The sequence below is a fragment of the Amaranthus tricolor genome, chromosome 13, assembly GCF_026212465.1.
Source record: "Amaranthus tricolor cultivar Red isolate AtriRed21 chromosome 13, ASM2621246v1, whole genome shotgun sequence".
Taxonomy (NCBI): domain Eukaryota; kingdom Viridiplantae; phylum Streptophyta; class Magnoliopsida; order Caryophyllales; family Amaranthaceae; genus Amaranthus; species Amaranthus tricolor.
This window is the reverse complement of record NC_080059.1, coordinates 10,965,039-11,037,127: the sequence shown is the minus strand read 5'-3', so window position 1 is coordinate 11,037,127 and position 72,089 is coordinate 10,965,039. Positions and strand designations below refer to the sequence as shown.

At 31.6% G+C, this 72,089-nt stretch overlaps 5 protein-coding genes and 1 long non-coding RNA gene across 7 annotated transcripts in view; 4 read left to right on the top strand and 2 right to left on the bottom strand.

The window, feature by feature from the left end:
• Positions 1–2,044, top strand: part of LOC130797813 (protein KAKU4) — a 12,773-nt gene extending 10,729 nt beyond the window's left edge. Inside the window, exons 7-11 of the mRNA XM_057660579.1 lie at positions 1–114; positions 320–399; positions 686–740; positions 1,269–1,350; positions 1,448–2,044. The exon at positions 1–114 is cut by the window's left edge and continues 73 nt beyond it. Of these exons, the coding sequence (XP_057516562.1) occupies positions 1–114; positions 320–399; positions 686–740; positions 1,269–1,350; positions 1,448–1,736 (620 nt within the window). The 3' untranslated portion in view covers positions 1,737–2,044. The remainder of the gene's footprint in view (positions 115–319; positions 400–685; positions 741–1,268; positions 1,351–1,447) is intronic.
• A 1,534-nt stretch (positions 2,045–3,578) lies between these two features.
• Positions 3,579–14,270, top strand: LOC130797812 (COP9 signalosome complex subunit 5a-like). Its single transcript, XM_057660578.1, has 6 exons — positions 3,579–4,109; positions 5,460–5,741; positions 5,827–5,974; positions 6,269–6,351; positions 13,770–13,847; positions 13,973–14,270. Exons 1-6 carry the CDS (start codon positions 3,687–3,689, stop codon positions 14,057–14,059), a joined length of 1,101 nt encoding a protein of 366 aa, XP_057516561.1. The 5' UTR covers positions 3,579–3,686; the 3' UTR covers positions 14,060–14,270.
• A 13,865-nt stretch (positions 14,271–28,135) lies between these two features.
• Positions 28,136–30,758, top strand: LOC130797811 (uncharacterized). The gene is made up of 3 exons (XR_009038949.1): positions 28,136–29,342; positions 29,565–29,650; positions 30,267–30,758. It is a non-coding gene; the product is annotated as an uncharacterized LOC130797811 (long non-coding RNA).
• A 12,182-nt stretch (positions 30,759–42,940) lies between these two features.
• Positions 42,941–52,931, top strand: LOC130797808 (plasma membrane ATPase 4-like). Its single transcript, XM_057660576.1, has 16 exons — positions 42,941–43,187; positions 47,979–48,098; positions 48,192–48,428; positions 48,593–49,354; positions 49,680–49,802; positions 49,883–49,987; positions 50,079–50,223; positions 50,323–50,487; positions 50,757–50,995; positions 51,098–51,130; positions 51,219–51,300; positions 51,396–51,556; positions 51,639–51,806; positions 51,888–52,070; positions 52,143–52,324; positions 52,569–52,931. The coding sequence occupies exons 1-16, from the start codon at positions 43,146–43,148 to the stop codon at positions 52,663–52,665; spliced, it is 2,844 nt and encodes a 947-aa protein (XP_057516559.1). The 5' UTR covers positions 42,941–43,145; the 3' UTR covers positions 52,666–52,931.
• A 2,680-nt stretch (positions 52,932–55,611) lies between these two features.
• Positions 55,612–58,055, bottom strand: LOC130797809 (SEC1 family transport protein SLY1). Its single transcript, XM_057660577.1, has 2 exons — positions 57,895–58,055; positions 55,612–57,797 (listed from the first exon to the last, which is right to left on the bottom strand). Exons 1-2 carry the CDS (start codon positions 57,926–57,928, stop codon positions 55,981–55,983), a joined length of 1,851 nt encoding a protein of 616 aa, XP_057516560.1. The 5' UTR covers positions 57,929–58,055; the 3' UTR covers positions 55,612–55,980.
• Positions 58,056–61,023: 2,968 nt separating this feature from the next.
• LOC130797807 (uncharacterized) lies at positions 61,024–66,634 on the bottom strand. Of its 2 annotated transcripts, none has more exons than XM_057660575.1 (6): positions 66,173–66,634; positions 64,175–64,277; positions 63,471–63,526; positions 63,231–63,332; positions 61,587–61,688; positions 61,024–61,470 (listed from the first exon to the last, which is right to left on the bottom strand). In XM_057660575.1, exons 1-6 carry the CDS (start codon positions 66,545–66,547, stop codon positions 61,351–61,353), a joined length of 858 nt encoding a protein of 285 aa, XP_057516558.1. In that variant the 5' UTR covers positions 66,548–66,634; the 3' UTR covers positions 61,024–61,350. The 2 variants fall into 2 exon arrangements, with proteins under 2 accessions (XP_057516558.1, XP_057516557.1); XM_057660574.1 differs by having other exon boundaries at positions 61,024–61,473; positions 66,173–66,624.
• Between the last annotated feature and the right edge of the window lie 5,455 nt (positions 66,635–72,089).

The following is a 72,089-nucleotide window of genomic DNA, read 5'->3' as shown; positions in this document are numbered from 1 at the left end:
CAGAAGAACTATTAGCTTCTGCTCCATTGACAAAGACCATTATATCTTCATTTTCTCCTGAAAGTAAATCACTTCAAGATTCATTGATGAATAAAGGAGACGTAGTGGGTGCAGGTTAGTTGCATAATTTCTATTTTTCGGCATCTGAACTTGCACTTGAAATTAGCTGCATCAACATGTGATGGGAGTTCAATGCTTTATTTTCTTTATGCGCTGACATTCTTTGGATGGAGGGATTTAATTTGGGGTCTTGTTTACTCTGTTGCATATAGCATTTACAATTAAGATACATTAATATGCTTTTTGATTCCATGTGCAGGTCCTGCCGAGTCTACACATGATGAAACAGAGACTGCCTTGCAAGATGCTGCTGTGAGTACTCATCCTAGAATTAGTCAGGTGTGTGCTTGAAATGTTTGTTTACTACTTATGTGCATTTGTAGGGATGCATCAATTGATGTGAGGGGAGATATTGAGATTTAGGTGATGTGTCCTCCAAATGTTAGCTTTTGACATTCTTCAAGATCCAAAATGCTTAAGTGAGAATGGTTATTATTAACGATTTTTCTAGGATGTTGTAGATGTTAATAATGACCTCTTTTTATTGAAATTTTCTTTTTTTTTTCAATAAATATTTAGCTTATTTGTATATTTTTCTTAAAACTTTTGAAATTGTTTCCTAAAGGATGTTGGTGATGCTGTTCAATCTGTTGGGCAACAAGAATCTCAGGCAGTCGCTGGTAATATTTTTGTTTTCTTGATGTGCTTTTGCTAGTCATAACTCAGAAGAACACAAAACTTTTTGATTATAAGGAAATTAAGGAGAGGAAAAGCATTATGCATCTTTCCTTTTTTTAAAAGAAAATTTAATGAGACCAAAATGGGTGGAACAACTATCTTCAACTTTAAGGAAAGATGGCATCCAGCTTTTTGTTTGTGATCTTGTATCCATATAGCTCTTGTTTAATTTATAAAAAAATTGTTGTAAGAACCAACAACTTTGTCTTGGATTTCATGATAATTTGACGTTCAGCACTGGATGCTGTCAATTTTCTAAATTTATAAGCTTTCTAGTATTTTGACTTTACTTGGAGCAGATATAACTGTGTGGAAATAAATACATATTTTGAAGAGGGCAATGAATAAAGAATTTATTGAATTTTTTGTGTTTCCCCTTGATCTCAGTTTCCAAAGCTGTTCCCAGTTTGCTACTTCTTCCTCCAGACCAACAGCTTTTGTTAACTCTTCTGTCACTTTGTATTTTCTAGAGTTGAAGTATGACAATAATGATCAAGTCAAGCAGTTCAAGAGCACTACAGCTGAAAATGGCTTTGGGCGGTCTGCATTTGGGTGAGTGAGCCTTTTATGTTTAATATCTTTGGATCTGATCACCGAAGAACTGATAGATGGGAAAATCTCCTCAAATATATACTTTTTTTCTGGGCAGTTCAGCTGAAGGACAGAGTAATACCCACGATGCACGTCCATCTGAAGAAGAAAATGAGAATCTGGTTGAATCAAGCCAAGTAGGACCTGATATTGACATGGAGAACTCAAATCCTCCAACTGACCCTGTGATTAATGGGTCCCAGGACACTTCTAGCATGCATGAGGAGCCATCACAAGAATTCAGGCAGCCGGTTGCAAATGATGGAACGGCTACCAAAGTAAAAGATACGCAGACGGAAAGGAAATCGAGAGGTTACACACGAAGAGGTAGACCAAGGGGTAAATGAATTGCTAACTTGAAAGTGTAACTCCATCTGTATTATCACCTGCACATGCTAGTGTAGAAGTAAATCTTAACACAGGTAGAAATCATCGGTTAGGGTTTCGAGTTTCTACTTTGAAGCGGACTCATAGCAATTTTTATTGTCAGCCTCCAGTCAGTCCAATTGTAGTGATTTTAGGTCCCATGTAGTTGGTATATTGTATCTTTGTAGAATTGCCTTAATACATGATGGTTTGTGTATTGTATTTTGGGTTTCACTTCCCACTTGATTTATTTCAATTATATGTCCAACATTGGTCGGTTTGAGGGACCTTTTTCTTCTATAAATTGAAATAAATAATCATAGAACAAAGCTGCGTTATTTCACTGAGGTTGTTGTATGACACTGTCTCATTGTTGTATGGGTTAAATAGCCTATCTTATACATATGCAAGTGAAATAAGGGGAACATAAGTCATAAAGCAGTTTGCATGACAAAATGGAGACAAAATGAGGACTTAGTATGACATTCAAAAAACGCACCAATTATCCCCTGCAACTTCTTTTGAATCCCTTGCTGATTTGAGCCCCTCTATGCTCACCCTCCTAAACTTCTCCCCTGCTCACCAATCGTTTTCTCTCCTCTATTGTTCTCTTCTCAAACACAATCAAATTGAATGAGATGAAGTATGAATCTGACAGAGCGGAGGTGGAGATTGCGGGGGACAAGACGAGGAGGAAAAGAGAAAAGTAGAGAATGGAGTTCACATAGGAGTGACTAGTGAGTGGGAAGGAGACATGGTTTCAAGGATCCATGAAGCTTTTAGTTTTGCCTCATAGTGCGATTTTATCAAGTGGGGTCGAGCTCTTAAGTTCCATATGGCCCAACCTTCCAGCTAAACCTATCAAATCGGACATTTTAGTTGATCTTGAGTCAATCAAGTTTAATCCAAAAAGTCATAGATTTATTATTCTAGTATTTTATTTTTAATCATAATATATAACAAAAAATATAACATGTAATTCCTATTAGGATTAAAAAGATTTTTTCTTTAAAATACATGTTTAAATACAATTTTAGTTAGGATGGTGGATGTAGTTTCAATTTAGTGAACCATTGTACAATCTTTATGTTATTGTTATTTATGCTTAATTATTGTTATAAATCATACATTTACACATTCTATTTATTTCAATAATTGCACCATAATGTACCATTTATTATCAACTATCCTAACTTGTATTTTAGCTTCCTTTCAATAGAAATACACAAATGATCAACAACAATAAACAAAGATTAAAAGAAATGTAATAAATATGACGTATATTCCACTATTAAACCTAAAAATTAACTATCTTCATAACTCATGAGTTATCCATAATCCTTCATAAATCTCTCTTCTTAAACCTTTTTAAAGGGGTACATCATTTAATTATGAAAATATAAATAACTGAAATTAAATACGGACAAATTCTTTAGAAAATCGTCTTACCATGAGATGCTTTAAAATGAGCCGATTCGATTTTTATTTTTATTTTTCCTAAAAATTAATAAAAAAACAATTAGCTCGTCTTGTATGACACCGTTTCATCATGAGACAGGCCCATATAATTAGCCCATTTATTTAATTGATTACTTTAAAATCGTAAGTAATTGTTTTAAGGTTATAAGTAATCACTCTAACACTATGAAAAATAATTATTTTAAAATTATAAGTAATCACTTTAACGTTATAAATAATCACTTTAAGGCAAAAATATGTATTGGGTCAACCCAATAAAGATGGTCTCACCGTAAGATAAGTAGTGTAAAACAATTTGTATTAATTATGTGTAAATTTAACTTAATTGATTTTATTAACATTATTTAGAGTAGAAGCCCAAATTAAAACCCATCGGAAGTGGCGACTCCACCCCTTCCCAAATCACTCTTCATTAACTCTCCATTCGCCTTACACCTTTCCAAGTTTCAACAATGGACCCGAACACCATCTCATCATCCGCAGCAATGGCGAAACAAACATGGGAATTAGAGAACAACATCGTTTCTACAACTCCTTCATCGTCGTCTTCTTCTACGACAACTGACGCTTCTGATGCCATTTTCTACTACGATGAAGCTGCACAAGCTAAGTTTCAGCAAGAGAAGCCATGGGTAAATGATCCACATTACTTCAAAAGGGTTAAGATCTCTGCTCTTGCTCTTTTGAAGATGGTTGTTCATGCACGTTCTGGTGGGACTATTGAAGTTATGGGGTTGATGCAAGGAAAAACTGATGGTGATGCCATTATTGTTTTAGATGCTTTTGCTTTGCCTGTTGAAGGAACTGAAACTAGGGTTAATGCCCAAGCTGATGCTTATGAGTACATGGTTGAATATTCCCAAACTAATAAGCAGGTATTTTCTTTTACAACCCTAATTTTTTTTGGATTTTCTTGGTGTGAATTGTTAAACCCTATTTTATTTGTTTTTTTAGGATTTGTGATGTTTGAAGGAATTCGGAGAAATCGTTTTTCTTTTTGGTGTGTTCGTTGGGTATTCGAGGTTTAAATTCATTATACGAAAGCTGAAACCATTTATGTTTTGAATGTAACTATAGCTGCTGATGAAAAATTCCTTGTTTTAATTCTTGTTTTGGGGCTTTTAGGGATTTGTGATATTTGAGGGAATTGTGATGGATCATCTCTATTTAGTTATTTATTTCTTTCAATTTTTTAATGGGGTTTAGTTGATCATAGAAGCATGAAAATGTCCTAACTTTAATTTATAATAAATCAGGGGTTTTGAAAAGAGGAAAAAACCCGTCTGGTGCTTGTTTTGTTTGATTTAGGCTGATAAATCTGTTCCTATTCGGTAATACTCATGGTGATGCCCTGGCGGGAGTGATGCAGTTGCCTTGGTTGTTCATATGATCAAATATTGTCCAAAACCATGAGATATCTCTTGAACCGGCCTAAAATGCGTAGTAGTATTGGTTTAGTAGGTTTGTAAAACCTAAATACTCGATGGATATGATACGTTGCAGTTTTTTTTCACTATGATTCACTGAGCTAGAGGACTGGAGATCACTCCCTGGCTCATACCAACTATTAGAGAAGAATGTTTGTGAAGCTATATTGTCTTTGAGGTTAAAATTAGTTTGGAATGGCGTTTCGTACTAATATATGTATTTTAGAAAGAGTCTTTTCCTTTATTTGTTGAACAAAAAATTTGAAGGTTGACAGAAGGGAGATGAGTGATTGCTAAGTATGAAGGGGAGGCTGGTGAAGAGTGATAATGGTTCTTAGTTTGTGAAGTTGATAATGTTTTAGTGGTACGGATATTAGGTACTTAGCCTGGTCTTTTAGTACTAGTATCGATATTAGGTACTTGTTAGTGCACCATGATGTCTTCAACGGTTGTCATGTAAAAATCCATGTTATGTGATTTTCTTTACATACCATATTTTTTTATATCCTTGCACCTTGGTCTACTAGTAGGTGAGTGGTTGTCATATGCTTAATTCATGAAATTTGTGATGTGTTGCTCTTCTTTTACATTGTCACACAATTAATTATTTTAAATGTAGATTTCTTCTATTAAGACCTTCTCTATGCTCTCTGTTACATTCTTCTATGCATACACTTGCTCATTTTCTTATCACTAAAACAAATAAGCCAATTCTATTACTTGGAAGAAGTTTCATGCCCTTGGTTTTTATGTTACTGTTACGTCACTGATCCTCATGCAAAAATTGGTATGGTATAGGCTGGACGTCTGGAAAATGTGGTTGGCTGGTATCACTCTCATCCTGGTTATGGATGCTGGCTTTCGGGTATTGATGTTTCAACACAAATGCTGAACCAACAATTCCAGGAGCCCTTTTTGGCTGTTGTCATCGATCCTACCAGGACAGTTTCTGCTGGAAAAGTTGAAATTGGTGCTTTTAGGACATATCCAGAAGGTTATAAGCCACCAGATGAGCCCATCTCAGAATATCAGACCATTCCATTAAACAAGATTGAAGATTTCGGAGTACACTGTAAACAGGTTTTTCTAAATGCTCTGCCTTCTTGGCTGCCACATATTCGTATTCTGGGTGTAAACATTTCTCATTTTCTTATTTACTTGGCAGTACTATTCATTGGATATCACATATTTCAAGTCCTCACTTGATTGCCATCTCTTGGATCTGCTGTGGAACAAATACTGGGTTAATACACTTTCCTCATCTCCGTTACTCGGAAATGGAGACTATGTGGCTGGGCAAATTTCAGATCTTGGTAAATTTTCTCTTGGCATTGGCTGTTTGTGCAACTCCCCCCCCCCACTCAAGAATTTAACTTTCAATTACACCAATGCCAAAACGTAGCTCCCATTTAGGCTTCCCCAACCCAATTACTCTTCCCAAAGAATAATAAAATAAAGATGACAGAATTTCAGAGAATTGAGGAAAATGAGTTAACACCTCACTTACCTTATAGGAAAAATGGTTCATTGTTATGTTTTATATTAATAGCTTAACTCATTGGCTCCTCGCCATGTAATGAGCAATGACACCTTCAATCATTGTGCAGCTGAGAAATTGGAGCAGGCTGAGAATCATATGGCACATACTCGCTTTGGGTCCATCATTACTCCTTCTCAAAGAAAGAAAGAGGTCAGTTCTGTTTATTATTTATGGGAAATTGAATGGATTTCCATCTTAATTGCATGTTTTCTAAGTATACTTCTAGTTTAATCTTTGACCAAGTAATTTTTTTGTTCCTTTTTTTTTTTAAATTTTTTTTCTTTGTGTTCTTGGCATCGATCATAGATATACACTACCACATAGGGAACAATTTTTTTTGTGTGGTAATGTTTGTACTCATATTTTTCATATGAATGAGAATGTGGACATGTTGATGCTTTTGGTTTGTGACAAGATAATTATGCTGAATAATTAATTCATGTGAATGCACTTTTTTAGATATATTGGTCTCCTGTATATTGTAAAACTCTTTCTTGCGGATCCTTCTCACTTATCATTTTCATTGCATAGGCTGCAAGTTTGTCAATGTGAGTGGATAGTTTTGTTTTGACTGCAATTGACTTAAGGGGAGTAAGATTGGTGCTGTGGCATGATTGGAGGATGTGTTTGAAGAAGCCTTGAGTAACTATCACTTGGTTTAATTGAAGTTTATTTGTAGTTAGCATGCCCTAAAATTGAAGTAAATGATACATTTTTGGGTGTTTCTGGTTCATATTGGGTAGTATTTCTTGCTTATTTACTCTGTTGGTGATACTTTGATAATTTATTAAGTAACTATGAAATAATTATAAGGAAGCTCTTCGGTAAGTATTTAGTTTGAGGTGAGTGGTGGCCAATGTTGGGTAGCTATTTGTCTGGTCCTTTTGTGTTCTGCACTTTCTTCTTTCTTGATTGTGTAGATTACACAGAAGGAGGTTATACTTGGTTATTAGCTTGAATCAGATTTTTCTCTTATTTTTTTAGGCTGTACAATAGAATACAATAGGGAAAATGATATTTCGAGATTGATAAAACATAGACCTACTTAGTCCTTAGGATGAACTGATATTTCTTTCTTAACATCATCAATTTCACACAATAACTTTCTTCATTCCTCGTTTTTCTATAATTGCTGATTCTCAATTAACAGGTTGAATACAACAATACACAGTTTTCTTCTTCACCATTGTTCTTATTTCCCATGCTTCCCTTGACACTACCATTATGGTTAGTTTGAAATAGTGCTAAGTGATGGAGTTTATTTTAATATGTCATGTGCCAAGGTTTTTCCCTTTCTCCTTTACGTTGCAGCAACTGATAGTGTTACAATTTCAAATAGGTGATGTCCATTTTTAGATAATGACTTAATGAAAAAATATGAAGACCATTATCACTAATTCCATTAAGTGACTCATACCTAGGTTCCCACCTAGAAGGGATTTGGGGAGTTGAATGTACGCAATATAATCCTTGTAATAACAATTAGTTTTTCTTTTTCGTTTGACTTTTGATTGCAAACATCATTTGTTATGTTACATAATAAGAAGTGTACATGTTTTGATGAGTCATTTTATTATAGTCCATTATATGTGAAATAAAAATACTATAAATCTTTGACTCCAATTGGACAAGGATCAAAAAATTTATAACAATAATTTTCTTTGACAAACATAGTGTGATTTAGGTAAAAAATGGAATATTTTAAATTATCCTATATGATATAATCAAGGTAAATAAAATAAATTGTAATCTTTTTTAATTTTGTCAAATGACACTAGTAAATATCAACAATACAAATAATTACAATATTATTATCTAATATATTAATTTTTTGATTAACCAACCTATTTTCTATGTAGAACTGACACATGAGAACATTGATGTCCACGTAGATTTCTCACTGAATTAAATGATTACAAATGAAAAAACTTTAAAAGGCTTGCCATTTGTCATTTCCTTCAAAATTAGTATAATGTATGTTTAATTAAATTGACAAATATGGTAATTTTGTGACATAACCTAGTTAATGGTGCTTTATGTTTTTTAACTATATATATGAAATATTTTTCACAATTGAAGTTTAATTAGAAATTTACCTATCAATGATATGATAAATTATTCACCATAACTTTTGATTTTAGCTTATTAGTATTTTGTGTTTAGATAAAATTAGAATTTTAAATGTATTTATAAGGAATGGTGATGATTCAATGTGGATACAACAAGAATATTGATTGAAGATGAGGCATGTATAAAGTGACTATAACTGTGATGAGTATTTCTAGTTGGACATAGTGGATGGGATGAGTTTAATTACATACCTAGGAGGGCAAACACGGGCATAAACATTTCACCCGGTGGTGGGTGTGAAAATTTTAGGTTTGTATGAGTTTGTGGATGGTCCTTCCATTTTTGCCAACTTGAATTCTGAGTTAATCCTTTGGGTTATTTTGAGTAGGTAAACGATATTTGGGTTATTTATATAAGTTTTCCTATACATCAAATGAAGGTAATTGAGAAAAGATTTGGCTAGAGTCAAAGTTTGGTATAAATTGTTTTTTTTCCTGAGTTAAACCAAACCGAATTGTTTTTGATTTTTATTTTTTCGTCAAATATCCAAATTGAAAATATTAGCCATAAACTGAACCCAACTTAAGTTCAAAGAAAAAACCAAATTCATATCGTAACTGAACATAAATACCAAAGTTATATGTGAAGATTAGTTTGAAATTACGAACATTGCCAATCAAAAATTACAAGTGAAATAGAGCGAAATTACTAGTGAAAATATACCAAAATTGAATTAATAATTTGCAAAGAAACGAAAAGCATTGTCGAACCGAACTACTGACAATTCTGAATTGAAAATAGATAAAGTAGCCTATTCATGTTTCAACCAATGTATATTTGACATCTTGATTAAACAAAGCTGAATTAATGTAACTTTGTCCTTGTATATTTTTGGAAAAATGGCCAAAACTTAGAGGATGCAAACTAAATTATCTGAATGTACAAGAAACATTAGCAAAATGACAAATTAAATAGAATTGGAAAAGGTGGAAGAAAAATAAAGAGCCACAAAAAAGAAAAATTCGAAGTGGAAACTTGTGGAGTGAAGAAGGAAACTAATGAAGGAAGTTTAAAGAAGACAAATTGAGAAACAGAACTCCATTGTCTTGATATCCAAAACCTAGACAAAAATAGAAGATAAATTCTTGGTGTGTGCCTTTTTCTTCCAACCATGAAAACCAATTCCTTGTACTAGCATCTTAGGGTTGATTATGGAGGAGTGGTACAGTAGAAGTAACTAGTTCATCTTTTTTGTTAGAATAGCATGTTAAATTTGATTTTGTTAGAGGATTTAGAGTATAATGTAACAACTTAGAGATCTCATAAGCCATATTTGGTTGGTAGAAGATTAAAATATATTTTTATTCTCGGTGAGCAAGGGGATGGTTGAATGATCTGCTTGTTCTGTGTATTGATGGTGAGAAAAAAGGAGGTAAAACTATGAAAAGAAGTAATGGACAAAATAATGCAGAAGACCATAAACGAGTTGTTTAGACATGTGACATAATGGTAATTGAAATTTTCATTATGGAAGCAAGAAAATGTGTAGAGTGGCTACATTACTTTATAAAAGGTTTATAGGTCAATACTTTGGCTTGGGATGACAGTGCGAATACTACCCTAGTTTGACTGGATACGAGAAATATAATCCAATTCAAACCCGATGAAAAATGTACATTCTAATACAAAATGATATAGATAAAGGTTCTAGCTTGTTAATGCTTAGAAACATAGGTTAGTTTGGATAGTGAAAGCAATTAACCTTGGCTTCTTTGTACGTACCTAGGAAACAAAGGGATCCTTTCAGCACCTTTAATTAACACACGCTCAAAAGCCTCAAAAATCAATTCTCAAGCATTGCAAAGAACATCCTAAGAAAAAGTTTGAGCTACACTAAGTTTACTCGAATTTTACTAAGGAATATTTTTATTTCAACTTAACATGCTTACAAATGAAGCTTACATGCCCTAATAAAGAGGATTTTGGAGCCTTGTACTACTAACATCAACATGCATGTCCATTTTCCTCTTTGACTTCTAACTTTTAACTTGATATCCATAAGTTTCACTATTTACCTTTAAAAGCCTCTAAATTACTTTAGGCACACGTCCAAGAGTAACTTTACAAACTGTCAAGTATTCTTGACCATTTAGCATCCATGCTAGGATGACTTACATAATTTGACTTGCTAAATGATTAACCAATTAACCTAAGAATTAAAACATCTAACTCTTACGTAAAAACATATTAAAAATGACTTACTAAATGATTAAATTAATTAACCTAAGAGTTAAAGCATCTAACTCTTACATAAAAACCTATCAAAAACAATCTAACAATCTTCATCACAAAATCGTCGAAATTAGAGAAGATTTTATGACTTTTCCTAGGATGCTTATGACTTTAACTAAGTTGATTGACTTCAACTATTATCTCATCAGTTATGCTAAGTAATTGACTGAATTAAACCCTTTTGTAACTGGCCAAGTAGATGTTTCAAGGGGGCTTTGAACTCTGCCCTTTATTCTTCTTCAATGTTGTTTTGTAACTCTCATCTTTAATGCTAGTAATAATCTGTTTTATCATAGGTGTCCATAGATTGCAACATCTACTAGATGATCAAAAAGGGAATTAACTCTTTTCTTTAACTCTGATGATCCTTAAGATGCAAATTATGAATAGCTTTAACATCTTCAATTCAATGCCCAACATTAAACTTCTACCCCTAGATTTCTTTCTATTTTCATGTGTTGCAGGTTGTAGTGAACTAGGAATATCTTGTTGGACTTCCTTGCATAAGTTACGGTCTTCTTTGAGTGTTTTGGCCATACTTTTGTACCTCCCTTATCAATACTTGAATCTGCTTTTTGAATATGGATAAACCTTATTGGATCAGTAGATGTTCTTAGAACATTCCAATAGACTTGTGATCTTGACATTGAATGTTGTTTTGGTCTTTTGGATCATTGAGGCTTGTAGCTTCTGTTGAATCAAACTTTGAGACTCCAATTATTTATAGTCTGTCTCCAAATTAGAGTCGAATTTCATAAATAATTCGACAATCCAACTTGACTTCGACTCTGACTTCCATTATGTCCGACATCCCACTCGACTTTGTTGAATATTTTATATTGTAGGTTTTTAGATAAATTATACTTATAAGATTGATATAGACATAAAAATAATTGTTTTTCTTGTGTTCATCAATGGTGGTTGAGTTGGGGGACCACCACAGAAAAATTTTCCTAAAACTTAATTCTCGTAAAAAGATACAAATCTAAGAATCCGCTAAGTTATCTGAGGGTTCGTTTTGAGCAAAGTTAGAGTACATAAATTTTGAGTAAGTGGGATTGAAAAAAATCTTCGATTTTTATTCGGAGCAAAGACATAGTGCTCTAAATCCAATTTGAGTCCAATCCGTTTAAATCCCTAATTTGTGCTTGTAACTAAGGGTTCTAATTTTGGCCTGGTCTAGTTAAAAAGGAAGGGTAAGCGCCTGCCGGATTAACTTTGGGTATTTAATTATTCAAACCGAATCCAAACCGAGCAACTTTGGTTTTTGAAATTTTAATCCAAACCCATACCATATTTTATAGGAAAAAAAAATCATATTCAGTTTGGTTTTGTTCAGTTTGTGGTTTTTATACAAATAACTTTTGCCCCTATATGCACACACGGAGCTTGGAGATTTTAAACTTTGAAACAATATTTTTATGTCTTCAATTAGTTCAATCTGTGTCAAGGACTGATGTCACACAGACCTTTTGGTGACTCGGTGACACAAAAGGAGTGACTGATATCATATAAATGAGGGGGACTAATTGAGAATATAAATATTGTTATAGGAGATTTAAGTCTCTTTTCTCCGTATGGCTTTGGTTGTGGGCTTCTTTATTCATCACCAGTTGCTTATTCTCTCTCAAGATACCTTTATATTTTTTAACTCAAACAAGCTTATTCTGCCAAAAGTTTACTGCAGTAAACTGTTGCTGCAATGCACCTCTGTGGTTTTGATTTTTTTTCTTGAACTTCTATTAGAAGTATTCTGTCCCCCTTCACCGGTGATGATTGCCTTTCTGAAAAAGAAGGTTCACAGTGAATATACGATGAAGTGTATGTCTGTGTTCATATATATTGCAATCTGTTTTCTGGTTGGGATATATAAGCTGTAACATTTTGTCTTTTTTGATGTCCCTGATGACAAATTTGAAATTCCCCATGCACATCCTCTTGCTGATTTGAAATTCTATAAAATTGTCCAGGAGTTCATTGATTAATCTCATGCTATTTGTTTGGTTATTCTTTTGCTGATTTGTAGTGCATTTATTGAATTATCTGTAGTACTTCTTTCTTTGAATATTGTTCCTGGAAATTTCTCTCCTTTAATTGGAAGCATGCGAATGGGTTAATGGAAGAAGGACTCATTTACTTTAGCTATGGAGCAAGCATACATTAGGTTTGCCAATAAGATTGTGAACAATGCATATAATGGGTCTTGGAAGTAACTGAGATGCATGTAACCAAGCTGCTGGAGGTGAAGGAGAAGAGTTAAGCAAGCAGACACAACTGATGAGTCATAAACCGACTCGTCAAGTATCAGTTGATGAGTCATTAGCGAGGTTGGAAATTGTCAAAAGCAACGTCAGAAGGCTTGACAGCTTATCAGCGTTGTTTGATATCTCATCATAGCCTCTGGATTTGTTGAGTGCATTTTCCAGTCAGAGTCTGAGTAATAGTATCTTGAATTAGGGATTCGTGGTGTAACAGGGGAGTTTTCAAACTGGGTTTTTACTTGTGATGATTTTTATTGCTTAGAATTAGGTTTGTGTTTAATTTCTAATTAGTGAAGAGTCTTAGAATGCTAAAATCTTAAATAAGGTCATGCAACAGGAGAGATGGTTGTATTGGTAATTAAGTTCAAACTTTGTGTTTTGTGAGAAGCAAATATCAGCCCTGAGAGAAGGCAGGTTAATTCCAAATTCGATTAAACCTTTGAGAGTCAATTTTGGTCGTAACTGTCAAAGCTTAACAATTTTGTTGTTTAGTTATTGTAAAGGTGTTTAGAAGCTTTTGTCAGATTGGGTGTAATCACAACTTGACAAATTCATATCTTTGTCATTTGTTTTTGTTTAATCTGATTGTTTACCGAACAATGCATGAATTATCGTAGGCAAACTGGTGCAGCATGCATAATAGTTTTATTTTTATTACTAATTGTCTGTTTCACAAATTACTTTTAATAATTTTGAAACAATATCAAGTTTGGCTTGGAGTTTTTTTTCGTTATGGGCACTTTGTTAGTGTAACTTAGTTTCAATTGGTGATATTTAATGCTCTACTTTCTGAACTTGATATGGGATTTTTTTGTTTTTCAACTCGTAAAGTATATCTCTCTGGTTTGTAATTCATTGTTACTTTTTCCACCGATATGGATACTATACTAAGATTTACATGTCTTTTGAACTTATTGTTTGGAGTATGACATGATTGAATTGCAGGAAGAACCCGCACTTGCCAAGATTACACGTGACAGTACAAAGATAACAGTTGAACAGGTTCATGGCTTAATGTCTCAGGTATATAATTATTCTAATGCTCTATCGTTTCTGTTGATCCCAACTTTTATATGAATCATTCAAATGATTGAAAGTTTGGTTATACGGAATTTCACTTAACTCATGGTGCTTTCTTCCCTCCTTAGGTTATCAAAGACATCCTATTCAATTCTGTCCGATCAGATCAATCTCAGGCAGAATCATCAGAACCTGAACCTATGGTTGAGGCATAAATGCAGTACGCTTCTCATGCAAGATAATACTTGGGGGGCTTTCGCAGCGAACAGTTTTCTTTTAAACATACTAGCTGTAAATCTGTGGTTGATTTTTGAGTATTTATAAACTTTTCGGATTCTTACAGTCCCGTTTACGATTGACAGCAAATTTCGTTGTTAGTAATCAAATGGGTTAATGTCATCCGATTCCACATTGTTGAGATTACGACATTGATGCTGTTGTCCAATCGATTTCGTTACAAACGGTGTACCATTCACCGCATCACCATTTTGGTGGCTATGATAAGGATGAGGTTTGCATCTTTATCCGGTATTGTGCAAAGTTTAATGGTGCCTATATTCTTGCTGTGTTGTGAAAGCTACAATGGAAGAATACATGTATTCTCTTTTGGCATTACCCAAAATGCACTCCATTGAAGATTGGGGAAGAAAAAAGTTGGGCCCACCTCCATGAAATTATCAAAGCATATACCCTAATTGCTGAAAGGTGAATAAAGTGCTAGTTTTGGGCCCCATTGGCTAAGGCCAAAAAATTGGAGAAGAGGAAAAGGCTTTATTCCCATTTTGTTAATGGTACTTTTTCCTTGTATTATCTTCATCAGTAACCACTTTTTTTGGTGTTGGAAGTTCACAAAATGGGTAACTTGATTCTCTTTCTACAATTAAGTTTCATGATTCCCTCACATTGTAAATCACATAATTAATTTAGGGTTTTGTTTTTTGGGGGAGAATCATCGTATGACCCAGTAATGATTGATGGGTCACCGTATAACATTAGGAGATCAACCATATCTAATAAAAATGAAAGGTCAAGCATATACATATATGTTTTTTTTCGATTTCTCAAGGGGCAATCATATATTGGAAATAGAACACAAGGAAATGTTTGTCTACTAAATGTACTTAGTTAGCTTAATAGAGATGATCTTATCATAAGACCGTTTCATTTAAGATAAATTTATAGTTTTTGAGTTATATGATAGAGGAAATTCTGTATTTGGTACAAAGATTAAAGATGAAGGAGGTCATTCAAATTGTGTGGTAGGTATCAAAAGCAAAAGGAAATGTGTGGATGATAATTAAAAGAAATGAGGATAACATTTCTACAAAAATAAAATTGTGACAAATTAAAGGAACAAAATAAAATAAAGAGTGACATTTTCAAGGAAACATAGGGAGTAAATACTAACTTGGTTCTTTTTTGTTCTTTTTGTTTGCAATATTTTGATTTTAGAGTTAAACTTCAACCACCAATTCTTTCAAATCTATTTTAAAAACTGTATTAATGTGAATTCTTATTAAAAACAATGATCAAAGTTTGGAGAGAGATAAAAGATGATATATCATATCCTTATCCTTATTAAAGGAGAATGTGGCAAATAAGACTTTTAGCTTGCAAGTGATAACAAATACTTGTTAATCTCATTTGGAATATATGAAGGAACTAAGGGGGGTAGTAAAGTGTTGAAAGATTATAATGTCTTGTAATTATTGATTGTTGGAAATTATGATTATGTGCTTTGAAAATCATAAATTGCAATTATACTATTATTGGGGATATATAATAAAAGTCTTTTAACATTAATTGAGAGGGAGTACACATAAAAAAGAATCATGTATATTTTTGGGTAAAATTGTTAATATTTGATACCCTTTTAGTAAAAGTCTTAGGTAAATAAGATCATTTTCGTCATAAAAACATGTCCCAAAGTAGTTCATGATGGGAAATATTTGTGAAAATTTGAAACCATTAAGCGAAAAAATAAAAAAAATGAACAAAATAATCTAATTTTCAAAAATATTCCAAAAATAAGCGTGAAAATCCCAAATTTGAGGTTTGGAGCTGTTCGTAATTACTAACTACGAACAGCCAAATAGGACAAAATAGATGTTCGCAGTTACTAACTGCAAACAACTACTTTGTCCTGTTTGGCTGTTCGCAATGAGTAACTGCAAACAGATATTTAATATTTTTTTTCCTTAATTTTTGAGTTGTTATTTGTTGTATTTGCATTAGAGACATTAGAATAAGTAATTATAAGTCAATGTATGTTTCAGGCGGCATGATTCATCGCCAAAACTCCGATCATTCGTAAGTGAAAGCTTGGAGGCTATGATAAAGTAATTAAACATATAGATACAACAAAATATATACAAATGTTTGAAATATACAACCCAATAAATATATATATAGTCAATCCAAATACACAAAAGTTAAACGTTAACGCTCACGACCCTCATCTACCCTATCCAACTGAGTTGGTCTCCTACGCCTCCTACGATAGTAAGAGGCGTTTGGGTGTCGCTCTGGTAGTGGAGGGGACTGGTACTGTGATGGCTGTGATGGCCCAGCCTGCGAGGTCCCTGCAACGTCAACGGGGTATGAATGGTCCATCTCCTCCAAATGATAGTTATAAGCAGGAGATGAGACGTGCGTATGGGCGATAGTCGGTGAGGACTCTGCAGTGACTTTCGGTATGAACTGCTGGAACTGCGAGCCGACGAGCATGCCATGCGTAATCTCCCTCACCGGCTCCTCGTGGCTGTACCGCATCACTGCTGCCGCACCTTGTGTCTGCAATTAATATTTAGTTAATGTAATATTATATTATTTAATCGAAAACTTAATCATATAAATGCAAATGAAGACTTACAAATTGGATCATCGTAGGCGAAGCAGGTGCGTAATGTGCTGCTGCGAAGATGGCACGTGGTGTCATCCATCGGCGCGTGATGGAGAGGAACCACGACATGTAGTCTGGTGTAGTAGGTGCGCCATGAACATCGATCGGCGCACCTTGTGCCAGCAGCTCCAGTATACCATCCCAACGAGCGATGTGATGCCAATTGATGTCCATCTAGTTTGCCGCACCCTGATTTTTGCACGAAATCTGGTGCAGCTGGGGTTCAGTGTCACAAGGCGGTGGAATGTCTGTACCAACCCATATTGGCGCAGTACGCGCTCTGGTAGATGTACTTAGACAATGTCGAAGCATATAAGTGGCACAGAAGTCCTCCACGCACCTGAATGAATCCCCAAGTGTTCGGGTACAGCTGCATAGGCTTTCGCAGGGTATGGGTCCCACAAAAACTAAAATACATGTCATGAAAATGTAAGTGATATTTTAATTAAATTGTACTAATGTTAATGAGTACTGAAATATTTACCTGGTTGGGTCGTAGCAGGTCTAACTGGTCTCAGTAGAATCCGAGACCGGTGCCAGTGTGCTTGCGCATCCGGCGTGCGAAATTCCACCTTGAACAGTACGCAACATCTGGGGGGGTTGTGATGGAGGAGCAGTATCACCACGACCAACAGTTCTGTAAGGTTGGCCGATAAGAATATGCCCCCACGCCCATAGCCGAAATGTAATTAGTATGTAATTCAAGTACACCGGATTAGAGCTAAATGTTAATTTTATTACTTGTAATATGACTATTGGCCCCGCAATCTCCTTGACGTTCTTTTGGGCAGCACCACATAGCCTCCTATACAAGTATCCAAGGGCTGCAGAGCCCCAGCTATACTCGGCGATGCGCTCCTACGGGTCGTCAAGTAAAGTTAAGTAAAAGAGCTGTATTTGGTTGTTTGTTTTATCGGCAAACAACACAGCTCCTATTAAGTATAAGAGGTACGCCTTGGTGTACCTCAAAATGGTGCCTTCATCAGCATCTTCGGAGAGATACGAGAAGGTCTGAACTAACCACGTGCAGCGCAAACCGCTCCCCCTGATTACTTTCGCTGGAGGGCGCTCTCCCAATATGCTATGCACCATGTCACGCCAGTCTGATAGCCGGCGTTTGGCTGTACACACGACACGTCCCACGTTGGGAAGCCGCGTTAGTAAGGCTACATCAAGCAATGTGATGGTAGCCTCACCTAGATGAAATTCGTATAATGGCACGGTTAACTCTCGACCTAGATGAAAGTCGTATAAGGCTACACGTCCCAGTCTGTTAGTAACGCCATCTCTCGACCAGTGTTGTGATAATGGCACGGTTAACTCTGCCGTATGCAACGAGGTGAAAGTCGTATAACCTCGCTAGCTCTAAGTACGGGATGATCCTATCATCGATCACCCATGGAAAATCTAGATGCCTGGTGCCTAGCGTTTCTGCATGGGACACCTATGAATATTGACATATAAATAAGTTACTTGTATGTTAGCATTAGTAAAATGCAAATCACAAGTATCGTACACCTAACCTGGGCATCCCAAAGAGGAGTACTCCTGTGCTCATGCTGCATAGTCAAGACACTAGGATCTAGCGGTCCTGGAGCTGTTGGATCCATCTCCTCTACTGCTTTGTTCGCAGTAGCTTTAGTTAATATTACAATTATGTAATTATGTATAATATTTATAACATATTACCTTGAGTTACAGATTATCATGCTAGTATAATATATATAACATATTACCTTGAGTTACAGGTTCTATTGTTGTGACCTTCACTCCCACAACGACGACAATTAGATCGTTTCTTTCTACCCTCATCCATTTCGTTGTCAATTCTCCTAGATTATGGCCTCCCTTTACCCCGAATTTGATCGGGATCATGTCTAAGTTCAAAGCCCGTGTATTGTGGCCATGACCTCTTATCGATCATTGGCATAAAGTAATGTTCGTATGTACTTGCATAACTTTGAGATGTATAGCACGGATCCACAAACCTCTCATATGAAAGGTGTCGTTTGATGCAAACAACCAAGTATATGTGAACAAGGAAGGTGGTATATCTCAAGATAAATAAGAATCAAACGTAGCCCTAAGTCTCCACGAACAACCCCGCTTGCACTTCAAGGTAAGGACAGTTTGGTTCGAGGTCTCCGTTCTGTACTCCACATTTCTGCGAATATGATACACTCTGATAGCTTCCAACAACGATTCCTTGCTATCAAACATCACACCCTTCTCAAACTCTCCATCTTCGGTGTATGTGGTATCACAAGCCCAAGTCCTCCATGAGTTGTCCTCCTCATACTCGTCTAAAGGTGGACAGAGGGCATAAGGTGTAGGAGGAATGATTATAGGAACGTTGCCTAGGGTCATGTCATTTGCTAGCGCATCCTCATCGACATCCACATCGTCCTCAGAAGGATTGTCAATGAGCTCATTACTCTCATTTCCATCATCCCAAGGTCCCATCTCAGCAGTTTCTCCTAAGTTAACCATTGAATCAATTAGAACTTGATTCGTAGGGGGTTGAGAAAAAGTACAAGATGAGGAAGAAACGACGGGATTCACAGTTTCTAGAGTTAATATAGGCATAGGGGTAGGAGTAGGATGAGAAGCAACTACATTCCCTAATGGTACTTCTACGTATAACTCCAAAGAGAGAATTTGGGTAGACTTTGAATGCTCCCACATAGCATCTATAGCCTCATCATCCTCAACAGGAAAGACAAGCAATTCTACACTCATGTCATATTTAAAGCTTATATTTACGGTACTTCTAGTAGGGTCCAATCCAATCTTAGAACATATAAAACGTTTAAAAGTGGTTCAAATCCATGTTCGAATTTCAAGCAAACAACTTACGTCTTCCCCCAACATAATGAACTTTGCCACTACTTTCTCCAATACAACCATTCCAAAAACATAGTCACGCGAAATGATGTCATTTTCTACATTAATATAAAGAAAATCAACATCATCATCAACTTCATGCCCATACAAGTACATTATATTCATTTGATTATAATCTTTTGGTCTAAAAATTATTACTAATAATATTCTTCATTTCTAATAATATTATCAACATTGAATTCAACTAATTCAACAACATTACTTCAAAAAACAACATAAAGCTATAAAACAATTAAAATTTACCTTCATTACTTATGGATGATTAAGAATAGTCTTGATTTAACAACTAGTAACCTACATTTGAAAAAAATAAGCAAATTTGATTATAACCCTAAAAAACTACATATACACTAAAAAAACACAAACAAGTTTACCTTTGAGCAAGCTAGAGTATCCCACACTAATTTTGAAGTGCCAAATTGAAAGAGGAACGCAAGAATTGATGGATTGAATCAATGATTTTAGAGGGAGAATGTCGAGTGTGAAGGTAGTGTTTTGAGAAATGGGGAAAAATGGGAAAAAAAAGAAACTGATGCGTGTTTTTGTGCTGCAGGTCAGTTCGCAGTAACTAACTGCTAACAGCCAAACAGGACAAAGTAGCTGTTCGCAGTTAGTAACTGCGAATAGCTATTTTTTCCTATTCGGCTGTTCGCAGTTAGTAACTGCGAACAGCTCCAAACCTCAGGTTTGGGATTTTCACGCTTACTTAGAATATTTTTAAAAGTTATATTATTTTGTTCATTTTTTTTATTTTTTCGCTTAATGGTTTCAAATTTTCAATATTTGACTAATTTTCATTTGGGGAAAATGAAAAGAACAAATAAGAACGGGGAAGTATAAGACCAATTAGCTTCTCAAGTCCTTAAAGAGATGCTAATCGCCCATGTCATTCATAATTTGATCATTTTACATTTTCTTAGGCGTACAACGACTCCCTTTTCATCAACTATGATTATTTCCACTCTTCTCATAGGTACGTTGGTGGTCTTTCTTAGCACATACTTATAATATCTCAATGTACTTTCACGCTTTTTTGAAGAAATAGGTGTAAGAAATAGGTGTAACTCCAAGTTTTTCTCTCAAAATCTGATTCCTAATCATATATATTCATTGTGGTGTGTCCTACATCTATAATCCACATATCTACTACTTTCATCTTATGCTTATATATGTTATTAATTGGCTAACATTCAGTCCCATACAACAGAATAAGTCGAGTTGCAACTCAGTAGAAGTAGAATTTACTTTTTAATCTAGTCAAGAATCTCTTATCACACTACACCCTAGTGACTGCTCTTCGTTTAAGCCATTTAGTTTGAATTCTGTACACAACATTTCAACCAATCTCTTCATTATTTTGAACTCAAACTTGTTTGTTAGCATGCTAACATTTTTTTCGAATATTCTCCAGAGGTTTTTCAACTTGCTCTTCCCTTCAAATTTGTTTCATAAGTATTTTATTTTGGAAATTTTTTAAAAATTACTCTCAACTATGACATACTTATTCAACATAAACTATAGTATTGATTACTCAAAATAATTTAAACTACCGGAGTAATATTCTTAAAATAATTCAGAGAACTCCCTTTATTCCACGGAATTTCCTACATATCTCTTCAAAATCTCTCATGTGAGAAATTGAAATGAAGTAAATTTTACTAAGCAAAGGGAGTATTTTTTTTTACTAAAAATTAGAAGTATTTTGAAAAATTGAATAAAACTTAGGATAATTATTATAAGGAAAAATTACAAAAACTACCTGTTCTATAGCACTTTTTGTAAAAAACTAACTAATTTATTTTTTTTTTCAAAACACTACCTAATGATATATTTCTTTGTAAATGACTACCACTTAACGGAAAAGATTAGTTGACTGTTAAGTTTGAGGGTTTCACCGTCATGAAAAGGTTAATTGTCCATGTGGCAGTCTCCAATTGATCCTCGTATTTTTTAAAAAAGATAATTTAAAAATAAAATACATAAATTAACTAAAAAAATCCCAATATTAACTCGCTCGAACACCACTATACCTACAGCCACTCCCCCAAAGCCACCTACTTGATGCCACAACCACTATAACCACCCATACTCACTCAAACACCACTCAACTCCCACAGCCACTCCCAGTTGATGCCACAACCACTATAACCACCCTTACTTACTCAAACACCACATTCCAACCAGCGCCACCAACGAATCAACCCTAGCCTCAATGGCCTGCTAAGATCCACCTCAATTCTCTTCACTGCCTTCCCCATCGATCAAAAACCCGTTGCCCTACCACACACCCTTAACTAATTCGAACTTTCAGCTTCCTCAAACCCCCATTTTCGTCACTTGTGAAGCCCTCTTCTACCACCATCTTCACTACCCTTAATCCCCCCCCCCCCTTCAAACAAAAATGGTGAATTTGTTTGTTGGCGGTGGATTGGAGGCTTAGGGGAAGACAATGAAGTTTGATGGGTCATGTTTGGAGGCTGCTGGGCTGAGGTTGTTTGACTTGTGGGGAAGGCGGTAGAGGAAGACGGTGAAGTTAGGTGGGCGGTGGCGGTGGAACGTGGGAATGGAGACAATGTTGTTGGGAATCTTTTTTGTTAATTTAATTTTTATTTTAAAATACTTTATAAAGTGAAAAAATGAAAAAAAAAAATAAAACTTTACTTAAAATAAAATTAAAGCTAAAAATTGATTCAACCAATCAAAATTTGACACGTGTCATTCATTTTTTTTTTCTCCAACTTTTTGATGACAATCAAACCCTTAAACTTAACGGTCAACTAACCTTTTCCGTTAAGTGGTAGTCATTTACAAAGAAATATATCACATTAGGTAGTTTTTATCAGAAAAAAATTAAATTAAATAGTTTTTGGCAAAAAATTCTATAGGTTAGATAGTTTTTTTGTAATTTTTCCTTATTATAACGTTATTCCAATAGTATAAGATATTTTGAGTTAATTAAAATTGAGATTATTTTAATCGAATGAGTCATAGTTGCAATTATGTTTAACCAATTATTCTTATGTATTGACAACCTCTTTTTCCTCTACGGTCACCCTCTTTGACAACTCATCAAGTTCTATAGTAAATAAGAAAGGACTTAAGGTCGATCATTGTTATCATCCCACATTTAATTAATTATAATTGTAACTCCATCATATATGTCTTGTATTATCTTAATACAACTCAACAGTATTCTTTTAGCTTCAAAACTATATATATGACGATTCATATCCATATGGCAACCCATAGTACGGTATCATAAGCGTTCTCCAGATTAATAAACAACACATACAAATACTTTTTACGTTCCTTACACTTCTCCATCAACCTTCTAAAGACGTGTATAACTTTAGTAGAAGTTTAGTTCCCTTTCTATCAGCACATAATTGAGCTTCACTTTGGTTTTAATATAGTGGAATTGAAGTTATTCGAGTATAAATGATAAGAACGAAAAAGAAGTATATCTTTTTGCTTATTTTTTTAAATTATTATTTCTTTAAATGTACAACTTTTTTTGTTTTTTTCCTAATCTATTTATTTTCAGAGTCAAATTGTGGTTATGAATTTTTCTCTATATGTAAAAATATATTTATATCAAGTTTTAACAGATACGTCTTAATATATGATTTTAAAATATTAAAATTTAAAATATTTTAAAAAGGCATAATAAAATTATTTGAATATTAAGTTTGGGTTGAAATTTGAAAAAAGGTAAATGAAAAGATTAAAAGAAAAGAAGAAAATAGTAAAATATGTAATTAGACGATTCAAATAAAATTTTATTTGATTATATTTTTTTCTTTTTACACATTAATCGTAACAAATAAAATAAAATTGAAAAATAAATAGTACTAATAAATATAATATAATGAATATTTCAAAATGAAGTAAATACTTAGTAGAAAATCATAAAGCAAAGGTATAAAAGCAACGAGGAGATTGTACCTAGGAACTAAGAAGACTAATTGACTTGAATTGACAACACCTACATAGTGGAGAATGAAAAGAGATTAGTGGCGGAACGAATGCCACACAATATGGCTTACTACTTACTACCATTACAAAATTGTATTTAAAATAAACTTGATAATCTGATATTCATCTGATATTGAAATTGAATCTAATCTTTATTTGATTTTAAAATAAATTTAAAACTAAGTACAAATTAATGTGAATACAAGATTTGATTTCAAATCAACTTAAAAAAGCTCATTTAAAATTAACCCAATGACCCGAATAAACACCTAATACTTAAAAAAAGATTGACACCACAAAATCAAGAGTAAAGACTAAATTGATAGTTTGCTTAGCTTAAATCTTGTACTTACAATTGGTGAGCTCAAGTGCCTACTCACATAAATCAGTCTAATACAATTGTGATGCTTATTATGACTCGTATATTGAACTAATACTTAGACATCTTAATTTGTTATCAAAAGCAAATTACAACTAATTTAAAAAAAAAAAGGTTTTATGTGATTTTATTGATGAAAGCCTTATATATAAAACTTTTAGCAATAATGTGAAAAATTTGGATGATTCGTTAAAATATATAAAACCTAATATATCTAAAAATATACTCACACCTTAAACAAAACAATCATAATGAACTTAAACATGTCAATTTTAATGTATATTTTAGTTTCATTCAAAATACATGACATGAAAGTTAAAAAATTTGGCCATTTTAACCGTTTTCTCGAGATTTAAGCCCTCTAGAAGAGCTTTATCCAATTTTAGTTTAGTACACTAAAATATGAGTGGTAATACTCTTTTTTACCAAACATTAAGAATGAAGGGTTAGCACGTTTATTCCACTGTTTAAAAACAAAGGTGATGTACAAGTATGCAAAAACTATAGAGGGATCAAACTTCTAAGTCACACTACAAAACTATGGGAAAGAGTGATTGAAAAAAGAATTAGACGAGAGACGGTAATTAAAGAGAACCAATACGGATTCGTGTAGAGAAGATCAACCACCGAGGCAATTCATCTTTTGAGGAGACTCATGGAGAAGTATAGGGAGCGAGCGAAGGATTTGCATCTGGTGTTATTGAACTGGAGAAAACGTACCATAGCATACCACGAAGCATCGTTTGGGATAGCCTCAAGAATAGAAGTATTTCACGAAGGTACATTGAGGTAATACAGGACATGTATGACAGAGTGTCGACTAACATACATACACTGGTGGGTATACCAGAGTCTTTCCCAATTAAAGTGGGACTACATCAGGGATCAACACTAAGTCCTTTCATTTTTACGGTCATTATGGACGAAATCTTAAATGTATCTGGGAAACTGTACCATGGTGCATGCTTTTCGTCGGTGATATAGTTTTGGTCGCAGAAACCAAGGAGGAGGCTAATAGTAAATTGGGAGAGTGGAGGGAAGCCTTGGAGGGTAAGGGTTTGGGCATAAGCCGTACGAAGACAGAATAATTGCGATACAATCTCAGTGGGACAGAATCGATAGGGGAGCCAGAGGTGACCATAGGGGGAGAAGTTGTTGCATGTACGTCCAAGTTCAAATATTTGGGATCGGTGATTCAGAGTAATGGGGAGATTGATGGAGACGTTATTAATCGTATACAAGCGGGTTGGCTTAAGTGGCGAGCAACAACATGGGTGCTTTGTGATAAAAAGTTTCCGAGGAGATTAAAAGGTAAATTTTACCGCTTTGCAATTAGGCCAGCGTTGTAGTATGAGACAAAATATTGGCCCGTAAAAAAGGTTTTCAAACAGAGGATGGAAGTAATAGAAATTTGTATGTTGAGGTGGATGTGTGGTATTACTATGATGGATAGGAGTAGAAACCAGGAGTTTAGGTAGAAGTTAGGGGTTACACCTCTCTCCGCAAAGATGCAGAAGAATAGGTTGAGATGGTTTGGGCATGTGCAGAGAAAGACACATGATGCCCCAGTAAGAAGGATCGAATACATCATAGTGGAGGGCAAGAGAAGTCGAGGAAGACCTAGGAGAACGTGGGAGGAAAAGATTAAAAGTGACATGCATGAACTTCACCTCTCCAAGGACCTGACCAGGGATAGGGGCAGTTGGCGTCGCCTTATACACGTCTTAGATTACTAAACTCATCCCTTTTACCCAACGTTTGTTTTTGTTCATTGCCTTTAATTATCGCTCTTTACCTCCTTCGTTCATTACTTTTATCTTTATTTTTAGTTATTTGTATGTATTTTATTTATTTTATTTGTAGTTGCAGGTTTCTCTCTCTTTGAAGACCTTTCTCGAGCCGAGGGACTCTTTGACTGCACTTTCCTCCATGGGTATGAACTGTCGTCGTTCTTCACTCCCCAGATTCTGAGCATTGTTTTCTATAAGCGAGATACACTGGTATGATGATGATGATGATGATGATGATAATGATAATTACACACAAAATCATCTCTATTATTTTAGATTGATATACATTAAAATAGCGTGTACCAAGTCTTTACAAGAATTTCTCAGTAAGAAATCCCATTAGTAGCTCATTATTTCAAATAATCTTTCTATTTGTATCACAAATTTTTGACATAATTTACTTTGTTCATCTTCATTTTAATATTTTAATAATGTTTAAGGTCCTTATATATTTTCCACAAATGTCATTTTAACATTTTTATATTTTTTATGATTTCCACATATTTTTAACTAATTTTAACATTTTTTAATAGTTGTGGTCCCCATATTTTTTCACTAAATTTATTTTGATATTTTATTAATACTTGTGGTTTTCATTATTTCTCCATCAAATTTATAGGAATATTTGATAAAATAATACTCTATTTTTCTTAATTACCACTATAAGAAACATACAATATATTAGAATAAAGTTGTGGTATAAAGAAAGCTAAATATTGCATGGGGTAAGAAGTTCTATTCTTTGTTGTAGAATCACGTTGTTTTTTTGTCAATTTTTAAATAAATCCAAAACACTAACACATACACCAATGAATTTTATGTATAGTAAATTTATCATTTAATTATATATTTCCCACCCTTTCAACCCTTGTTACAACTTACAAGATTTTTTCCTCCCAATTTTAAGGGATAAACAACTCTTTTCTTTGTCATCCTCTAAAGTGGGGGTGTTTCTAAGCAATCATACATTCTCAAGACTAATATCTCTTATGATTTGATGGAATTAGATTCTTTCTCTTTTATAATTTAGGTCGAAACTGGACAGTGCTCTATCTTTAGGACATCCTCACATGGACCTAACCAATCCTCCACCATCTCTTGGATTAGATTCTCCCATATTTACCTTTTAAACTTCACCCTCCGTTCTGAGATCTAAAACATTTTATCACTGTTCAATCTGTAAGTTAAAATATAGTTAAATAAGATTTTATTCGACTCGTTTTAATGTATATTTTATTAACATAATCAATTAGTGATTTTTAAACATGCACGCACAATTAAATATATTTAAAATTGAAATAATACATCAGCGCTATTTCTACAAATAAAAAGTTTAATTAAATAACATGACTTTGTTCAAATTGACCAATAATTAGTAGAATATATGGAATAATGGTACGTCAACATGACCATTAGAGAAATGTCACCCAAAAGTGTTTTAGACGTGGGTCAAGTTCAATTCACTACTCCATATTGTAATGTAGTGTCATATGTTTTAGTGCCTTGGAGCTTAGAAGTCCTAAAGGATAATTAGCATTTTCTTGATTCTTGATCATTCTTGGCTACTACATATTTGAAACACCTAATTAAGTATTAGTGATGATTGTATGTATACACTTATTTTTATTTTATTATTTATTTTATTATTTTTTTATGGTGGTAGGAGATCCTATACATAAAAGCAATGTATGTTATACCTATGGTGGTAATCGTCACTGGTCGGATAGTTTTTTCAGCTCAATTAATTTCATATATTGCTATTGGTAAAAATTGATACTTTAAGAAATGAAATGAAGTAAGATTAGGGTTTAAAAGTTTAAATTTTATCCCTATAACATCCAAGAATAGAGCTATGGAGACTCTTGTTTTAAAACAACCTTAATCAATGAAGTAGAAACGAAAAACTTTAAGAAATAATCGTAATATATAATAAAAAAGACACAAATTTATGAGGTTCTCCCAACTTGTGAAAATCCTTTCGCTACAACCTCTGCTTTGTATATTGGAGCAATGTTGCTTGTTCATCCCTCTTTCCTCTTGAAGACCCACTAGATTGTCATTAGCTACTTGCTTGAGTCAATTGAGGCCATAGCCTCTTTGAACGAGTTGGGATCATTGACGCTATCAACCTCACTAGCAATCGTGAGAGCATATGCATACATAGTCACACTCCTCAATATACCTTATTAGAGGCATGATTTTCCTCTTTTGCCTAGGAGTAGGCAATGAAGTTGTATTTTCGTGTTAAGCATATCATCAGTTTCATCAACATTGGAAGGCTTCACCTCCTCTTAAGTATCATTGGATGTACCTAAAATGTTAGTCAAAGAAATCTCCACGATTGGTGTAATCAAAGCATTTTCATAAAATATGACATCTCTAAATGTTATGGTATTATTAAATTCCTCACTACAAACCCCCTACCCCTTTAGATGTAAATCATTACCTATGAAAATACATTTTCTATCTCTAGGTTTAAGCTTTTCCTCACTCACATGGATATACGCCGGACAACAAATACTTTAAGATTATAATAAACTCAGAAATTATACCATACCTCTTGTGGGACTTGAATTTCAAGGCAGTATGTGGAGAATGGTTCACCATGTAGCATGTTGTAGCAATAACTTCGGCATAAAAAGCTTAGTTTGGCTTGAGTGATCATGCTTTTATCCATCTCTAACAAATTTTATTAATCCCTCCGCAACACCATTTTGTTGATGCCTTCCCATACATGTTATGTCTCATAATGCATTTTTCTGGTGCAATATAAACTTTATCTCAACAAACTCAAGATCATTGTCGATTCTCAATATCTTGATACTTTTACCGATTTTCTTTTCAATCAACGAAGACATCAAAGTGATCATATTTTTCTTAATGAAGTAGTAATAAACTTTCCTTCAATAGTCATCTATGAAATTACGCAAATAGTTGCAACCACCAAGTGAGATCTTCCTAGAAAGTCTCTAAAGATTGGAATGAATATAGTCAAGTATCCCTTTTGTGTTGTTCATAGCCAATTTGCAACTCGCCCCCTTGTGCTTCCTAGAAGGTCTTTATACCATCAAGCAAGCCTTGCTTGCTCAACTTATGCATAGCTTTTTCATCCATGTGACTCGTACCTCAAGTGCCAAAGTTTAGTTTCACTAGTGGAAAAAACCTTATATGATGCGCAACATATGCTGCGGTTTTATAAAAACACAGCATAAAAGTAGTAGATAAATTAGGCAAAAAAAGAAATACGGTATATGTTGCGGTTCTTTGAGAACCGCAGCATATACCCTATTTCTTTTTATAAAATCCCGCCTTTATTCATACAGCAGATTCAAAACCCGCGAAAATGTATTATTTGCTTTCAAAACCCGCCTTAGTTCGACATAACTTGCTCATTTCTCTTCATCTTTTTCAATCTTTTTCAGCCCGTGAAAATTTGTTTTTCTTCCTCTTTTCTTCTTCAACCTTTAACTTCTTCAAAACCCACGAAAATTGTTGTTCTTCTTCTTCTTCAAAACCCACGCAATTGATTTAGGGCTTCGTTTTTTAAGGTATAATTTCTTTTTCAAAACCCACGAAAATTGTTGTTGTTCTTCTTCTTCGTTTTTTTAGTTTTTCAAGCTAATGGTGTTTTAGGGCTTAGTTTTTGTATGCTAGTTATGTGAATCTCACTTAGGTTTTTTGATGGTAATGGTATTTATTGTTGTCTTTATTTTTTAAGGTACATATTGTTGTCTTCGTTTTTTGATGCAAGTTATTTGAATCTCACTTAGGTTTTGACAAATTGGTGTTTGGAGATTGGTATATGAAGCTATTCTTAGAAGCATACAATATGTGAGGGCTTTTTAAACAATCTAAGGTACATTCTCTTCAACCTTTTAGTTTTTCAAGCTTCATGGTATTTTAGGATTTATTCAAGCTTCAACCTTTGAACATAAGTTGTATACGAGTTTGTTTTTGTGTATAAGTATGAATTTTAAAGTATAAGTTTAAACTTGAATGTTGGGTATAACTTGAGATGTTGTGTAAAAGTTTATTTTTATGTAATTTAAGTATGAGTTTTAACGTATAAGTTTATAACTTGGAATATTGTGTTTAACTTGAAATTTGTGTAAAATGTCATTGTGTATAAGTTATGCAAATATAAGTTTATAACTTGAAATGTTGTGTGTATAGATTTGTTTTTGTGTATTGTAAGTATGAATTTCAAAGTATAAGTTTATAACTTAAATGTTGTGTATATTTTGGAATGTTGTGTATAAGTATGATTGTAAGTATACATTTATAACTTAAAATGTCATTGTGTATAAGTTATGTAAGTATAAGTTTATAACTTGGAATGTTATATAAATTTTGTTTTTTTATATTAAAAGTATGAATTTCAATAATAATAATAATAATAATAATAATAATAATAATAATATATGTTATATTTATTATACAATGATGGATGTGTGGTAATACTATGATGGAAGAAATCAGGAATTTAGGGAGAAGTTAGGGGTTGCACCTCTCTTCGCAAAGATGCAGAAGAATAGGTTGAGATGGTTTGGGCATGTGCAGAGAAAGACACATGACGTCCCAGTAAGAAGGATCGAATACATCATAGTGGAGGGCAAGAGAAGTCGAGGAAGACCTAGGAGAACGTGGGAGGAAAAGATTAAAAGTGACATGCATGAACTTCACCTCTCCAAGGACTTGACCAGGGATAGGGGCAGTTGGTGTCGCCTTATCCACGTCTTAGATTACTAAATTCGTCCCTTTTACCCGGCGTTTGTTTTTATTCATTGCCTTTAATTATCGCTCTTTACCTCCTTCGTTCATTACTTTTATCTTTATTTTTAGTTATTTGTACGTATTTTATTTATTCTATTTGTAAGTAGCAAGTTTCTCTCTCTTTGAAGACCTGTCTCGAGCCGAGGGACTCTTTGACTGCACTCTCCTCTATGGGTATGAACTGTCGTCGTTCTTCCCTCCCCTGACCCTAAGCATTGTTTTCTATGAACGGGATACACTGAATATGATGATGATATTTATTATACAAAGTGTCACAACTATTAATAAGATACTTTGAAAAATATATAAAAACCATAAAAGTATCTTGAAAAATGTTTTATAAAAGTATCTTCAAAATTTTTCATAACAAATTTAAGTGACTTACACAAATTAGATAGCCACAACCTAATTCTAGACAAAAAAAAAACATTAAAATTGAGCATTGCATTTAAGTAACTAAAAAAATTCAAAGTAAATGTAGATTATAAATTTTTTCTAAATAATTGAAAAAAAATGGAATTAAACATGTAGTTTTGTAAGACATTAAAGACGTAAAAATTAATGTATTATTTATAAACATGTAGTTGTTATAAATGATTCTAAAGTCACAAAAAAAAAGGCAGTAATAATACCGATGACATCTTTAAAGAATTTTGAAAGTATTATTTATTGTGAAAATGACTTGTATGCGGTTTCAGAAGTTGTTGTTATCGTGATGTTTTATTTTATTAATTATTATAAATTGGCTAATTACGTGGACATTAAATTTTGCCAATCTGTCAGTTTGTGCACAAAAAAGTCAATTTTATTAAAAAAAAAAAAAAAACTAAATTTGGGCATGGTAGTTATGAGAATGTATTTCAACTTTTTCACAAAAATAAGATTTCGATGTAATTTACTAATTAAAAAAAGACGTTATCATAACATTTATTTGGATTATACTAATATTTTAATTTATAGACTTTATTTCTTTTATCCAAATTGTCGTATAAATTATTTTAAATTATTTCATTTACCTAACTATAGTCTCATTAAGCTATATATATATATATATATATATATATATATATATATATATATATATATATATATATATATATATATATATATATATATATATATATATATATATATATATATATATTTGAAAATTCACATAAAGCTATATAACTCAAGTAAAATCAATAATCAGTATTTTACAATATTATAACCTAGGATTCAGATTAAGTTTTCAGTCAAAAAATATTACAATCAAAAGAAAAGCTTAAAGAATCCCTCAAAAAATAGAGTATCCAATCTATTCTAAAATTGCTAGAATTATGTGCACAAAATCATTGATTTCGGCTACTGTTATATTTCTACGTAATTATAAAATTTTATACATATTATTTGGTTCAAAATATAATGAAAAACCTATATACTCACACTGTATAATTTCTATATTTGTATACTAAACTAGCAATTGGGTAGCTTTTCTTGATTGTAACACTACCATGTTCTAAGCTCAACTCAAGTCATGTTTTATAAGCAACTTTTTGATGTTAGAAAATTAACTTGTTTGACCACTTAAGCTTAGTAAAGTGTTAGAGTTCTTTAGTTGTTAGAATTAAATAATAAAATAATAATAAAATTTAGGAAAAATTATTTTGAATAATTTGATTTATTATCTATATTACCCCTGAAAAATTTTAAATAATTCAACCTTTGCCTTCATTTTATTGCGAATTAATCATCGAAAAAATAAACCAGCTATTTTAGATTACTACTAGCCATTACATTCAACAAATAATCCTCCTCCTTCTTTATAAGCTTGCTTTATGGAGTAACTTCATATTCAACCCTAAAATTTTGGAGAGAGAATTTTTTTTTTCACATCTTTAATTTAGTGAAAATATTAATAATTTTAAAAGCCATGAACTCTAATTCCTCTTCTTCTCGAAGTGTTAGTTCACTTTAAAAAAATGTGAAATGTGAGCATGGTTTCAATGTAAAGTAGCAAAGGGCGAAAAAAGGTTTCCGGGCTGACGAAAATTTTTATTTTGTGTCCAAATGAAGAGGAAGAGGTAGGTGGAGACTTTAATAAATATCAAGAGAGTTTTTAATTAGAAAAAATGTACTGTATGAATAAGTTAAAAGGAAAAAGGATTTACCTGTTGTAATCGGTTTTGTTGCAACAAAGGTCTATTCGCAATGAAAGCTATGTAAAGGTTGAATTATTTAAAAGTTTTCAAATGTGATCGAGATTATTAACAAAGAATGTGCAATAGGAATAGGTTGGATTATTCAGGATAATTTTTCCTAAAATTTAATAGAATTTAGGCAGAAAAATTACTTTATCATGTTTTCGTAGTCATACTTATTATTTGTTTTCTCTATAAAATTTATTTTAATTTAATATCACTTAAACAGATAGCAGAGGCAGAGCAAAGTTTGATAAATTCTTTGATTTTTCAGTGCAATTTTAAAAATTATGATATTTTTCAAACAATTTTGTATCTTTTAACACTTAACATATACTACATAAATTACTATTAAGGCCCCAACTTTTTAGGCCCCTGTGCGTTTAATCAACATGTTGAACATATGTCAAAACCTCACATAAAAGATAGTATTAGATGGTAATAAAATACTGCATATTAGAGGATATAAGCTTCTTAACTAAACCTTAAAAAAAAAGAAAAAAAAAAAAAGCTTCTTAACTATGAAAATGACATCCTATTTCATGCAAATTAACACTTAACGTATTTTCAATACTATCATTATCAAGAAATAAAGAGTGTTGTTTGTGGAATAACATTGTAGTAACACACTAACTCTTTATGAGAGTACAATTACTAGACTAGTTTTTCTAATTACCCAATTCATCCTCGTTCTTTGATGAGTCATATTGTAGGGTAATAACAAATAATAGCTACTTAAAATGCAAATTTGATTGAGGTAACATCTAAGTTTTAGGATCAAATTTCAACTACATCATCATTTTTTTATGAGTTTTTAAATAAAAAAATTAAATTGAATTGAATAATTGCACTTGAGCTCAATCCAAATGTTGTGATTAGTGTGACTTGAGTGCACATTTGATGAGGTGCATTCATGTGTGACCTTTGGGATGGAATCCCATGAATGTGTTAATATGGGTGTATTAAGTTAAGTTTGGTGATTGATTTATGATGATGATTAAGTGTGGATTAATAAGGTAATGAAGTGTGAGAGTTATGGGACTTAATGAAGAAGTGCAAAGGACTTGGTTTATGTTTGATTTATTGAAGCTCGATCAGAATTCTGACAGAAGAAGCAGAATGGTCGCTCGACCGAGCAGCTACCCGCTCGACCGAGCGAGCCTTATTGATTGATCGAGCGAGCAAACAGAATGCATCCAGAAAGGGTCTGTACTCCGCTCGACCGAGCGAGCTCTCTGTTCCAGTCGAGCGGTTCCTCTGATGTGCCTAAGATGCTGTTTTCGACCTTTCAAGTTCTTGGAGAAGTTTCATGTCATTCATTATTCAATATTAATTCTGTATTTAGTGAGCTAATGACATTTATGTACCTAGTACTATATATAGAGAGCTCTCAATCATCAAATAACAATCCACAACAAATACACCCCAAGCCAAACACTAGCCTATATCTCTTCTCTATTGTAATTCTCCATATTTGAGAGTTCTTTGAACTCCTTTTGATAATATAAGAGATACTACACACCGGAGGACGTAGCCTTAGTTGGGTGAACCTTATTAAATCTTTGTGTCGTTTTATTGCTTTATTTTCTCCTACAAACATCGATATTATTGATAGCGTAATTTGTTTGTCACTAAAACTTCATACACTCGATCTTGGCAATATTGGAGTTTGAAACACATTGTTCGAACTCTAATACATCGTCGTTTTCACCAAACAATCTCTTTATACGTCGAGATTAGTTCCAACTCTTATATACAAGTGATACGACTGTACAGAGCAAAGTCTTAGAAGGCACGTTCTTATGAGAAAGTCTTGTATGGATTTGATTAATACTATTTTAATGTGCACTAATAATCTTAAAAGGTATTAAAATAGTCAATATTTTTACTTAACAAGTACAATCATTAAAAATTACATGCTATTATTAGATTAATACACATTAAAAATAATTTAGTTCAAATCTACACAATACTTTTATCATTCTTTATAACGAGGCCAAATAACTACACTTAACTCTCTTAAACATGTGAGTCTGAAATTGAAAGTAATATACTTTTGATATATAAAAAAGTAAAGGACATTTTCAGTTTTTCGCACAAGGCAGAGTCTAAGAGTCCGGCTGGGGGGTTTTTATTTTTTCTGAAAGATGCGGATAAATTATATCCATTTCTCCAAAAATGGAGTAAAAAGAGATACGCGCAGTCAAGAAACCCCAACTAATACCTGCGCCTAATTGAAATTATATATATCACCTATTTTTTTAGATTATATAAAAAAACGGTGAAAAGGAGGAATTAGGTAAATTCGATCTTAGAATCATGATTGAAAAAGACGGTCTTCAATTGAAACAAAATCTATGTTTTTACTATGCAACATTATTTTATGCATTTTGCACATATTATGAATTGAATAGGAATAGGATTTTTGTGCTTAATTGGTTATTGAATTGGAGGCCAGATATGAGATAACTTAGCATTTTCTATTTGACACAGTTACAAAACATTCATTATTTTTAATACTACAAAATTAAAATGCTCCAAATTAGAATAATAATCTCAAAATGAAAATATACGATGAAGTGAACTTTTTAATGGTCCATGTTAAAAATAGCTTTATAAATTATTGGTCCCATTTTTCTTGTGTGTATCACAAACAAACATTATTCTCTAGTTTACTTTTTTTTATTCTCTAGTTTTCATGAAAATTTAAGAATAAATGCTGTGTACAGAAATTTTAGAAAGTGACAATTTCATGTATGATAGATTTGAACTTTTTTCTTTTTTATGTAATTAATATGTTTCTGATGTTGAGAGAAACTAGCTAATGCTTGATCAAGAATAAAATTTTACACTCCTCTACAAAAAAAAAAAAAAAATTATATCCCATATTTATAATCATCAATTCATCATCACCAAAAGCGCTTGTGGCTCAATGGATTGAGCATCTACGTGTTAAGCAGAAGGTGTGGAATTCGATTCCTATTGAACACAGGTATTAGTTGTGGGGGTTTGTTGACTGCGCGCATCCTCTTTACTCCTTCTTTGGGAAAACATGTATAATTTGTCCGCATCTTTCAAGAAAAAATCCCACCCATACCCTATTTTATGTGGGATACTAAAAATGTCCTTTATCTTAACTTTTCTATATTTATAATCATCATCATCTACAAATAAAATTACATCCCATATCTATAATGTTATCACAAATTTCCTATCACTTCGAAGTATATTTATCTATGTACACTATATTAAATATTAAATGCATTATTTTACAATAACACGTCTTGCACTCAAATTAATTTTTTCTTACTAAAATTCTAAAAAGTAAAAAGATAAATAATCAACAAATCAACAAAAAGTAATTAAAATATGCTAGGGCTGCAACCTAATAAATTTATTATTCCTTAAATTTATTATTCCTTGCATACAGAACGGACAAGAGAAAAGTTGATTGAATATAAATTTGATAAGGTTTCATCCTAAAATCAGTTGGTAATATGAGGAGCATACCATCAAGCTTGTATGTTAGTTAACATTTTCCAATTCTTCGATATGAGTTGTTCTCCAATAGTCTCTGTCACACATGAGCATACCGTCGGTTTTGTTACGATGATAAATTTATTATTGTGTTTGCACTCAACAAAACCACTAAGAGTAGAGTTAACTGCACACATAAACTTGATGATCGATTCCATCCTACAAATAATAAGTAATAAGAGAAGTAGCTCATCAAACTAAATGATAGTAAATCTATCTTTAGTTTTTCAATGTGAAATTACATGTGGATTATTCTTGAACACTACCAACGACTTAAGTTTTTATTTGAATTGATTTCTTGCCACTATAACAAGCAAAAGGCATCCAAACAAACATATCGCTACTCGAACAAGCACTACACTTTCAGATTTTGAAGTTTTGATCACTCTTAAAGTGCAATTTGGTCGAACAAGCTTACCCCTGAGTACTTTGTGAATTTCTTCCTGCTATATTTATTTTCATAAAGATTATTATTATTATTATTATTATTATTATTATTATTATTTTATTTTTTTATTAATAATAATATTTCATTTCATAGAGAGGAACTTTACAAAAAGTTGATAGGAAGCCGAGCAACAAGTTGAGCACCCACCTCCTTTTGAATACAAAAAGTTAGTCTAGAAAGATGTTTGGCTTAGTTTTGGTGCTACTTGAGTTACTCAATGAAAATGATGAGATCGTTGATAACAGGATGAGCGCATTTTCGCCTAACTCGCCAAAGGTGGAGAAAGCAAATGGAATGCATTTATAGCCATTCTCCTCACACTTCGCCGTGTACTTCTTCCTCTTTCTTTTTGCGGCATTGGCTAAAGAAGCACTAGGAGCCCATGAGGAGACCCCCGTTCCGGCAAAAGGCGATCCTCTAGTAACATCCACACACGTATCTTTACCATGAAACCAGTTAAATAGAAGGAGATTGGCTGGCCTAAGATCTTTCCCTGCCTCCGACAAAAACCCTAAAGGTGCCTCCTTACGAATGGAAACTCCAGCTTTGCAGCAGATATCTACGAGCATGTCTTGAACCAAATTATGTCGAAACTTCACGCCAATCGCACTTGAGCAATGAACTGCATGATCCCCCCTACATCCATCTTGGCGGTGTTGCAGCTGGGGTATAAACTATCCTCGGCAAACAAGGGAATGGTGAGCCGATAACATAGAATAGACCAAAATTGACGAGGATTTATCTTTTGGCCCAAGCCATCAATGGGGATGGTTAGCAGAAAATCCTCTGCATGTGGTTCCTGAGTGGAACTAAGAATTGCAACTTGTATTGGGGTGAGCATGTAGTTAGATGCAAGGCTATTCTTTTTCATCATTTGGGGGGCAACGAATCCATCATTGAGAGAAAAAATCATTGGACCCACATAAAACACAGAAGACATCAAAGATCCGTTCAAAAGTGGGGCCCTGAGAAGAGAGATCACTATTGGCCAAGATCATAATTTGGAGTGAGTTGGTTTGGAGATGAGGAGTAAGGAAGGCATAATTAATAACATCACCTGCCGAGTAGATACCAAGGCCACCCATTTTGATCGGATGGGTGACTAACCTCCATTGTCATTCCCCAAACCCCGGTGTAACACCCCGAAATTTTGGGTAAGCTTTATAATTTTAGTTTGTCGTGATATAATATTTCGTAATAAACATAAATTACTTTTAACTAAAAACATTATATTTTAAAGTGGGTAAAATTAATATAATAGTCTCATACTCCCATTTAGTTTAGAGGCTAACTAAATTTATTGTTAGTAGACAATAAATAACTAATTAACTAAATTGGTTTATGAATAGTAAGTGTAGTATCTACTTAGTTCATAATTAACTAAATTATGGTAATAAGTTTAATTATATAATAGAAACCTTTCACGTCATATTCCCCTTAATACTCCTAATTAAGCATAATAATATCAAAATTAAACTTCATTATTTAATTAATAAAAAAAAAACTTCCAACTTATCACATATTATTTAATATAATGGGGTTGGATGAATTGCTTAGCAAGAAAATCAAAAGAATAAAGAATGCCACGGCATTCTTATGTTTGGAACACAAAACTCTTGTTCTTCCTATTTCATATATTATAATATGGTTATTGGTTTAATAACATAAAAAAATTAGTTATTCTTTATCTACTAATTTGGTAACAAGCAACTGCAAAAGAAGGTTGAAGAATATTTAGAGATGATATATTTGGGTTGAAGAAATTATTTATATATAAGGATTTTGGAGGGTTGTTATGTTTTTAAGGCTATTATTTAATTCTCTATATCTACTTTAATTATCCATATAAAGGTAACTAATTGACGCTCTCTTTTCTTAATTCACATTTATTTTTTTATTATATGGAAGATTAGCCATATAAAAGAATAAAAAAATATATATTATTTTTATGCAAGTTATAATATTTCTCGAGGTCAAAATATAAAATATAATTTTTCTTATTATGGCCAATCAACAGAAGGAACAGTTAAGTTGATATTTTCCATATTGATTACTACGGTTACTTAGTTGTGTTAAGGATCAATTGAGACAAAAGATAGCATTTCTTGCTAAGTTTTATGATGAGTGTTGAGAGTAAATTAAAATGTAAATGATAATCTAATAATAGAAATAGATTGGTAAAATTATTTAGTAAGAATTCGTAGAAGCAATTAGTTAGAATGGTGGAAGTAGATTGAGTATATAAAAGGTAGAACTAGGATAGTGCTTATTATCATAACAAAAATGGTGGAACTAATTAAGTTAGTGAAATTAACTAACAAGTATTGATAAGATGGAAATAATATGCTATTCCCTCCTATTCTCTACAAGTGTACTATTTACTTTTTGAGCACTGTTTATCTCTTATTCTTAATTTGCATTTTATTATTAATCTATAAGTTAAAATATAGTTAAGTGTGATTTTTTTTGATTCGTCTCAATGCAAAAATTATTTATATCAACTTTTCATAATTATTAATTATGCACAATTAGAGATATTAAGGATTGAATAAGTGCATTGGATATAGTGTATAAAGCAAATGAAACATTTGTGGTGAATAGAAGGGAGTATTTAGTTTGTTGAAATTGAGACCGTAGGCTAATTAGCTCTTACTTTATTTATATATTTATTTATTTATTTTTACATCTAAATTAGTGATGTCAACGTTAACTTTTAATTGGATAGTTTGGCAATTTGTCTAACGATAGGGATGAACTTGGTTATTATTTTAGTTATGGATAAAATTATATTAGACCAAAATTGGATGTTATTATTATTTTTATTTTGAGACTTGATAAACTTTTAATTGTATTGTTATTTTTTGAGATGTTAGGAGTATTGTTAACGCATTTGTACTTTTGAGTAGAATAACACTTTCATCGATACTTCTTTGCCAAGATTTATAATTGGGTTAATTTTTATTGACTAGGTCAAATTTGAAGTTAACTTTATTCCTAAATTCAGACATTACTCACAACATTAGTTTTAGTATTTATATAAAAACTGAAATTTATTAGTTGAAAAATATTATATTTTAAAAATAATTTTATTTAAAAAGTATATTTGAGTCAAGTATTTTGATGTTGATTTTGAGAGTGAGGCCTATTTGGCATCTCATAAATATTTTCGATGTTGATTTTATAAATAAAGTTTTACGATTGATACATTTTGTGCGAGTAAGGAGCCATAAGAGTGTAAGGGCTATTTTGGCATCTCTAAATTGTTAGAACATGCTACTGATGATATTTATATATGCCTGGGTTAATTGTTGTTGTCTCGGTACCCAGTGGTGTAAAGCAAAGGAGGCATCCACTGCTAGGGGATAATTGGCCATTCTTAAACAGGTCTATTTTACAGACTAGGGTCACCCGATAAATCTTAGGAGGTGTTAGTGTAAGGTCATCTTGTGGGCATCTAACACCGGCGTTCGTTCCTTCTCTACTTGTTAATTATGTTTTGGAATTTGTGAAACCATACTTATTTGATTTACTAAGTTATTAAAATTAATTTATGAAATTTATGCTGTTTGAAAGCTGTAATTGTTTAAAATTTTTTTTTTCACTCGTTTACTGGTTTTAAGTTGGATTTATATATTCATATAACTAATTGATAACTGTTTAAACTTCTTTGTAATTGGAGATGATATTGTTATATGTTTTATGATTGGAAAGGACATTTAGTTACTCACCACTAATTGTGGTTTTATATTTTCATACAGATGGTGAATGATTACATGATAACTATGGTGTGGGCTGGAAGTGTAAGAGTAGACTCTAGGACTTTTCCTCTTATACTGACTCTTACATTTAACATAAGATTTTTGTTTTTTTAGAACCCTTAAGATTTTATTTTGAAGTTTATGAGGTTCATATTTAAGTTTTAATCTTTTAAAAAGTATGTGACAACCGTCTTAAAGGTTATTTCCGCAAACCTATTCTTATTAGAAAGATGGGTTGTTACACCGATCCCGAAGTTGCAACAATATTCTCCAAGGAAGCGCACAAGACAAGATCAAACTTAACCTGTGCATCCCCAAACGAATCTGAGGGGCAAGTCCTCAACGCGTAAGATAACCTACCAACCCCTGCACAGTTGCAGAGAAGGAGAAGTTCACATTGTGGGTCATAGAGTTTTGCTGACAGCTGTCATGAGCCCAATGGTTTTAGAAACCCTCTTCATAGAAAATTCATGGCAAAAGGTACGATCTATACTCACAGGCCCGCCAAGAAGTTTTACTCCGGCATGAGGTCGAGATATGTTGGGTGGGAAGACATGTTCTCTACTCCTAGGATCCTCCCTAGGCCAGAAAAATTCAGTCTTGTCCACATTGAGAATCAAACCACGAGATGGGCCATCCTCCTCCTCCTCCTCCTTATTATTATTATTATTGTTATTATTATTATTATGGAAATTTCACGTGGTAACCCTAAGGTTTTGGGTTTTCCATGTGGTAACCAAAACTTTTAAAAAAATCCACACGGTAACCCTGAGGTTTACCAAATTGTTCCACCGTGACCTTTTTGCGCATAAAAACGTTAGCAAACGTTAATTTCGAAGCTTTAAGGCTAGTGTACGCCTATTTATGCGACTCACCATTTCAAATGTCATCAGTTTCAACCTTTTCCCCCAAAACATAAACCCCAACTCTATCATCTTTCATCCAAATCATATTTTTTCACCCAAATTCTAACATAGTAGAGTTAGGGTTTATATTTTGAGGGAAAAGATTGAAACTGATGACAATTGAAATGGTGAGTCATATAAATAAATGTACGGCACCCTTAAAGCTTCGAAATTAATGTTTGGTAAACTTCAGGGTTACTATGTGGATTTTTTTTAAGTTTTGGTTACCACGTGAATAACCCAAAACATCAGGGTTACCACATGAAATTTCCCTATTATTTTTTTTTGTGTAAAAGTTTCCATTATTATTATTATTATTATTATTATTATTATTATTATTATTATTATTATTATTATTATTGTTATTATTATTGTTATTATTATTATTATTATTATTATTCCATTTCATAGTTGAACAACAAGCTGAGCACCCACATTCTTTTGAATAAAAAAAGTTAGTCTGTGGAAAATGTATGCTCTAGATTTGGTGCTACTAGAGTTACTTAAAGAAAACGATTTGCAATCCTTAATAACAGATCGAGCACGTCTTCCCTAACTCTCCAAAAGTGAAGAAAGCAAAGGGAATAAATTACCATCAAACAATAAATGAGTTGTTTTTAAGAAAAAAGATAGATATTTGATAATAAATAAAAAGAGAGATTAAATTACACAGATTAAATTAAAAAAAAGTTAAAATATATAGATAATATTAATGAAAATAATAGATTATTTCAAATATAAAAAAATAGCGCAAATAAATGAACTAGACACTAATTTTATCATAAATACACAACGTTCACCAGACATAAAAAGATTTATTTTCAAAGAGACAAACAGAGTATTTAACTACATTTTTTTGATATGACTCTATTACTTTTACTTAAATAAAAAACAATTACTTTTTATTTCTATGTCTATTTTATTTTTATCACTTTTTATTTAAATTTGTCTCATTAATTTTGCACCATTTCCTCTTTTGCCAATAGTCTCACACTATTTTTTTTAAAATTTTTATCCACAAAATTATACTTCTATCATTTTAATCACTTATTTTATCCTTTATTATTTATTTTACAACTGATGCAAAATAAGAGAGATATAGTATTCTACTTTCTCTGGTTTTTAATAGTTGCTATAATTCTTTTTTCATACTATACAATGCACGATTTTAATCTTTAATATTTTTAATTTCATATGATAAAAAAATTATAAAAATTAATATTATGAAAATACGCATTAAAATGAATCAAACAAAATCATACTTAAGTATATTTTACATTATATACAAAGAAAACTATATATAAATTGATGAACAATAATTGCTAGAAGAACCGTAACAATTAATAAAATCCGGATGGTAATAGTAGTAGATAATAGACGTGGGTAAAAGAGCATATAGTGAGAGTGAAACCCAACCAAATTGGGAGATTGAGAATGCATCGGCAGCGCATAAAGCAATAAAGCATAAATCAAGTGGGCTCCACCTTTTTAATCTTTAGCGTTACTGTTACTATAAATATATTCTTAACCTTCCTTTCTTCCCATTCCCATCTCCATTTCCATTCCATAAAAGAACTTCATATTCTTTTAATCTTCTTCTTCCTCCATTCATTTTCTTCTCCCTTCTTATTAATTCCAATGACTCTATTTTCTACCTAGCTTTAATATTTTTTTCTTTTTTAATTGTAGTTTTTTTGTGTTCCTAAGTTGAAGCCGAGTTAACGACTCACTGAGTCGTTTTTAGGTGGTAATGGCGAATCTCGAACAGATCAAAAATGAAAATGTTGACCTGGTATTATTTTATTTTGTCTTTCCCATTACACTATGAATTGTGTTTTATTTTTACTATCATGTAGTAATTTATTAGTTTGATGATCGTGGAACTTTTTAACCATTGATGTTCATGTTTTAGGATCTTTATCATAGTCGTCAAAACGGCAATTTGATTATGTATAGTACCTCCTCCTTACAATAATACTCGTTCAGCTTTGCTAAAAGTATTAAAAGGAAATAATTAGTTGATAGTAAAATAATATTATTGTCTTTAAATATTAACAAAAGTGTAACAATAAATAAGATATGGAGTGGAAATAAAATTTATGATTACTTTATGACATTATATAGTAATATAATAAAAAAAGTTTAGCAAATATTATGGAACATAAGAAGTATACGGGTAATGATATTTACGATCTTAAGAATCGTACAATCTAATAAAAAGATTGTAAAATTTTACATGACATTCTCATAATCATTTGTCATATGAAATAATTCTTACCAATGTTATTAACAACTTATTTCTTTAATATACGAGTAGTATATTACAATTAAATATGTTCAGTTAAATTTTCTTAGAATATTATATTTTTGAATTTAAAAGCTGCATAAAATTTTTAATTAAAGTTTCTAAGAATATATATTTGCTTTTTTATGTTGACATATTTGCTAATTAATAAAGTTTTTTATTAAAATTTTAATACTAAAAATATTTCGTCAAAAAACAAAAGATACATGATAGTTAAAAGTTACTTTGAGAATGACAAAAAATCATTATCATAACATTATTGGAAGATTATCTATATTTTCTTAAAAGCTTTAATTAATACTTATATTACCAAATAAAATGATTTCATTCAAAGCACTATATATTCTAAAATATATCTCTTTTATAAGAAATATTATAATTTTATACTAATAATTTGTAATTGTATCTCTATGTAAAATTTATAATTATATATACTTCTATACTTACAACTTCATGCATTGCACGAGTTACTATACAAGTTATATATAAAAATTAGCTGACTCTCTTTGTTACCAATAATTTTAAGTTTTCTATAAAATTTATTATAGAAATTGAAAATAATTAATATTTTATATAATTATGTTATGAAGATGTCAAATGGGGAATTTGAACAAATTTTAAGCGAAGATCATTTAATGTTTAATGTAAAATCAAATAAATAAAACATGTTTATAGACAAATATTTGTAAAAGTTAATTAGAATAATCCAAACTTTTTATGATTTGCCTATAATAATCTTATCGAATGATTAACGATAAATAATCCCAATTTTAAATGCTTTTTGCCTAGAATAAACTTGGGTTATCCGATTATGCTATAGCAGCTAATTCACCAAAAAAGTAAACTAAAAATTAATGTAATATCATAGAAAAATTTTAAAAATTTACATAAAATATTCTGAATAATAAAAAAATTAGTAGTTTTTTCAACATTTTTTAACATTTTTTTTGAAATTTTATTTTAGTTTATCTTTTTTTTAAAAAAAAAACTTGCTATAGCAAGTCATTAGGTTACTAGGTTTACTCTAAGAAAATACCCTCCGAAGTTAGGATCATTTATGGTTAATCAATAGGTGGAATTATTGTAGGAAAACCATAAGAAGATTGGATTATTTTAGGTAATTTTTCCTAAATATTTTAATCAATTAAGAAAGATTTTACACAAATTCTTGTGAGAGACGGTCTCTTTGAGAGGCATCTCTAATTGGATCGGCCCATTATATATATTTTAAAATATTATAAGTAGGCATTAAGAATGGTGTAAGTAGAAATTAAAAATATTGAAAGTAGGCATTATAATTACGGTAAGTAAGCGTTAAGGATAATGTAAGTATGCATTAAGAATACGTAAATAGGCGTTAATCTTTTAATGGGTTGGGCTTGAGATACGTCTATAAAAAAGAGATGGTTTCTCAAGAGACTAGCTGAAGATTTTAAGGGGTTAAGTTCCAAACAGCTGAAGCTAAAGTCAGCCACAATAATATGAACAACCCCTCTTGTATGAGACCATCTACCCGTGAGACGAGTCCATACAAAAGGTCCATTATGCTAAAAGTATCTAGTATAGAGTTATTTAACCCAAGTATAAAACACGTCTCACAGTGAGAGCGTCTCATACAAAAATTTATGTAATATGTAATATTGGAATGGAGTAAAAAATTAAAATTTTGATATCTTGTTTATTTCTAATTTTTTTGAACATATATCTAAACCAATACTTGACTCGCCTCTATTAAAATTATACTATTAACCAATAACTCAAACATCAAGAGCCTAAATAACTCAAAGATTAATCTAAATAGTCGTAATAAATCCAAAGTTAGAGGCGAGTTTAGATATGTGTTCAAGAGCCTTAAAAACTACTTAGAGAATAAAATTTCAATACACTCTTAACCAATAAGTTATATATTTCTATTATAAAATTATTAGATAATATTCTAGTTTTATACAATGATACAAAGATTTTTAAAGGGGCGGACATATATATATATATATATATATATATATATATATATATATATATATATATATATATATATATATATATATATATATATATATATATATATATATATATATATAGGATCAAATAAAAAGGATTTTAAAATGAGAAGGGTGAGAAGGATTTTTGTTTGATTTTGTTTGGTTACTATATATATAAAAAAGAATACTATGTTATAAATTAAGAACATTTTAAAAATTATTTCACAGTTACCTTTCTGTGTAATATAGTTACTTTTACAATTATGAGTTTTTGGTTCAATCGTGACCATAAATTTTTTTTATTTTAGTAAAATCAAGGGTGTAGAGTCCTTCTTACCCTTCTTATTACAATAGATCACTCCCATATATATATATATATATATATATATATATATATATATATATATATATATATATATATATATATATATATATATATATATATATATATATATATATATATATATATATATATATATATATATATATATATATATATATATATATATATATATATATATATATATATATATATATATATATCAAATAAGAAGGATTCTAAAATAAGAAAAATGAGAAGGATTTTTGTAAAGTTATTATATATACAAAAAAAGATACTATGTTATAAATTAAGAACATTTTATAATTTATGCCATAGTACCTTTTTTGTGTAACATAGTGACTTTTACGATTAAGTATTTTTGGCTTGATCATGACCTTTGATTTGTTTGATCTTACTGAAATCAAGGGTGTAAAATATTTCTTATCCTTCTCTTTTTCAACACCCTTATATGAAAACTGTGAGAATCATAATCTTCTAAATGTAACACCATTTACCTAAAATGAATCATTTAAGTTATTTTGTCAGTTTCTTTTCGTGAATTTTTATTTGAAAAAAATTTATTTGGTAGAAAATAATAATTTGTTGCTAATATTTACCATCTTTTATGTAAAAATCACATGTTTTTGACATGCTCGTTAGTTTTTTGAAATTATTTTTTGGGTAAAAAATTTTTTATTAGGCAATAACATGTTTATTAAATGGGTTAGGTCAAGGGCAAAATTTCAAATCAGAAACAAACTTTTATAATGCATATAAGTGAATGAGTTAATTTCGAATTAAATCAATAAATATAATTAACCTGAACTTAATTCATTTAACATTTTTTTTTATTTTTCATAGTAAATACAAAACAAAAAAACATAAAAGAAAAGTTTAAATTGAAGCCTAAAAATAATATGTTGTCAATATTAAAATGAAAACAAAAAATTAAATAGATTAAGTGGGTCAAAATCAGGTCGTCCTGATCTGTAGCAGATAAGGTATGAGTTGTGATTTTCGACTGAATTAACTAATAACAAGTCTTGTATCTCTTATAATTTGTTAATTTCTCTAATTAATCACATTAAGATTGTAAATTATCATAACTTTAAGGTTATAAGTAATCACTCAAACCCAATAAAATGTAATCATTTTAAAACTGTAAGTAATCACTTTGAGATTATTATAAGTGTTCACTTAAAGATAATAAGTGTATATTGGGCTAGCTCAATAGAAATAGTATCACCGTGAGACCGTCTCGTTGGAGGATTTTTAATTAATAAAATAGATCGGGTTTGATCAAGAGATTTTTAACCTATTTATATAAGCCTCGAAACTTAATCTGATCAAACCTGATTTGTTTGACAATGACACTGCGTTGGCAAATAGTAACAGTGATTGATATGATAAAGGTTTAAACCTAGTAATAATCTTTTGGGGGTACAATGGTCTTTGACAAAAAAAGGTATAAAGGTAAAATGATAATTTTTTTAATAATACACGTTCAAAGAGAACATTATGGATATTATATTGTGTTTCAAGATCCATAGTACATCTATTAACTTATATGGGAATATCAACTAACATATAATTATTGATACTTAAATCAAATTGGAAATAGAGCTCATGAGAAATATGTGTCATAATGTCATATGTAGCATCACAATGCATTTATAATTTATTAGTTGGAGGAGCAATACACATAGAAATATAGTTGAAAAGAGATGAATAAGTTAAAAATGTAAGATATGCATGCTAAGGGTAATTGTGCTATCTAGTCGACAAGATGTCAAAGATGTTGGGCATCGAAAAAAAGACTTGATCTTGTGGTCTCAAACAAAAAGAGCTCTGATATCATGTCAGATCAATGTTTATAATGATGCATTATATTCTTAGTCTTAACATTCTTAATTTATAAACTCAACTTGATTAAGCATCTTCTAATATTTGAGAATCGAATATGTGATTTTTCAGGAGAAAATTCCTATAGACGAAGTGTTTCAGCTCTTGAAATGTTCAAGGGAAGGTTTGTCATCAGACGAAGGAACCAATCGTCTTCAGTTGTTTGGTCCAAACAAGTTAGAAGAAAAAAAGGTTCATTAATAACTGCATAAGAACTTCTTCTTTATCTTTTTCAACTTAATGGCATCTAATAGAAGTAATTAATATCTTTGATTGAATTAATAGGAAAGCAAAGTACTGAAGTTTCTTGGGTTTATGTGGAATCCATTGTCATGGGTTATGGAAGCAGCTGCTTTAATGGCTATTGTGTTAGCAAATGGTGATCATAGGCCTCCTGACTGGCAGGATTTTGTGGGTATAATGGTCCTTCTAGTGATCAACTCTACAATTAGTTTCATAGAAGAAAACAATGCTGGCAATGCCGCAGCAGCTCTTATGGCTAATCTCGCTCCAAAAACAAAAGTAAGCAACAAATAGGATTACCATAAATTGACATTGGCTTTTTGATTGGTCAAACAACTAAAATGTTTGTATCAGTCAATAACTTTAGCCAACAGATCTAAAACCAATGAATTACTACCAAATTGTATTGAGGATCCATTAGTAATGCAAACTCTTTGATTCAGGTTCTTCGAGATGGACGATGGAGCGAGCAAGAGGCTGCAATACTAGTCCCAGGAGACATAATTAGCATAAAGTTAGGAGACATAGTCCCTGCTGATGCCCGTCTTCTTGAGGGTGATCCTCTCAAGATTGATCAATCTGCACTTACAGGAGAATCCCTTCCTGTTACGAAGAATCCTGGTGAGGAAGTTTTCTCAGGTTCGACTTGTAAACAAGGTGAAATAGAGGCAGTTGTTATAGCTACTGGTGTTCATACCTTCTTTGGTAAGGCTGCCCACCTTGTTGATAGCACTAACCAAGTTGGTCACTTCCAAAAGGTGCTTACAGCAATTGGTAACTTTTGTATTTGCTCAATTGCTTTGGGAATGCTGATTGAGGTCGTGGTGATGTACCCGATTCAACATCGTAAATATCGTGATGGAATTGATAATTTATTGGTACTTTTGATTGGTGGGATACCAATTGCTATGCCTACTGTATTGTCTGTTACTATGGCTATTGGTTCGCATAAGCTATCTCAACAAGGTGCAATTACTAAAAGAATGACTGCCATTGAGGAAATGGCAGGCATGGATGTTCTATGTAGTGACAAAACGGGCACATTGACATTGAATAAGCTTACTGTGGACCGTAATCTAATTGAAGTTTTTGCAAAGGGAGTGGAAAAGGATTATGTACTTCTGCTTGCTGCTAGGGCTTCAAGAACTGAAAATCAGGATGCAATTGATGCCGCCATGGTTGGAATGCTAGCTGATCCAAAAGAGGTATAATCACTTTTTGAAATTCTTATGAAAAGACAGAGTATTAGTGAGTTGGTAAGGAAGATAGGAAGTTAGAACTTGGGGCACTCCTAAAGATCACGAGAAACACCAAAGATTGTTGGGAGGATATGAGTAAAAAAAGAAACGAAGGAATTAGGGTAACACGTTGAGATTTTAGAAGATTGAAATAAATGGATAAGAAGATGACACCACTAGAAATGATTTTTTATTTCATTTAGCATACTCTAGTTTTTTTGGGATTAATGCTTTAGTATTGTTGTATTGTACAAAAATTTCGTGAAAATAATTTTTTGGTGGGCAATTGTAGGCACGTGCAGGAATACGGGAGATCCATTTCCTTCCATTTAACCCAGTGGATAAAAGGACTGCATTAACTTATATCGATGCTAATGGAAACTGGCATCGAGCAAGCAAAGGTGCCCCAGAACAGGTAATGTTTTCGCATCTAAAGCTACTGATGAAAAATAAAAGATCAAAGAGCTAATATCATTATTTTTAATCTAAGCACAGATTCTGGACCTATGCCGTTGCAAGGAAGATGTCAAAAGGAAGGTTCATGCTGTTATCGAGAGCTATGCTGACCGTGGGTTGAGATCCTTAGCTGTTGCAAAACAGGTTTTTGCCTTCGGCTACATGTTAGTGCATTAAGCATGCTTAAACTAATCATATCTCTTGCATCTTAATATTTTGTTTTACCCATTAAAAGGAGGTACCAGAGAAATCGAAAGATAGTCCAGGAGGCCCGTGGCAGTTTGTTGGTTTATTGCCCTTATTTGATCCTCCAAGGCATGATAGTGCTGACACGATTAAGAGAGCTCTACATCTTGGTGTGAATGTAAAGATGATAACAGGTGATTCTAAGTTTCAAATTCTATGATTTTTTTACAAATTGTCGTCACATTGTTAATTTCAATAGCTCATTCAATATACATTATTCTACTAATTTCCAGGTGATCAACTTGCAATTGCTAAAGAGACTGGTCGACGACTTGGAATGGGAACCAATATGTACCCATCATCTTCATTGCTTGGACAAGACAAAGACAACAATGTGGCAGGTCTTCCTGTGGATGAGTTGATTGAGAAGGCTGATGGATTTGCAGGGGTGTTCCCTGGTGTGTAGTTTTTCTTTTTATTCAGATCTTATAACTGCTTTTGACTAACTACTTATGGTGCTTTAAGCATTTGTTTTGTCTCTAAATGAGATCCAATTGGTTTAATACTTAAAAATGATGGATTGTTCACTCTACATTTTTTAGAGAAACTCTTGCTCAGACATAATGCACACTAAATAATGTGCACCAACCTTAACATGCTAGTAAGCTAATGGAGTCGAGTGTAACTAGTAGTGGTCAATAATGTGATTGAATTTTTGTCATGATAGAGCACAAGTACGAAATTGTGAAGAGATTGCAAGAAAGGAAGCACATATGTGGCATGACAGGTGATGGTGTAAACGATGCCCCAGCACTGAAAAAGGCAGATATCGGAATTGCAGTTGCTGATGCTACTGATGCTGCAAGAAGCGCTTCTGATATAGTCTTAACGGAACCTGGATTGAGTGTTATTATAAGTGCTGTACTCACTAGCAGAGCTATCTTTCAGAGGATGAAGAACTACACAGTTTGTACCTTTCTTATTGTCCTTTATAATTATATTTTGGGATTCAAGTTTATATTCTCTATAAAATACATATTCTCTTAACCCATTGATATATATTCACAGATATATGCAGTGTCAATCACAATTCGTATTGTGGTACGTTTTATTAGTACGATGATTTATAATATTTCGATTGTTTCTATATATTCTGCTTGAGCATCTTCTTGCCCTTATTATGTTTCAGTTTGGCTTCATGTTTATTGCTTTGATATGGAAATTCGACTTCTCTCCATTTATGGTTCTGATCATTGCAATTTTGAATGACGGTAACAGACATTAGAGTTATTGTAATTCCTATTATGCTATATTGCTACCATCATGACCTCATAAGTGTCTCGTTTATCGCTATATTTGCTGCTAGGAACAATCATGACAATTTCAAAGGACAGAGTAAAACCATCGCCCCAACCAGATAGTTGGAAATTGAAAGAGATTTTCGCTACTGGTGTCGTTTTGGGAGGTTACCAGGCACTAATGACTGTAGTATTCTTCTGGCTCATGAGTGACACAACCTTTTTCTCGGTAAACTACTCATTCATATTCACTTTTAGTAATTTATCCTGGACTTATTATGTTATTCACTTAATCCAAGCTGTCATTGTAGGAGAAATTTAATGTGAAGCCATTGCGCCACGGTCAGATGATGGCAGCCTTGTACCTGCAAGTAAGTGTTATTAGCCAGGCTCTCATTTTTGTCACACGATCTCGAAGTTGGTCCTATGTTGAACGCCCTGGGCTTTTGTTATTCGCTGCTTTCTTAGGTGCTCAACTGGTATGTTCTGCACACCTTCTCTATTAGATTTATAAATTTCGTAGAAGAAATATACTTCAACTGACACACTATTCTCAATAGATAGCAACAATCTTAGCAGTCTATGCCAACTTTGCCTTTGCAAAAATGGAAGCAATGGGATGGGGATGGGCTGGTGTCGTATGGATTTACAGCTTAGTTACTTACATACCACTCGACATTTTGAAATTCACCATTCGCTATGTGCTAAGCGGAAGGGCTTGGAACAATCTTTTGGAAAACAAGGTAATTTTTGCTATCGATTAAAAATAACAGAATTCGACTTTTTGATCATACTAATGGAAAAGTTATGTTTAGACGGCTTTTACAACAAAGAAGGATTATGGGAGAGAAGAGAGAGAAGCACAATGGGCAGCTGCACAAAGGACTCTACATGGTCTTCAACCTCCAGAAACAACGACTATATTGAACGAGAAGAGCAGTTATAGGGAACTTTCAGAGATTGCTGAACAAGCAAAGAGGAGGGCTGAGGTTGCAAGGTAAAACATATGTTCTTCTTATGCTAGCTTCCTTTTTGTTAAAGTGCCCAATATTATCCAGTCTTTTCACGCCGAAGAAAGAAAAGAAAATATACCAATTTATAAGCTTGAGAAGTAACCCCACTATCAATTGGTTTTAGCACTTAATCCTTTTGGGTTTATATGGGTTATCTCTTCTCTTTTTTGTTTGGATTTTCCAGAACCATTTTCTAAATTCTAACGGTTTTATGATTTATAAATGAAGGCTTAGGGAGTTGCACACATTGAAAGGGCACGTGGAATCAGTCGTAAAACTGAAAGGATTAGATATCGACACCATGCAACAACATTACACCGTGTAGATGACACAATTTTATGAATGTCGGAAAGGGAGGATAGAGGCTAGGAATATGTGTTGTTACAACACAAGGAGACATGGGTTTTCTATTTTTCTAAGCAAGTTATAATATTTTGTTTATTTATTCCTACACTCCCTTTTAATTAACAATAGTACAATCTAAAGCCCCATTTGGGTCGGCAGCAATCAAGTTCTGCATTTTGCCAACTTGAAAAATTTTGTATAAATGTAATAATTAATTTGTCATACTTTTGATGATGATGATGATGATGATCAAGATCAACCTACATACTTCAAATTTATTCATTATTGAGGTCTAAGACTAAGGCATAATAATAATTGTGCTAATTTTCCTTATGCTGCCTATGTGTACAAAATTACTTGTTTTGCATGTGTTGTGCAATTTGATTCAATCTTTTATTAATATATTACATGAACAAAATACAAACTTAACGTATATTTATGGGTAAATTTTCTAGTTAAAACACGTTTCTTTGTACGCTTAAATATGAAGTATTTTTGATGGGGAAAAGAATAGCTTTGCATATCTTTGATCATATTGCAAATTAGTGAATTACAGAGGTATTACATCCATTAATATTGCTTTTCAAATAACTTTCATTTGGATTAATGATCTACAATTTTCTAATGAAGCATTCAAATACTAGTAGAACTACTTTTCTAGGAAAATCTTTCAAAAACAATCATGACTAAAAGAAAAAATTTGACAATAGGATGATGGTTCACAATGGTAAAAGCTCAAATAACATTGTCATACCACATAAAATACTCCCTCTAGTTCAGAATAAATATTTCATTTTCTTTTTAGGTCACTACATCCTAATTATTCAATTTCTATTTTTTTTCTATAATTTTAACTCTTATACCCTTATAAACTCAATTTTTTAAAAGCCATAATTATAACCTCTAATTTTTAGGTTAAATAAATAAATTATACCTAAACTTAATTATCCTCATCAAATACTCCCTCGTCCTTTTCTTTATATATTTAATTCAATCCTACCCACTCCATTCTAGTATCTTTTAACCAAAATCCTAAAAATGTCAATTAATCTTCATCCATCTTCCCCCACTAATCATTACCCATGAACATACTTCTAGTTCAAATGCCTACGAAAAATACCTACTAAAAAGGCTAGTTCAAATACCTACTAAATTAGTTTCAAATACCTACTAAAAATTATAGTAGGTATTTTTGTGAAATGCATGCCCATAGTAAGTAATTTTGTAAATTAGATTAAACTTTGGAAGTCGTCTCTCAAAGAGACGGTCTCTCAAGACACATACTGGTTGACAAGTATATATGATCTAACTCCAAATTAATACGAGACCTTTAAGGAAATTGTCCAAAGACAAATCCGTGTAGGGTAAGCCCAAAACGAATAATATTATACTAAGTAAATCATTCAGAGCTAGTAGGCCCATCAGTCATTGAAAATAATTTTCCATCTAATCGATTTCCATAATCCCATCATCTTAAGCCATTAAAATAATGCTAATTCTTTATTAAGGTCGTCTTACCGTAAAATGACTTCAATTGAGTCAGCCCAAATTATTTAAAATAAAAAACTGCTTCTTATACAAGTGTGAATTCGAATATCATTGTTTTTTAATGCTTACTTTACTAATGGGCTGCTTGTATGGGCCCGTCTCATGGTCATACAAGACTTGTTAAAAAATAACACAAAAATTTGTATGCGGTCGCCTCTAGCGTGCAACCAAAAAATTATATAATTGTCGAATTCAAGCCTTAAACATTCATTTCAAGACTTAAAAAGCCAAATATAGCCCTTAGAAAACACACATTCAACCACTTAAAATGTCAATTCTAACTTTTAAAACCCCTACTCCAACCCTTAATTTTATACTTTACTTACCTACTCCAACTGTGAAACCTCAATCTTCCTTCCCCAGAGGTTTAATTTAATTTATTAGCTATCAACTTCAACCCTTAAAACACACATTCAACCACTTAAAATGTCAATTCTAACTTTTAAAACCCCTACTCCAACCCTTAATTTTATACTTTACTTACCTTCTCCAACTGTGAAATATACATTTTAAGACTTAGAATGCCTTATTTCAATGGTTTAAGTTTGTCAGACTTAAAATGCCTGTTTCAAGATTCAAAATATGCAATTCAAACTTTAAAATGGAAACTAAACATGTGAGTTGTAGCAGATATGCGTCCATTTCACGATAAATTTTGCTGTAAAATAAATGAAGATTGTGAGTAATATAAAACCGACCTGATAAAAGCCTACCCTGTGCCTTTTGACCCTCTACAAACGAGCCAGGTCATAGACTTTTGAAGGCGCAACTCCACCCCATTGTACACCTTTGTTTCACTGGTGTGAGCGCGTGATATTATATTTACATACTACATAAGAATTGTATGTCAACACCAACGGTCATCTACAAAACCAGTTTCTTCAATCAGTGGAACACGTAAGTGCAACCCAGATTCAATCTAAAACCAAGAAACTTGAGTAGATGCATAACCCACAAACACTTTTGTCTAGCAGACTTGCACGCATAGAAAAAAGACTACGAAAACAAAGGTGTAAATATTCGAGGGAAACCACCAGAACATACAGGATGAAATAAAAATAGGTGATGATGGAATGTAACGAATTCGGATACTGTCTAATTAGGATGGTCTTTCTGAGATTTTCGATATATTGTAGAACATGAAATGGAAAACGGAGTGTCAACAAACATGAAAGAAATGAATGTGTTTATGAATAGTAGATGAACTGTTGATAAGACATAAAAGCCCTAAATCTTCAATGATAAAACACACCACATTAAAAAACTAAATACCTCGGAGATCACAGCTCAACGCGAATGGGTTGATAAATCAGGAGCAAATGCTACTTTAGAAGAAACAGGCAATAAACAATGAATAATGGAGGATTTCACAAAGCTGTAACACCCACAAGAACCATCGTAAATGCTTCAAATTGTAATTGTAAGAGTACTTGAATCAAAACAATTCAAGATATATAGAATACACGGATAATACGAAAAGGCTATGAGTAAAGACTTATGATATGCAATTTATCAACATTTAGATGCAACAAACATACTTAAAAGAACAGAATTCAAGAGCAAAATCTACTCAATTTTACACATTATCAAGAAGTTAGCCAATACTTTACTGCATATAACCATGATAAATGCTTCAAACAATCCTTTGTATACTCGGTTCCTCGCTCACTTTGGCTTCTCCTGGTGAAGGATGGGACAAACCAAGCATGTCAGTGAACTTTTAAAGTACATGAACAACTCACACTGGTCAATGGGCTGAAGGAGCAGGGTTAACGCCAAATCCCATCTTCTTTCCAAGCAAGGCAAGCTGATCAACAAACTCGGCTCCAGTAAGAATCTCTGTTGTTCCATATATAATATGCTTGGCCGGCTGCTGATTGGAGGCAAGCTCTTGCAGACTTGCATTTTCAATGTAATTCCCACCACCAATCATGAATACAATAGCCTCTTTGAAAGGTCCTCTAAGGTGGCTACCAGAGCTAGATTTGGGAGTACGAGGATCAAATAACATATAAGAGTCGACATCAGGATTAGGTTTGCCTTCCATCAAGGCTTCTACAGTCCTTGCCAATGCAAGCTGCCGGTTCCCTGACAGCAGATTTTTCATCCCAGCAGCCAATAGATTCCCAGCCCAGTCAACTAAGTTACTTTTGCTAGCAGAACTAGCAGAAGTCAAGGCCACATTCAACGACTTTATCTTCTTCACATACTGAAAAGCGCTAGTATCAATCTCAGCTTCCCTAAGCGCATTCTCCACCATTTCTACTTCAGATTGTGGAACAGCTTCGACAGAAATAAGATACATAATAGCAAAACGAAGCTTATCCATCTTAGACCCCTTCCCTTTGAGTACTCCCATCAGCTCATTCCAATCAATACTCCCCCTGGCCATCATATCATACTCTTTCTTAGCATAAGAATCAAGCGATCTCTCCTTAATCTCACCCAACAAAACAGTCGCAATATTCGTATGCTTATCAATCACTTGCTTCCTCTCGGTCAACTCCGGCAACGAATTAACTGCACTCATCAAATGCTTTGTATTCCCTATCAGATCAGTCCCATCAAACTCCGCCCCACCCGTTCCTCCAGTCCTCCTATTCACCTCATCAACATCCTTCTTATAGTTATTCAACTGATTCTCAATCTCAACTGCCACCTCAGGAAACTCCAATCCTCCATTGGCTACCCAAAACGGATCCGCCCCATCTAACTCAAACGCCTTCGTCCCACCTTTCTCCCCCTTCACATTGACCTTATTCAGCCTCAACCCCATTACATCATGAACAAGTGGTTTGTACCTAAAGTCATGTTGAATACCCATCGCCAACTCAAAATTTCTATCAAACAAACACAAAATTGGTCTCTGAAACGATGCCCCAAAATTCCCTCCTTCACTAAATAAATTGTTCTTAGCCAACAAATGATCCCTCACTCTCTGATCCAACGCCACTGCAACCATCTCAGCCGCCCCTCCTTGTGGACAACGAATCACCGGTACAACCCCCAATGTAACCAGCACACAAAACAAACCATCCACAATCTTCTCAATCACCTCATTAATTTCCCTTTCCTCACTTTTCGGATCATTCAATTGCACATAACAATTACTGAAAGCAAGCGAAAACAGATTATCTTCTAATGTCACAAAATCTAAATACTGATCATGTACCTTTGAAACCCTCGAAACGACGTTGTTATCATTCACATTTTTCAGTAACCCTGAAGCCAGATCTTCCAATAACGGGCGAGGAATTGAGGATGTGAAATTGAGATGAAATGTATCGTACAGTGGAACTAAAGCATCCGAAACGATGCGTTGGATATTTGACTGAGTTGGACGGATGAAGTAAACGGCGGGAACATCAGGGATGGGTTTACGAGGTTTGTCAATAAGGAAAAAGAGAGTGACGCCATGCTTACGCAAGTCTTTGACGTGAATTAACGGCGATAAGATATCTTGTGCGGATTTGTCGTAGATTAAGATCTTGTAGATTTCTTCATTCGCCATTCCAGTCGATGTGTTTACAGGTTGATTCAGATTCAACATCCTGATTATGCATTCTGCAAAAAAAAAAAAAAAAAAAAATTGAGATTTAATTGAATTCTATTGAGATTGAATGAGTAAATGAATGAATGTTAGGGTTTTTGATTTATTTACCTGTTTGTTTCTGACGGAGATTGAGCGATGACATTACTGAAGCGTCAAGAAGCAGAGATGGCGATTCAGGCAGGAGAATAGTGATGATTGTGGAAAACTAAATGGCGTTTTTGTGTTCGTGTGGAATGAAGATGTGTCAATACGACTATACATCTTACCCCGAAATCATCTCTATCGGGTTGTTTTAATATAATTAAAACGTTAAAGAAATTACTTATAATTTAAATTGATAAAAATAATAAATATAATATTAAAGTTTAGTCTTAACATGATTATTTATAATTTTAAAATGATGATTTATAATCTTAAAATAATAAATTAAAGAAAAATGTTGATTATATGGATCTTTGATAGGGTAAAATAGTCTCATATTATGGTAAGACAGTCTTATACAAGACATGTTTTTTTTCTTAAAATGGTGGTAATAAAAATTGTTTGTCGTACAAATTTCCATAAAATGCATGATGTTATTGCATGATGAAAATACAATAATAGGAAAGATTTATATATGCAATTTTTCATTATCACCTAGTAGGCTAGTACCCACTCTTCGAATAGTAATGCATTGAAATGATTGAGCGAAGAAAATGATATAATTAAAGTTAAACGAGTATTAATTTAAATTTGTCAACAGATTTTTCAACAAAAATTACAATAATTCTTCTTGACCATTCCCACCATTTAATATCAATAACTGAACATATCGTTAACAGCTTTATACTTTTGTACGCCTTTTGTCGCTCTCATTTATCATTATTTTCAATTTTAATTGTTCCTCTTATTTTGCCTTATTTTTTTTCAGACAATGGTCCATCACTTTTTATAATTGTATTTGTATAATTTAACTCTCTTTTAATTTCATTCACGCAATTTATTCTATCTCTTCATTTATTACTATATCTCCAGATTTTCCTTAAAACTAACTTTCCCTTTACTATACTTTTTTAGAGGGACATTTAAGTACTTTAGCTACCAACTCACTTACTCTTACCGATTACTATCTTAGTCTTGATGAGTTGGTATTACCTTAAAATGGCATAAAGATTAAGAAAGCGGTGAGAGCATTGAAATTGTGTGCATAGTATTATATGTAGAAAAAAAATATGCAGATGAAGATTGAAAAAAAATAATGGATAAATTTCTATAAAAAAAAAAGTTTCGTAAGGTAAAGGGATGAACGAAAATAAAAAGTGTAGTATTTGAATAAGATTAGGCACACTTAAACACTTATTGAAAAATAGTGTGATCACGGTGGATTTTGTGGAATCCAATAATAATCTTGCATTACCCTTTAACAAAAGGAAAGTCAAGGAAATTTGTCCTTTATAAGTCGAAAGGAGGGGCTAAGCCCATAAGATGAGCATTGCAACATTTCTCCCATTCCTATGGCTTATTAATAGCTCGATTTGGAGGCTTTAGTTCTTAAGGAATTCTTATTAGATCTAAGGATACCTTATGTGTATTGATCCACCTATGTGAATGTGGCGGTCTTAGGTTGCCTGCTATAGTAAACTAAGAACTTAGCAGTCATAAAAATCAAGGTGCATGCATAGGTTCGAATAATTAACATGCACATTATAACTCAATGAATATTTCACCTATTTAAGCAAGGTACATCTTGTGGGGTCTCAAGATATATTTTTAAAAAACATGACTTAATTCATTTGATTGATCAAGGGTGTTTTAGGGTTCAAGACTAGTTTCGCTCTTAAAGCAGTTGATTTTTTTCGTCTCACTTTATTAAACATTGAGTTTAAGACTTGGTTCACTTTAATGCCATTAACCTAACCCTATTCTTACTTGGATAAAAATATGCTAACCTTTTATAAAAAAATATTTTTAGGAGTTTTTGGATTTTATGAATACAATTTTTAGATGATTTTTAATTAAAAAGGAGTTGCTATTGAAAGATAATAGGAAAAAAAATCAAAATATGGGATAGCAACCACTCTCGTGACTCGTGAGATATGAGATCCCTTCTCCTTGTATTGGCTTTTGATCAAAACTTGGCTGTGTGGTGTTCAGGCGAGGTGCAACAATTCTGTCCATTGAGCTTTTGCATGTTTTGATCTTTCATCCAACGTCGTAATTATCTTCAAAATTAGAGGGTTTGATTATGTATGTATTAATCCTCTTGATTCTACTTTAAGTATATGCTTTTAAGGCCCTCCTTACTCATGACCTAAAAAAAAGGTCATCTTACTATTTCACAATTTTTCTCTCTCCTAAAATTTCATCTTTCAACCTAATTTTATTAACAATGACCTCTTTTAAAAGGTCATCATCCTCTTTTTCTTACTTTTTTTCTACCCCACCATAATTTCTCTCCCTTAATTTATCTAACATTTATCTTTATTTTTTTATAATAATATTTTCATGTACAAAGATAATATAATTTTTTATTTGATTAAAATACATCTACTATTTTATAATTAAAAAAAATTATTCTTTCAATAAAAATAATATTTTTTAATAAATATAAATATAAATATAATTTTTAATAAATATTTTTTAATATTTAAGAACAAAATATGTATAAATAAAATTATGTCAAAAAATATCAATATGGGTCTCATTTTATAGATCTCGAAAAAATATGACCGTTGGTATAATTTTTTTTTTAAATTTATTTAAATACGAAAATAGCCGTTAAAGGCAAAAAACGGGTATATTTTTGCACCCAATGACATGCAGCCACCTGGCCTGCTGATTGACGCGCGTCAGGGGCATCACAGGCATGCAGGGGTCATATTTGCAATGATCAATCAGGAGCCGACACGTGGTAAAAAATTTTTTTAAAAAAATGGGATAACCGTTCACCAAAAGTGAGAGGTTAAATAAGAATAATATTCCTTTCATGGTGGGTCCATGTGTTTGATGGTTATTCAAGAGGTGTTTAATATATGGTTCATCTAATTGCTAGGAATGCCCAATAAAAAAAAGTCTAATTAAACTCTATTAAATTTTGAGTAAAAGTTTATTTTTTATCTTTAATCGAAGTCTAAAGTGATAACTGGTAACTCATTTAAACTCTGAATTGTGAATACACACTACGTATAAGAGTGAGTGTTAGGATAAGAAAAGTTTTCAAGGTATGTGGTACCTATAATACTTTTGACAATCGCATTCTCAATGAAACAATCTTTCGTCATATAGTAGCTCACTAATTCCAACTATAAAATACACACTTTTTCCTTAACAAAACACAAAGTGTTTTCTACATATTACATAATCCAATTTCCAACAAAACGAGATATTGAAGATGAAATGGAAGAGAGAGGAAAAAAAAAAAAATTTGCCTACAAAAATCTTTCCACTTCAATTTGGAGAGTTTCGGTGATTAACAAAATTAAGGAAATTAATTCGTTCAAATCTTTTTTTTTTTGAATCGTTTCCCTCCAAATTTATTATTTAAAAAACAACAATACATCTTTTCAATTTCCTCTTTATTTTCCTTTAAATCTTTGATTCCAAATGCTGTTTAATTTTCTTGCTCTCTTCTGAGTAGCGAAAGATTAAATGAGACTTATGTGGATGTTTCTCTTGCATTCCAGAACTCGAACATGTAACATGCACCTTCTGTCATATCATTACACACAGTTTTAAAGCAAATTTATATTTTGATAATTTATTATAAAAAACATTATGAGTATGGAAACTATAATAAGAAAAAGAATGCAATTTTGACTTACTATTATTTTTTCAATGTTTTGTTTCAAAAACATCTGTAGTTGCTCGCAGTTAGAAATGCCTTTGTCATCTATTTGACCATCAATAATTATAAATAACATCACCTGGGACCAACAAACAAAATATATTTTCATACTTATCACTTATGGAAGGAAAAAAAAACACTTTAAAGGGCGAATTTAAGGATAAGTTAGAAATATCAGTTAAAATTACTTAAATTTAGAGAAAAAAAATACTACAGAGTAAATTAACTTGGTAGAGTAATTTTCTTTTATTTAACCCATTAATTTGTAGTTAAAGCTTCCATAACTCAGCCTTCTTTGTTAATTATTAAAATTTTTTAAAAAAGACTACACTTTCATTTGTCATTAATTATGATTCATGTAATAGTAGTTATATTAATTTTACATATCTTTAAACGAACGGTGCAACCACCTATATGACGCACAAGTTGATAACCCAAACTTTAGTGCTCCTTTGAACCATGAGGCACATAATCTAGGTTTTTTTCACTTTCTTCCTAACGATTAACACAAATTGTTGTGAGAGATGACCTCTCTGTCAAATGCATTAAAAATATAGCCTTTTTTAGCCAATTGATACAAACTGAAGAGAAAATAAAAAATATAGATTTTTGTTTTGAGGTAGTCTCTTTGAGAAACAGTCTCTCACAAGAGTAGCTAATTGATTAAAGAGTCGACTTAGGTGGCTATTTTTATGGGCCTTACACTTAGCTCTAGGATAGTTCTTTGCATTGCTAGTTTCCTAAGTTTGTATTATTCACAGTTAATCAAAACTTGATATTATTGTAGGAAAATAAACAAAAGGTTCTATTATTCTTGATAATTTTTCCTCTTTCAAGAAAAAGGTGAGAAAAGACTGATAAAAAAAATAGTAAATAGATGATAACATGTGTGCTATGTGCTTTGAAATTCCCTTTTTTTTCTTAATTTTTTATTAAGTTTATTGGGTGATTTTCATTTGGATGCCCAATTCTATTAGAATGAAATATCTAAATGTAATTGGTTATCACAAATTGTCACTGTTTTGACATAAAAGTGATTATTATGACCTTAAAGTGACCAAATTCAATTTAAAGTATATAACTTCAAATGAATTAACTATAACCTTTTTAAATTGGTCAATTTTGACTTTAAATTAATCAATTATACTATTAGAGCAGACAACTTTAACTTGTTAAATAACAAGTTTTAAAATGATCAATTATAACCTTAAATTGAACAATTTAAAGCTTGTAGTGCTGAATTATAATCCATCGCCTATATATTGTCCAAGTATAACTTACAATCTTAAAGGAGTTCATTAAAACCTTAAAGAGATCGATAATAATCTTAAAGTAGTTAATTTTGACTTTCAAGCAATAAATCATAAATAATCTGTTACAACTTTCAAAAACATCAATATGTTGATCATAATCTTAAATTGATCAATTAAGTGATTGTGTATTGTAAAAAATAAACCGACAGATTTGACTACTGTAATGTTGTTTTATTATAGATTTAGAAAAGTAAATAATAGAAAACATTTTTTTTTTTTTCCAAAAAGCTTGTACTCAGGATCTCTATGGAAGGGGGCCCTAAATATAGTTAAAGCATGAAACATATAAAATTTATATACAAAATTACCTCTGCATATTTACTATCTGATTCATTGTTTTCTGGACTTCCTCTGCCGCGTATATCAGAAGTGAGATTTGTTTCAACCAATCTACTTGCCTCTGTAAAAGTCTTTTTGCTAAAAATGTTTAATGCTCACCACAAGTCTTTTAGATTTTACAAATACTCCACAATTTAATAAGTATTCATATTTTTCTTGAATATAATTAATTAAAGCAAATACTTTTTATAATTAAATATTTTACTCACAATAGAGCAACTATGAGTCCAATATTCTTCAAAGTCCAATATTATTCCTATTGCATCTGCAATCAAACAACATTTTATAAAAGAAATCGATTAATAGAGAATTTTTTTTAATTAATATTCTCATAGAATTGAAATATTTTATTTGCTTTGTCCTTTTAATTTGTATTATTTTATGTTTAGATAGCTTATCTAATTAACCTATGCTATAAGGACATAGGTTAAGTGTCATTAATTGTCTCATTTGAACAACGTTATTTAAAAATGAGATAATTAATATCCTTAACCTATTCACTTTGGCATAGTTTAGATAAATCGTTTTTTAATTTGGAAAAAGAGCCTATTAGACTCTTTTAATTACTTCTACATTACATATCCCAATTCTCCTTCACAATAATGCACAAAATTCAATCTTCCTACTTATTTATTATCAATTTTCTACATTTCATTAAACAGCTACTCTCTTGAGAGACTGTCTTTTTGAGAAATGTATCTCAAAGCTTAATCCATTAAAGATTAATGGCTTCTTACGTATCTATAACTATAATGTGTACTTATATTATTCTTAATGCTTACTTCCGTATTCTTAATGCCTACTTTTAATATCGTAAATGTCTATTTATATAATTTTTAATTCTTACTTACAATATTTTAAAATATATAATATGCTGACCCTGTTAGAAATACTGAAATAATAGAATTATAACCTTCAGCTTCCAATTCATAAGCCAGAAGATCCTTTCCATGTGTGGCCACTGCTACTTCATCCAGATCACCAAGAATTTTTTTATGATTGCTCTCCACTCTGATCTTTTGTTTCCCAAAAAAACATTACAAGTTAGTACGAAGGAAATTCATATGGGATTCGAGTTGCACAATAAAATTTAAATATGTGACAATTTTTCAAGTCACATCCAAGCTTCAACTACCTTAACATTCATTTGGTTATCACTTGTAAATGGTAGGAATGGTATGAAAAATTAGCCTAATTTTAATAGGATTGTCATGTTTATTTATGTTCAATAATTTCATTTTGTTCATAAAAATTAATTTTAATAGATATTAGGAAAAATTGTTATAAATAATCTAATCTAATTTCATTTACCCGCCAATAATCTCACCTTTTGAAAATTTTTTAATAATTTAACTTTTGCTTTCAGTTTGTTGCCAATGGACCTTAAAAAAATAACTTGCTATATCAGGTTATCTCTCATCTTCTTCTTCTTTACAATAATCCTAACTTATTTTCCATTACCTACCAATAATCTCACCTTTTGAATTTTTTGTTTAATAATTCAATCTTTATTTTTATTCTGTTGCCAATAAACCCTTCAAAAAACTAGAAACTCAATTTTTCTTTGGCACTAGATTATAATAATCCAACATATCTCATCCATAATTTCATGTATCTTAAGTCTCTTTTAATTTCAGTCTCTTTAAATTTCTTTAACACATTTTCTATTCAATTATTATCAAAAAATATACAATTTTTAAAATACTCAATTTTTCTTTGCCATTGATTTAAAGAGATACTACACTTTGAAAGGAAGTGAAAAAACATACGATTATTATTAATTTTTTATAGTTATATTTATTATAAAATTTTAACGTGTAAATTTCAACTTCATAAAGATAATACATAACGGGTCGGCGGGGACCCGACTCAATGTATTTTGTGGCCCATGACCCAACCTAGTTAAGGCGGATCGGGTACCTGACCCTGATTATATTATTTTTAAAAAAAATTGACCTGCCATTTAGGATGTGGGTCAGCGGGCCAAGTAGGGTCAAGCGGCATGTATATATAGACAATTACTATTTATACAATGATCAACTCTATAAGCTTGAGAAAAAATAACAATTTTATTTAGCTTTTTGAAGGGTCTATTGGAAACAAATTGAAAACAAAAGTTGAAATATTTAAAAAAATTCTAAAAGTGGGATTATTCTCAACTAATGGGAAGTAAATTGTATTATTATAAAGAAGGAAGAAGATGAGAGGTAACATAATATAGCAAGTCATTTTTTGTAGCGTCCATTGAAAACAAACCAAAAGCAAAGGTTGAACTATTAAAAAAATTTCAAAAGGTGGGATTATTGACAGGTAATTGAAAATAAATTAAATTATTCACAACAATTTTTCCTAGATACTATTATGAAAAAAATAATCAAACTTTTATTATCATGTGAGTGATGATAAATACTCCGTCTCTCCCGATACATTTGAAGCAAAGAGAAATTGTGGAATTTATAAAAAATTGTTGATAAATAAAGAGAGAAAACAAATTGTGTTGATGAAATTAAAAAATAATTAAAATATATGAATGAGATTAAAAAAAAATGATGGGCAATTGTTTAAAAATAAAAATAATACAAAATAAATAGAACGGACCAAAATTACAATTGATGCAAAATGAATAAGATAAAAAGTGTATGATACAAATTTACACTACAAATCATCTCATTCCCACTAATTAATACCGATAATTAAGCGAACAGCAAAATTCACCGTCAAAGTCACAATCGCATGAAACTAGATCTATTATCCCAATGAACTGAAAATTGGATGTATTGCCCAATTGAGACAAGATGAAAAAAAAACTTAAACCCACTTCATAAAATCAATAATTTTATATTAATACCCAAGATTTGTAATTTGAAATAAAATAATAAATTAAAAAATTAAAAAATTAAAAAAAAATTACCTTAAGGCCAAGAAAGGTATGTTGAGTAGGAATTAAATGAGCATGAGCAGACAACAAGAGCTTAAAACCAAGTAAGATGTTATGAACAAAATGGTTTTCCTTAGATTGAGAAGGATTTGGCTTAAAATTAGAATGATTAATAGGACATGAATTTGAAGATTGATTGAAGAAAGGAGAGCATCTCAGATAAGATGGTAAGTCAATGGTGGGTGCTGCTTTCATATAATAATTATTCTTTGTTTCTGAGCTTATTTGATCAAAGCATAGATTGAATACCAAGGGAAATGGTTGGAATTGTTTTCTATATATTGATTTGATTGATTGATTGAATTCCAAGAGAAATGGAAGATTGATTGATTTAAGAAAGGAGAGCATCTCTGATAAGATGGTATGTCAATGGAAGGAGGATTTAGTTGTGTTTGGGTAAAATGAGGTAGTATATATTGAGGGTACTACAGCAATTAGTGAATGATTATTTGTCTTTATGCTTTGATTAAATATTTTTGAGAAAAGTCAGCACTGTAAGATACTTTTTTTTTCTTTGTGTTGTTAAATGAGCAGATTAAATCAATTCAATTAACCAAATAATAATAATTTCATAGTGAGACACAATAAAGTAAAGATGCGAAAAAATAAAACACATTAGATATTTTTAAGTGGAAATCCGATGAGAATCACAGGACTGTAAGTGGTAACAAACTCTTTTAACTATTCACTAATAAATTATTGGGTATAACTAAAATGCTCTCTAGCCAATGCTAAAGGCAGGACAAACACCAAACAATCCTAAAATATCACTCCAAGTAGTAAAATAATAATTGGGAAAATTAGGGCTTAATATAAATCATCCACATGCACAAAATGATAATACAACTATTAGATATGTAGATTAAATAGGCTAGAACACCAAATTAAATTTAACGCAAAACAAAGTACAAATAACCTTCAATCAAGATGGTTCAATGAGAATTGAGAACCAATATTCTTGGTAGCCCCTCCGTTTCCTCTTTTTGTGCCTAAGAAAGAAGGTCGTAAATGTTGCTTCTTTTTTTACTTTGTTTCCTTTTTTAATTTCTTACATTGTATTTATTTTTCAAGTAAAATATTAGTCCATGAACTAATTAAAAGCCCATATTAAAAATATTAAATGGGCTCTTTCTCTAAGTGGAAGGAAATAACCCAATATATATTGAGGTATGTAAATGTATCTTAGGAAAGAAAATAATACAAGATGTTCTAATTACCTAAACTAAGAGATTACAATATATCATAAAATATACAAAATATATACTAAAAACAAATAATATCTCAATCTATTATTCTAATACAAGCCTTAACTGAAGCAGGAGATTGACGAACATTGAGACTATCTCAAAACTCTTAAAAAAGAATCCATGTAAGACCTTTGGTAAATATATCAGCAATTTGATACTTAGATGGAACACAAAAAGCGTGAGGCTTGCCATAATGATATATAATACTGATGTTGTTATGATAAACTAAAGCAGCTTTTATGATCGGGCATTGAAGTTCAAGCAAAAGGTTACAAAGCTAGCAAGATTTGGCTACAACAGTAGCAACTCCTTTATATTCAACTTTAGCACTAAAATGTGACAAAAAGTGGCTTGTCTTTCGAAAGACCATAGTAATAGGTTATCACCAAGAAAAATACAATAGAGGTGGATCAACATGTAAGAGGACAGCTACCACAAGCAACATTAGTTTATACTACTAGATATGTGGTTGGAGACGTATATAAAGCAAACCATGATGAATAGTACTTTTGACGTATCGCTAAATACGTAGAGAGCATGTGTAATAGGAGCGACAATCTCGATACATAATTAACATTTAATAATAATGTTTAATACAAGAATATTGCGGAAGTCTCAAAATGCCGAACTCTTAAAAACTTTAAATCATAAAAACTAAAACTGTTTAAAACAAAAGTAAATATTACATCTGATAAGAAATATTATTTGCTAAAAAATGGAAAAAATACATCATCATCATCTAGTCATCAATAAAGATATAAAAAGCAGCTAAGTTCTCGATAAATAGTAATTACTGCAGCATGGATCGGAATCTGAACTAAATCCTGCAAAATGCTACCATCCATGATACGGATGACAGCGCGATTGAATCGGTCAGTGCTTAACGCCGAGCATAACTTCCTATCCAGCTCAAAATACGAAAATTATATGCTACATTTACAAAATAATAATTTAAACATGAACTTATAATTAATTAATATCACCGTCTACTTTTACCATATTCTTTTTCTGTTCCATACTTTTAAATCATTAAGATACCATTCTCAATCCTGACAGAAGTACGTTATTGCCACTTATACAATTCGGTAATCTTAACACTTAAGTAAGTTCATTTGGTTAATACTCATAACCGTACCATGCATCATAGCATCAACACTAATTAAGTTTATCACTGATCGACAAGCACATCAATAGTCTCCAGATTAATATTTTCCACAAGTAGCTACTAAAATCTATCCCTCTTTAAATAAATTCTCAAAATCAACATTTTCAACTTTACAATAAATAAAACTTTATTCTCTTCAAAAAAAAATAAATATTTTAATTAAAATTGAAGTTAAAATTGCATCATTTGGATAAGTTTCCAAAATTCTACAAGTTCACCAAAAATCAATATTTCAAGTTTAGAAAAATAAGTAAACTTATTAGGTTTGCAAAAATCAACATTCTAGTTGTAAAACAAATAAAACCTATAATTTCACAAAAATCAATATTTCTAGTTTAAAAAAAAGTCAAACTTATAATTTTCACAAAAGTCAATATTTCTAATTATAAAACAAGTAAAACTTGTAAATTCACAAAATCAATATATCACACATAGTTTGAGCGACAAGTTTACTTAAAATACTTTTACATCATTTTACATAAATTTTGGTCAAATAGTTAGCAAAAAAAAATAATTTGTACTAAATAGTGATTAAAAGTTACTTTTATTATGAAATCTCATGTATTCAAGAAAAACACTTCAATATTTAATAACTTATAAAAATTTCTCAAAAATATCTTTTTAAATTGTTATCTTATTATTATCATAAAAATAGTTGTAATAATGTAAACTAGTAAATCAAACTCTTTTTTTTATTATATGATAATGGTGGAATGGCCTATGAGTGTTTTGGGCCCTTTTCACATAAAAAGAATGACTTAATATTATTTATCATACTAAATCCTAGATTTAAATAATTAACATGACCAATTACAAAAATAAAAACTTTACGCAATAGCATGGGAATTCACTATAACTTTAAGGATAAACTTAAATCTCAAAATAAAGTATACTGACAATATTCTTAATATAATCATACTTAGTAAAATACATTCATAAAATAACTTACTACCTTATAAACTAGTTTGAAGGCTAACATAAACATATTAATAAAAATTCTAACATAAAAAAAATAATAACATTCCTAATGTAACACTTAACTCATAAACATACTAGCACTAGTTTATAACGTAAATCATAGTTAATATCACTAGAATATAATTTTGCACCCAACTTCCTAAACTTGTTTAAAGATTATTAAATTAACATACTAAAAATACTTTTAGCATACACATACTTAATATAATCTTGATCATAATTTCATTAAACTAATTTCCTATTAAAAACATATCAACATATTTCATACTTTGCATATTATAAAGTAATTATAATGTAAAATTCCACAAAAAGAGTAGGGTAAGAAGTTATACCATACTAACACCAAGGATTAGTACTTAGTACTAATTAGGAAAATAATAAGAAATAAGACCCTCCAAGATAGATGATAATGCTTCAAAGATAATTAATCCAAACTCCCAAAATAATGATGATCTTCTAAGCTCCCAAAATAATTAAATCGAAACTCCAAAAATAATAATACATTAAGTACCCAAAGTAATAACCCAATAATGCTCCATAATGATGATGATTTAGCTAAATAAAGAATATTCTAAGCTCCATCTTCTTGAATTTCTTCAACTAATAATAAAGGTATTAAGGTAGTAAGATTTAAATGAAGTGAAAATATAAGAAAGAATGTTAGAAAGATTTGATGATGGTGTTGTAAGTGATCTCATGACTAAGGGGGTTTTTTTTATAATAGGTTTGGGTAACTTTTTAGTTTATTAGATTGTATGAAAAAGTATTTTAGGAGTATAGAAGAAGGTTAACTTGTGTAAGTGATTTAGAGTGTGTAAGCGAATGTGTAAGAGTTAGAGTGTGTAAGTGATTATGTATGAGTTTGGAGTGTAGAAGAAGGATAGCTTGTGTAAGTGACGAACATCATGAGTTATTATAGAAAGGATTTTGGTTCATCAATTTTTTTTTTCTAGTATGTACAAGTAAATATACTTTAAAATAATGGGTAAATTTGATAATGAAAATATGTAATTTACTTAGAAAATATTGCCTAAACTATACTTAAAGTTAATAATAAAAATACGACTCATTTTTATATATAAAATAATTAAATCAAAGTTATAAGGTTAAAATAATAAGTAGTAATGTTAGTTCAAGGAAGAAAGTTAAAACGTAACGTTTTACAAAACCGTGAATATAATAATAAAATTTTACTTTTCGTACTATAAAATAATAAAATAATATTTTAGTGTTTATAAAAAGATTTTGAACAAAATAATATTCTTTTTAAGTTTAATATTTGAAAGAAATTACAAAATCGGAAAAAGGTTTAGAAATTAAAGATGGTTTGAAATAGATAACCAAAGGATTAGGGATTTGAATTGAAAATTCGGAATAATTAATCAGAAGATTATGATTAAGAATTTTGAGTCTGTTACAACATGCGTGTGAGACTCCATTGGATTATGCTTAAAAAGAAAAATTTATTAAACAACATAGAAAATATCAAGTCTGTTTAAGGTAAGATATTGTAGAGCACTAACAAGACTAAGATAAAGTGATGGATCATTATACAACATGATTGGAGTAAGCATTGAGTTTGAATTTTGGTGTCTACTCGAGTTCAACAATTACATGATGAATTACCAGTCCGAGTAAGAATCTCATAAGAATATTTGGGCTATGACAAGAATAAATCGCCAGAATGTTTAGTAACAATAATGCCTAAGAAATAACATAAAGGAACTAGATCCTTAATTGAAAATTCTGAACTTAACCCTTGAATAATATTTTGTATATATAAATGAAGTTAAGCAGTATTTTACCCAAGCTTATAAATAAACAAAGAATTATCACAAGTACAATGAGTGAAGCTAATCTTATACATGCTAGAAGCAAAATGACTATACCATGCACTAAGAACTTGCTTCAGAACATACAATGATTAGTTGGGTATACATAAATAGGAAAAAAGATGAGGATCATAGAAGCCCATAGGTTGATGCATGTAGACTATTTCATCAAGATGCCGAAGGAAAGCATTCTTGATATCAAGTTGGTGAATATGCCAAGCTTTAGAGAGAACTAAGCTAAGAACAATGCAAATGGTCACCGGCTAGCTTGGCTTGATCACTGGGCTTAAAGTATATTTAAAATCAATACCAACCCGTTAACCTGCACCATCACCAATAAGACAAGCTTTGTGTCGCTTAAATGAACCGTCAGAATACTCTTTATGTCGAAAAATCCAATTTGATCTAAGCATTGCGACATTAGGTAATCGAGCGACTAACTCCCATGTCTGATTTTCAATATATAAGAACATTGTATTTCTCAGTCATACCATTTTTAATAATCTTAATTTTTATTCTTCGGATATATAGTGAGTCCATTTTGAATTGTTTTTTATTTTAATAATTTTAGCTTTTTTAGTTGCATTGTTTCCAATTTTTGTTTTTATTTTTTTTTCTTCCTTTTTATAATTACCACATTGGTTATTGACATTGTCAATAAAATAAAC

What these genes read in the sequence shown, in the direction of transcription:
- LOC130797812 (XM_057660578.1), top strand. Translation starts at nt 3,687, where the DNA reads ATGGACCCGAACACCATCTCATCATCCGCAGCAATGGCGAAACAAACA. An exon ending in TCGGAGTACACTGTAAACAG is followed by an intron (nt 5,742 to 5,826) that starts GTTTTTCTAAAT and finishes TTTACTTGGCAG; the next exon opens with TACTATTCATTGGATATCAC. An exon ending in TTCATGGCTTAATGTCTCAG is followed by an intron (nt 13,848 to 13,972) that starts GTATATAATTAT and finishes TTCCCTCCTTAG; the next exon opens with GTTATCAAAGACATCCTATT.
- LOC130797808 (XM_057660576.1), top strand. Translation starts at nt 43,146, where the DNA reads ATGGCGAATCTCGAACAGATCAAAAATGAAAATGTTGACCTG. An exon ending in TGCTAGCTGATCCAAAAGAG is followed by an intron (nt 49,355 to 49,679) that starts GTATAATCACTT and finishes GGGCAATTGTAG; the next exon opens with GCACGTGCAGGAATACGGGA. An exon ending in ACAATCTTTTGGAAAACAAG is followed by an intron (nt 52,071 to 52,142) that starts GTAATTTTTGCT and finishes AGTTATGTTTAG; the next exon opens with ACGGCTTTTACAACAAAGAA.
- LOC130797809 (XM_057660577.1), bottom strand. Translation starts at nt 57,928, where the DNA reads ATGTCATCGCTCAATCTCCGTCAGAAACAAACAG. An exon ending in TCTCCGTCAGAAACAAACAG is followed by an intron (nt 57,798 to 57,894) that starts GTAAATAAATCA and finishes TTTTTTTTGCAG; the next exon opens with AATGCATAATCAGGATGTTG.
- LOC130797807 (XM_057660574.1), bottom strand. Translation starts at nt 66,547, where the DNA reads ATGCTCTCCTTTCTTAAATCAATCAATCTTCCATTTCTCTTGGAATTC. An exon ending in TTATGAATTGGAAGCTGAAG is followed by an intron (nt 63,527 to 64,174) that starts GTTATAATTCTA and finishes GTTTGATTGCAG; the next exon opens with ATGCAATAGGAATAATATTG. An exon ending in GGACTCATAGTTGCTCTATT is followed by an intron (nt 63,333 to 63,470) that starts GTGAGTAAAATA and finishes TTTAGCAAAAAG; the next exon opens with ACTTTTACAGAGGCAAGTAG.